The 72,089-nt window shown below is 36.2% G+C and overlaps 1 protein-coding gene across 3 annotated transcripts; it reads right to left on the bottom strand.

Moving 5' to 3' along the window:
• Positions 1-5,825: 5,825 nt before the first annotated feature.
• Positions 5,826-50,480, bottom strand: PTBP3 (polypyrimidine tract binding protein 3; the record flags this gene model as incomplete). Of its 3 annotated transcripts, none has more annotated exons than XM_079706846.1 (11): positions 50,334-50,480; positions 42,328-42,492; positions 30,609-30,719; positions 28,949-29,117; positions 14,733-14,810; positions 11,940-12,076; positions 11,688-11,721; positions 10,444-10,536; positions 9,230-9,446; positions 6,110-6,187; positions 5,826-5,958 (listed from the first exon to the last, which is right to left on the bottom strand). In XM_079706846.1, the coding sequence occupies exons 1-11, from the start codon at positions 50,466-50,468 to the stop codon at positions 5,826-5,828; spliced, it is 1,350 nt and encodes a 449-aa protein (XP_079562972.1). In that variant the 5' UTR covers positions 50,469-50,480. The 3 variants fall into 3 exon arrangements, with proteins under 3 accessions (XP_079562972.1, XP_079562971.1, XP_079562973.1); XM_079706845.1 differs by having other exon boundaries at positions 11,940-12,085; XM_079706847.1 differs by lacking the exon at positions 14,733-14,810 and having other exon boundaries at positions 11,940-12,085.
• Between the last annotated feature and the right edge of the window lie 21,609 nt (positions 50,481-72,089).

Raw genomic sequence — 72,089 nt, forward strand, 5'->3', positions numbered from 1 at the left:
TGTGATCACACCTCGAAATGTCTCAAAATTTATGTATACTCATCCCCTAGGGAAGTCAAAAACTGAACTGGAAAAAATGTTCCAACTCTTCTTTGGCATTGCACATATATTGTGTGTGTGTGTGTGAGTGTGTGTGTGTGTGTGTGAGAGAGAGAGAGAGAGAGAGAGATGCATAGAAAGAGAGCGAAAGACATCACTCATGCAAATGTGCCAACGTGTACTTGTACAAAGGGGGCGTGCCACTGAAGAAGCTATTTGTAGGACGGTTAGAAAAGCATTGTTTCTCAAAATGAGAACTGTCCCTTAAGTAAAAGAGAGGTGATTAGTAGACTTAAGGTTTTTCAGTTTTTAAAGTGGTATGAATATGTGCTTACTATGCTCTCACTATAACAAGTTTAGATGGATGGCTATGACAAAGAAAAACGACATCATTAGAATTACAGGTAAGACAAGGGGAAACCCAAAGTACAGACAAGAACACAGAAATATTTTTAAGAGAGTACAGATGTCATGACATTTATTAAAAGGCATGCTACAATGCTATACTTGTTAGGAAAGAGATTAGAGATATCAAGTAATAGTCAGCAAATATACAAACTGAACAAAAATGGAATATACTGTAGTGTACAGAAGCTTGAATTAAACATGCACTACACACTCAGAAAATATGTTTTTTAATATTTTATCTTCTCTTCGCATTTATAACATAATTCACTTCAATAATCACAGAATCCTTTTCTTCCAATGCCACAAACTGTGTTACAAATGAAAGCTGGTACTGCTGCTTATCAAAATATACAAGACAACTGATGTTTTATATAAAACCACTTTATATGTTAACTTGTTCCCAAAAACCGTTTTTTTTTTCTTTTTCGGCCTGGTTTTAAAAAATGTTGTTACAAATATTTACAGCATTTTCTTCTGTTAGATGAACATTCTTATAAACTGAAAAAGGGAATTTTATGAACAGACCACATAAAACACGAGACAATGTCAGAGGCTCCTAGCTGTGCTATTTTTTTTTTTTTTTCTTAAATACAGTACTGAAAATGCCCATGAAACCCATGTTGTCCTAATCCATTCTGTTCACATTTAAACTCCCATTTTCTCTAAGTAGTCTATTCGCCGATAGGAAATAGAAAGTAAAGGCCGCTTTGCACTGGATCTTCTTTCAGAAAGGAGCTTGGGAAAAGAAATGCTTAACAGAAAGGAGTCAAAACCAGAACAGTCAGTCTTTGGTCAGAGCAATGAGGTGACATTTTGATGCAAAACTTTGCTTGGTCAGCAATCTTTATAATTAGTACTTTTTGGATGTGGGATGAATTTTTTAAAGATCTGGGTAACAATAGTAAGGGGAAAAAAAGGCTAGAGTATGATTTTTTTTAATGACATCAAAAATAGCTATTTGAATATTTGTTATTACAACTACTACATAGATTCAAGAACTAAAAATAATGTAACAACAACAACAAAAATCTCTTTACAGTGCTGATTTAAGCTTGCCACGAGCAGCTTTCAATCATGACTATTATCACCAAGGTCACTGGACCAGAAAAATATCCCTGTTCTCTGGAACATATGCCTCAGGTTACAGAAACTAAGATGACTACCACAAAGATTAAGAGCAGCTCTGTTCTTGGACCTGCACAATGCTATATAATGAATATTATGTGATGAAGGCAAAAAGTGTAACTGAGACTTCATTTTACAGTTACAACTGTTTGCTTGAACGGATGGTGTGTGGGACAACATTTTTTTAAAACTATAGTATATATTTCCTGAAAACCAGAATACTGATACTACCTTAGTCTCAAATAGGAAGAAAAGATCAATTAAGACTACTGAAGAAGGCACATAACCTTTGGTCCTGTTTTGTTTTTCTCCCTCTATAAAACCCCTAAAGCTAATATTTTAGTAATTTTCTATTTTTTAAATCATTCACAACTAGCTGTTAAAATTTGCTCTGAAAAAAGACTGCAAATAGTCTTGTAGACAATAACACAGCTCTTAAAAAACAGCTGAGTTATATTTTCTTTAAAGAAAAAGTTCTGTGCAATCTAAATTGTATTTCTTTTAGCACAATAGTAGAATATTTTAAGTCTGGCAGTTTTACTCTTGTTAACAACAGATCAAAACAAAGGAAAAGTTAAGAAAAATGCTTTTATGCAGAGTCATGCTGTCGTTTTGGTTTTAAAAATAGCAGTACACACTAGGTTTTATAAGAGATAGGCTGATAGTTTGGCAAACAGGGCTTTTAAGTGACTCACTGGGGGGGAAAACACATACTTCTGAGCTTGTCATCTTTTGTCCAAAAATACTTAGTGGAAACAGAAGAGGAATTACATGTTAATATAAATGTATAACCTTTGCTGCCTAATGACACGGAAGCTTTCAAAAGTTTATATAAAACTGATCAGAGACATTCATGAGAATTACTTTTTTTTTTTTTTTTGCGGTATGCGGGCCTCTCACTGCTGTGGCCTCCCCCGCCGCGGAGCACAGGCTCCGGATGCGCAGGCCCAGCGGCCACAGCTCATGGGCCCAGCCGCTCCGCGGCATGCGGGATCCTCCCGCACTGGGGCACGAACCCGCGTCCCCTGCATCGGCAGGCGGACCCCCAACCACTGTGTCACCAGGGGAGCCCCCATGAGAATTACTTTTAATCAGTTGAAGCAGAACCTATAATCACCATCTTAGGTGGAGCCAAAAAAGGGCACTGCTTCCATAAGGAATAGGCAGGCAAAAATTGTGTCTCTAAAAACTGTGAGATTTGCAACTTTCAACAAAATCAGAAACATTACTACAAATTAACATTACAATATTTAGCCTTAAATAACGAATTTATGGCATTCTGCAGGAGCTATTGGGTAATTCTGATACTCTCCTGTAAGATATCAAATTATTAAGGTTATTTTTCTATTTGTATCTCACAGGAAACACAATTTACTGCTATGCAAGTTATTTAAATCTCAAAGTAGAACTTTTTGGCATAAATTGCTGTTAAACGTGTACTGCTATTTTTTAATCAAGTCCTGAATATACATACTTTGTGTCAAAGTCAGACACCTCCAAAAATAAGACAATACTCCTTAAAATTAAGTAAATAAACTTAAAAATAGGATACTATGACAGCTCAACAGCAAAAACAAACATTGCTCAGAAGATATCAACTAAATGCATGCCAAAACAAAAAAACCAAAGATCTAGTTTTTCCACTGCCCTGATATTTTAAAATCTTTTTACAGAAACTATAGCAACACAAATACTGTAGACCTCTATAATTCAAAGAGCAAATAGCCCAATATGGACAACATCCATGCGCTACAGCTAATTTTAGACACAAATTGATGGTTGCAAACACACTATTTTAAACAAGAATATCTCACCTTTTCCAAATCTTAATTTGATTAATGTTCTTTGTCAATAAATTAAGATGTATGTAATGTGCATATGTATGTACAACACTAGAAAAGTGTACGTATGTATATACACTTATCTATACACACACACACATACGCGCGTGCAAATCCCTGAAAAGGATTCAAATGTTCTCTCAAATATAAAGGCCATTCCCTATTTCAAAATTACATTCAATACCATTGTGATCTCCCTTCTGCTACACTTCTGCTACACTTACACTGACTGTTATAGGAATCATGAATTAAACTACACAATAATTCCCAACTAAAAAAAAACCAATTTAACATTCCACTGAAAATTATAATAGTGCCTGTATGGAAGGAAAAAAATGAAGCAATCTGGGGAGATTTCTTAAAGAAATTGTTTTTTTCCCCTTCCCTCTTACTCAGTGTTTTGGTAAAAATATATTTCATAAGTGAAAAAATAAAAATTAGATAAATGATTATACCTATCAGCCAATATTAAAACTGATCCATTTGAAAGATCTCAATATAGTGTCCTCCTTTGTATTCTACCAACTAATTGTTGCTCAGCATTGAGTGAATTCTGCTTTTTAACAATTACCTTTTGTAGTCTCCAATTTTTTATAAAATTTCTTCCTGTGTTCAAATTAATGGCTGGAATATAGCAAAGAAATTGAGATATTCTTTTAAAAGGTGAGATGAGCCACTCTGAGAATCTGAAAAGTGTAAAAGGGGTGGACAAAAATGACCCTTTTAACAAATTCTGCTTTAAAAAACTCCGATCAAGCACTGAAGGAATAATTAACAAAAGCAAAGTATCTAACTAAAAAGAAACAATTTTACATTATACAATCGCTGAAGCAACATTAAAATGTACTCTCACATTCAACTAAAAAGAGGGACAGAGTATGAGAAAGAATCTACCTTCTCATACTCCATATATGTGGGCGCTCAGTAATGAAGTTACATTAACAAAGAAAAGCAAGTTCTCACGAGTATATGACAAAAACCAAGTAATCCTGAGACAAATTCTAATGGGTGATAAAGATCAGACAAGATCCAGAACTGAGACTGCATGTTATAGCCCCAAATTGGTATGCTATAACTGGCAATGACCACTATTGGTCACAATATGAAGAGGCCTACAGGTGTGCACTGAGTTATTCCCAAAACCGTTTAACCCTTCCTCACCCCATCTCTATACCAAAGCACCAAAAAATTTGAATAGAAACTACTAGTTATTGAAAATCACTTAAAATTGCAATGAAAAAAACCTTAAAATCCTTACCAAAACAGGGAAAGAAAAAAACAAATGCTCACCAAGCCCACGATATAGCTTTCAAGATACTTAGATAAAAGTCTAACCTATTATATCATAAGCACATAATAAGGCACATAATAGGAAATTAAGTAAATACACAGTAATTCTGAATAAGTATTAGAGATTATAGTGGTACAAAAAACCCTTGAGATTGATTTTTTTTCTAAAAGAAGACTTTACCAAAAATAACTTTTAAAAAATCTGTCAAACCATATGATAGACCTGAATATTTTCCTTAAGACTGTAAACTTTTTTCTGAAAACAACTATAAAAAAGTAGTTTATAAGTAGGATTATTTTTCTTTTTAAATTTTCCAAGATCATATTATATTATTTGGCAAGTGTCATTTTGAAATTTAAAACATGACTTTTCCTAATAAAATTATTAATTATTCTGACATCTTAATAGATCCTGGTTGGATTCCACTTAATTTCCCTGGAGACAGTTGAGACACTTCATTCTCCAAATAGTCTTAAAAAGTTAAAGATATGCAAAGGAGTGTCTTATAGTGGAAAAAAAAATTGAAAGAAAACATGCAGATTTATAAATTTGCTTCCAATACAACCCAATTTGTTTATGTATAGTAAGTATCAGTATATGCCAAATAACTGATGTAACTTACAAGGGAACACAGTTTTCTAGAGGAGTCAAACTTCTGAATCATACAGTTAAAAAACTTGGTTGTAGGTAATTTAAATTACTTATGTCAAGTAATTTTAAAAGTCTATATGTTTAAATTTTTCAAAGTACAAAGGAGTTTAGAAATGTTGTATAAGGCTGATCTGGACCCAAACGCAAAGAAAGACCGTCCTCTTGAAATCCAATTTAATATAGGGAATTAAATTATTGAAAAAAATTTTTTTCCTGATTCTTTTTTCCTGAAGATTATTTTCATTTTAGAAACTATGGTACAAAGGAAAAACACGCCTCTGATGACGTATTGGCAGAGGGTTTAAGGAAAAAGAGAACATCCCATGATTTTTTGAATATACTTGAATATCAAAACTCAGGAAGAGTTATTTTTGTGAAAGAGGCAGAATTGGTCTTGAGCTGCTTCAGTCTATGTCTGAAGGTTTTACTGAAATTATGGTCCAGTCTTAGGAGAAAAATTCACAGAAAAGTTAGATTGTAGATTTTGAGAAGGAAACTCTGAGGTGGTGATTTTCTCCAAGGTCATGGTTATGAAGTTCAATGAGAGCCTGGATTGCTTCTTCCACAGATCCCAACTGAATGAGTGCCATTTTGCGATCTTTCCTGAAAATGGTAGAGGAAATAGAAAAAGAATATAGAATTAATTCTGCCTACAAACCTCTTCCCCAGACCTAGAAGACTTCATTAAACTACCTTAAACATTTGCAGATCATATTAAATAATGTTAATGTATTTCTTAAAAGCATGGACTTACTGAAAGAATTTAAAAGCCTTCACTGAACATCCGGCTTCTGTGAAAAGGTTCTTCAGATCATCTACTGTAACAGAGGGGCTGTGAAAACATTACAGAGAGAGTCAACTATTTTATCCCTAATTTTTAAATGATGCAAAGATTAACTCCTGAAATCATCAAGTCTCCAGAATTTTCACATTTCAAAGAGCATAAAGCCACGTAATGAAGATATGATTTGCAAGTGCCCTGAAAGATGTTCAAGGTTGATGATGTATACATGTTCTCAAACGATGGAATTTTGTCTCAAATCTTTTGCACAGGACATGGGCAGTATATAAAGAACAAGAAAATCTTTCTATATTTATTCTTTCAATGGGATTATTACCCACAATTAACTCTAGTACTTCCAAAGATACTTCCCTAGCTCTGACTTGTCTTCTATGGTCCAGCGTTTTCCACTACTAGGCCAGTAGATTTTCAATTACTTTCAGGGTAACTATGAACATGTGTATGTGGTAACCAGGTTCTAAGATAGCCCCCAACTACTCCTGCCTCCTAGTATTCACACTTTTGGTACTCCCCTCCCATATCTAATAAGGATGTCCTCTGTAACGCTCAGGGTATTGTAGATATGACACATGTGACTTCTGAGGCTGAGAGACACTGCGATTTCCACCTTGCCATCTCTTGAATCACTAGCTTTGGAAGAAACCAGCTGCTATTTCACGTGGACAATCAGCAGCCCTATGGAGAGCTCCTTGTGGCAAGGAACTGAGGCCTCCTGTCAACAACTAAGTATATGGTGAGCCACTTTGGAAGTGGATTCTCTAGCCCCAGTTAAGCCTTCAGATGCAACCTTATGAGAGATTCAGCCAAAACCACCCAGCTAAGCCACTTCTGGATTCCTGACTTACAGTAACAGTTTCAGATAATGAACATCTACTATCGTGTTAAGCTGTTAAGTTTTGGGGTGCTCTATTACGCAGCAGTAGATAACTAATACAGTGGTCTATCACATGAGAGTCAACTGACTAAAAGTAGACTCTTCCTCATCTCACAACTCCCAGCAAGGAGGGTGTTATAGAACAATAATTGGCTCTGCAAGGAGACAGATATAAGTTCACATTCTATTTTTCATTCACCTGGTATGTCACTCTTGAGTAAGTTACTTAATCTGAGCCTCTCACTTTCATTGTTAAAATGAAACTAATGACCTTTACTCCAAATGTTATTATGGATAAATTGCTAGACAGAATGTAGAATAGTGGTTACCAGGGACTGGGGGTAGAGAGAAACAAGGAGATATTGTTTAATGGGTACAGAGCTTCAGTTTGAGATGATGACAAGGATCTGCAGATGGATGTAATTGATGGTTGCACACTATGAATGTACTTAATGTGAATGTACACTCAAAAACGGTTAAAATGGTAAAACTTAGGTTATATATTTAACCACAATTTTAAAAGAAGGTTATTATGGAGATTAAATGAGGTAACACACGTAAAACACCAGCACATGCCCAGACTTGGCAGATGGTTAAAAAAAGTATTAACGTCCTTTCTCTCTTCTACCTACATGTCCAATGCAGGTTGCAACTTGAGACCAGCTCCTGGATAAATGTATTTAAGAGGGAGCCTGCTTTAGTATTTAAATATGTTGCCTCTCTCCCTGACTCTGTAGTGATGAGGTGCTAAATTTCTAGATTTTTTTCTCAAGTGACTCTTCCAGTTGCCTGGCTGGCATGAGGTTTGAGCCATTGCCCAATTCGGGTTCAAGGTTTCTCCATATAGCCTAATTGGAGACTAGCTAGGAGCCTGGGCATTCAACAGCATTTTGAATAATTATTTTCTCTTCCTATTCAAATCCCATTCTCATTCTCAGAAATATTCCAGCACTGTAACCTTCTCCATTCCCTCAGTCTTTAACTTTTCATATACGTGCTCGCACACAACTATACCCCACAGCTTTTACCCTTCCTTCCCAAAGCTTATCCCTCTTCATGTATTAGATTAAGTTATATAAAATTGCCAACTTGGGACTTCCCTGGTGGCGCAGTGGTTAAGAATCTGCCTGCCAATGCAGGGGACACAGGTTCGAGCCCTGGTCTGGGAAGATCCCACATGCCACAGAGCAACTAAGCCCATGCACCACAACTACTGGGCCCGCACTCCGCAACAAACAGAAGCCACTGCAATGAGAAGCCCGCACACTGCAACAAAGAGTAGCCCCTGCTCGCCACAACTAGAGAAAGCCCGTGCACAGCAACGAAGACCCAACACAGCCCCCTTTGTACGTCAAGGATTTCAAGAATTAAAACTGGGGTTGCCAGGTGCTTTCTATAAAGGGCCATATAGTAAATTTCTTAGGCTCTGATGGCCATACAGCCTCTGTTGTAACTATTCAGCTTTGCTGTTATAGCCCAAAAGCAGCTATAGCTAATACATAAATGAATAAATGTGGTTGTGTTCCATAAAACTTTATTTATGGAGGGTGAAATTTTAATTTTATGTAATTTTCTCTAATCACAAAAATTTTTTGTTTTTCCATAACCACTTGAAAATGTAAAAACCAATCTTAGCTCATGGGCCTTACAAAAACAGATGGATTTGGACCATAGGCTATAGTTTGTCGATCTCTAAGTTAGATGATGACTAAAGAACAAGTCTGCTACAACACTGGTTAAGTACAGAGTGGTTACAAGAAAATTTTTAGCTTTTAGATATATATATGGCTTTGCAGCTTATAGGTAAAAAATAGAGAATTCAGTTTTACCAAGTTCTTAGATACATAACTTATTTGATTTTGCTATGCTGGTCACTAAAGGGTCTTTACTTATACAAAAGGATGAACAAGTATACACCAGTGGAATATTTCTGCACAGATTTTTGCCATTCTATAACTGAAAGGTAACAGTTGCTAATTCTCTGTTTGGAAAGAAAAATTTAAAACATTGTTATCTTTCACTTTCATAGTGTATGGTTAGATATAAACTTCTTAAGACATGATGGCAAATAAATCATCTTATGAGAAATTAGTGAATAGGACAACTGCTACATTAGAATAATTTCAGTTTTTACCCCCCAAACCATATACTGTAGATTATTAATCATCTAAATGAATAGTAACTAATCAGATACATACGGGATGTTGGAAAGATGCAGAGTAGCCGATGGTGGGAAAATATTCTGGAAGTTTTTAGAGCCAGGCTTTTTAAAGCGATGCAAAGGACTATTGCTAAAATCCTTAGTCAGACCTTGGTCTTCTTGTCCCTCTCGAGGAAGCTGAACTGCTTGATGTTTGGACAGTGTAGCACGAAGCACTTTCCCATAAAGTCTCTGACCACTCAGATGGTTCATTGCTGGTGCATAAGAAGAAAATAAGGAAAGTCTGGGTACTAAGATAGAGTCTCTGTAAAACTGTCTATCATAATTCTTTTTACTTGTCATTTAAAAAATTATACTGTCAGTTTGAGGGCTTAAATGGTTTTAAATTTAAAAACTCTTATATACGAAAATGTATTAAATGACTCTTTTTCTGTAATGAAAGAAAAGCAATACAACAAAAAGTAACTATTTGCCTAGCAGAGTTCTAGAAGTTCCAGAATGCCTGAAACATACCACATATTCAGGAAATGATTATTGAATAAATTAGTTTAATCTCAAGTAAATTTTTTTTAAACATCTTTACTGGAGTATAACTGCTTTACAACGGTGTGTTAGTTTCTGCTGTATAACAAAGTGAATCAGCTATACATATACATATATCCCCATGTCTCCTCCCTCTTGCGTCTCGCTCCCACCCTCCCTATCCCACCCCTCTAGGTGGTCACAAAGCACCAAGCTGGTCTCCCTGTGCTATGTGGCTGCTTCCCACTAGCTATCTATTTTTAATCCCAAGTAAAGCTTTTTTAAATAAAAAATCTGAGTAGTAATATTTCAACAGCCACTATAATAATAAACGGTGAGATTGTAGAATAACACTTTCTTGCACCATCATTATGAAGTATTCCCAAACTATTATGCCATGCAACAGTTCTAGAAAACTTAATTTGAAAGGAAAATAAATAAACAAGCAAACAAACAAATAAAATGAAAGAAAACAAGTCATGTTTATTAGTTTAAAGCTAATGGAAAAACCCTAGAGTCAAAGCTCTAAACATCAACAATATATTCAAATAGATAAATGAACTTCAAAGAATAATAAATATTTTAAAATCTTAAAATATAAGCAGATCCAAATAATAATGGAGATATTAACATAAGGAGGTACTCTTCCTACTAGCCATAAGTTTATTTTATAGGAAAATTCACATACAAAAGGGGCAGGTTATCATTATTATTATTAATCATTAGTACCTAGCTGAGCTTGATTTGCATCTGCCATCTGAACCAATGCATTTTCTTTCTTATTAAACATTATCTTCACTCGATGTACATCACCATATACTCCTAATTAAAAAGACAAAACAAAACAATTTTTTAATGCTGATTGTGTAATGTTCAATTAATGCAACAATGAAACACTTCCATTCAAATCGCCTATCCTTTTTTTTTTTTTTGGCCGTGCCCACGCAGCTTGCGGGATTCTCAGTTCCCAGACCAGGGACTGAACTCGGGACCTGGCAGTGAAAGCACTGAGTCCTAACCACTGGACCGCCAGAGGATTCCCTCGCATATCTTTATGAGGTATCTTTTTCATTTATGACAACCATTAAGATCAAGTACTAAAATAAAGTGAATTTAGAATCAGTTCTTGGGATACTGAACCAAAATGAAAAAGGTTTTTGAAAATAATGAAGCATATTAAATCATACTTCTCACTAAATGTTAATAGATTTTTATTTTTAAAAGTGTCATAAGAAAAACCTTTAAAATATCAAATATCACTTTATTGCTCTTATATTTGTTTGTACATATTATACTAAAGAGTATAGTAAAAGATGGATGAAATTTATGAATAATTAATCATATATAGATTAGTAGGAGTACATGCTAAATATTTTTTTTAACTGAGAGAGGCACACTATTGGAAAGTTAGGGGGTTATTTTTATAATCAACATCTCATTATGCCTCTCTCCTGTTTAAAACTAGTCAATGGATTCCCACTGTTCTTAAGTTAAAAACGAAGCTCTTTAATATAGCTTACAAAGCTCTTAATGACCTTGCCCCTATCCATCTGCCCAGCTTCAACATGTCTCTCCCTTACACTCTCCATTGAGCTTCCTTCATTTCTATGTTCCACGAGTTCTGTCTCTCACTGCTACTATCTGTGAAAGGACATTTGCCCTCCCTTTCTGCCTGGCTAATGTGTCCTCACTTTTCACAAGTCAGCTTAACTATCATTTCTACTGGTACCTCATCTTTGATTCCCTCAGCTAGGTTATGTCTCCCAGCTGTATGTTCCTATTACAATCTCTATTTCCCTTTTTATAAAACTTTGTTGTAACTGTAGTCACTTACTAAGTCTTCCTTGCTATTCTATCCTCAGTGTCAAACACACTAGTAGGCACACAGCAGTAATAAATATTACTGAATGATGCAATATGCTCAATTCACATCATAGATAATATAAAAAACAACAACAACAAAAATTACTTACCAAATAGGATAAAAAGTCCATGTGGTGTAATAAGCTGTTTGAAAAGGATAACACAAAATATCAGTGTCTAAGTAAAAATTTTAAGTTTACTTGTTCAAAGCACTGACTTTTTACATGCTGCTTCTATATATACTAGTGATGAATTTTAATAAAAATTCTTAAAATAAACATTTTCATTGAATTTAACTCTAGGTCAGAAGCTACAATACCTCCTCCTGAAAGACTTTTTACATATAATACTTTTCAACTCACATCAGGATTAAGATTGGTGACAAGTAGAACAGAATTTCCTGGTATACCACCAGCCCCAGGAATGGCCATCCTTCCAGTGACAGCAGAGGAGGTGATTGCGAGAGGACCAAGAGCTCCGGGACCTAGTCCAGCTGGGACTGACAGACCTTTTCAAAACATCAAAAGCATTTCATATTCTAGTTATCTGGAGAATTACAACACTTAATACAACTTAAGTAAATAAATGAAGACAAAAGCAAAAATAGAGAAGAAAATGTTTCAAAGCTACCATAAGGATAACAAAGGTCAGTTTTCTGCCCTCCAGAGTCTGTCTGGAAGTAGAGCTCTTTATTCGTTGATACTATCATACTTAGTACTTTATTATTTATACAGTGCTTTGCATAGCAACCAAATTCACTGGTCTTAAAAGCCATTAGGTTTTTCAAAGGGTCTATAACTACAAGTACTCCTTCTATTTCTTGAAACAAATATATTCCAGCACATTTCTCTAAAGTATATGTTATTTTCATATTGACTTCTACCATAAAACCAGATACATATTTTTGTAAAAAGTCCTTCACAGAAGTCACATATACGCATGCTAGGTAGTAATGCATGTTTTAAAACTGGAGTGTGGTAATGGCTGCACAACTCTGTAAATTCATTAAAAATCACTGAGTTGTATATCTAAAACAGGTGAATTGTATACATACATTCTGCATGGGGAAAAAACATTTTGTAACCTTGTAAAACATTATTACCATCAAGAACAAATTTATAGAATTCAAGATTCTTTTGCAGCAAGAATTTTCAGAGCTCACTACTCCCCCAGATATTTCAGAACTACTGAAAGTTTTACAATACTGGAATATTGACACTATATACTATACCTAAAACACTACACTTCCTCAGAAGGTCCCACTATTTGTATTCTCAGCTTAAAAATTATCTAAGATAAAATCTCTAGTTGATATAAAATAAACCAGTTCTTTAATTTATTGATTCTTTAAGCTCCAAATTCCTTATAATAGACAGAGTCTGACCAGTTTATCACAAATCATGTAATTACATTGCTAGATAGTTTACAATCATACTATTCTGCTTGACAATCTAAGGAAAGTTATTACTACCATCATCTTGCTGAATTTTTTTTTTTTTTTTTGCGGTATGTGGGCCTCTCACTGTTGCGGCCTCTCCCGTTGCGGAGCACAGACTCCGGACGCGCGGGCTCAGCGGCCATGGCTCACGGGCCCAGCCACTCCCCGGCATGTGGGATCTTCCCGGACCGGGGCACGAACAAGTGTCCCCTGCATCGGCAGGCGGACTCTCAACCACTGCGCCACCAGGGAAGCCCTTGCTGAATTTTAAAACTGTGCAGATCACCTTCTTAGGGTGGATGCTTTTCCATGAAATCTATACTCAATAGTCTTTTGCATGACCTCTTCCCATGCTCCTGCAACTTTTGAATAAATTCCTTAAGTCTATTATATACCGCCAACACTACACCTTAGCTACACTGTAGGGTATATACATGTGTGTATGTGTATATGTACATCCTCCTGCTACACCTTAAAAGTCTTATCAACTCAGGAGCCCTCTTTACACATTTTTTCTCTTTCTTAACATCTACTACAGTGTTTTATACATACAGTGTGTAGAAAGAAATAACTAAAATGAGGGAAACCATGTATCACTACCTCCAAATGTATAAAAATTAAACGTTTGGGAGCTTCAAACACATAAAAACAATGTATGATGCCTTCATTTTAATGGGATAGGTAGAATTACTCACTTAATTAAAACATACGTTAAGATGTCTTAAAACCACCAAAAACCTAAAACTTAAATGAACCTCAACCTTTTAAATCACTCTTTTCTTTTTAGTGAACTTCATCCTCTCCAGTGAAGAGAGTAGTTAAAATTCCCAGAATTAGAAAGGTAGGATACAAAGATTATTGCCAGAAAGCAACTATGTTGCAATTTAAAATAGTTATATTCATAAATCAGCTGGAAGCTGTAAAAAGGTACTGTGTAGACTAGGCTTAACACTAAGCCACTCTTCTTTCTAATCACCAACCTCAAGTGTATTCTTTAAGCACCAGCAATAAAACCATAAAGTATTTTTTTCTTCTCCTTAAGTTATGATCAAATTCATTTTGTTTACTATTTGGAAAAGAGTCAGAGAGTCATTATCAAAGTATTAACCGATTGCTCTCTCTTAATTATTTCTATTACTTAAAGAAAAAAAAATATTTTTTTTCTGAAATAAAAACAGCATGCATACCCTCTACGGTAATCTTCTAAACCCATTAATCAAAAAGACAAAAAAAGAGGATTTACAAATAAGTTTAACAGTAAATGTTTATTAATTCAAATGTTTGCTGACTGCATACTATGTATTAAATGCCATCAAAGGCATTTAAGGACACAAATATAAATAACACACAAGTCTATTTAACATGTAATTGATAAGCTTATAAGCAAGCAGTTCATATATTTTGTATAATAACCAAAGAGGCAAATCAGAGATTATTAATATAGTCAACCTATAGTTATCTGTGCCAATGGCAAGTATAAATGATGCAGAATATACAAGGGAATTTTGGAGTTGAGAATGGAACCAGAGAGAATTATTTATAAACACAAGGAGGCTGTGCATCATATATTGTACATGAGCCACTTCCATGATTGAAACACCTAATGCTTTTATTATAAATCCTTCAAATATGGTAATATTTTTCATTTTGATAAGTTCCTGGAAAATACAGACCATCATTAAGAAATCAATTCAAATTCAACTTTAGAGTTAGTCACCTGTAGCTTGAGGAAATCCAATGGCTGGGGCAAATCCAGCAGCCCCTGCATATGGTGAGGAAATTATTCCTGGTGCACCTAACGGGGAAGAGAAGCTAAAATAAATATACTACCTTCTATAAATATGGTTATAGCAATATAAAATGGCTATACGAAGGTGTATTACTGATAAAGAGATTCTGTTACAGAGTAAAGATTTGTTCAACAGGTGATCCTTAATGGTAAGTAAAGAGCCTCTGCCACTTTCAGAGGCTAATCCCTTTCAACTGGGTTCAAGGTTCAAGAGTACAGCTAAAATATTATTTAATTTTGAGTTATTAGTTTGCTACTTAGTTTTAGTTTATTTAGTTTTGTTATTTAAGTTGATATTCTTGTCCTTATTTAGAGCATTGTTTCTATGCAAAAATCATCAAATACTTATTAAATTGTACTGTACCTGGGGGGTACTGTGCTGACAAAAAGAAATATGAAATAAAAATCCTTGCCTTTGAGAGGCTTTACAAACTAAAAGTATGAATTACAGGAGATTCACAGGCTGAGGATCTAGGGGTTTAAATACAAATATACTGCAAGTGGTCTAAGAAGAAGGGACTGCAAAGGATCACTGTGATTGTTTGAAGGTCTCTCAGGAGGTAAAACTTGAGCTGGACATTCAGTAAGTGAAAAGCAGTGCTTAGTGTGCACTGGATGCTAAACAAAGGCTGGTATTCCCTCTCCTTTTAGAAGCCTGGTGACTGTGAACCATCAATAAAAACAAGAGTTAGTTCCAATGGAGGAGTCAGTACTAGTAGGAAAACAATTTGGTTTGGGACAAGTTAAGGTTGAGGTGACAGTAAGACACTCAAATGGGAATGCCACAAGTGGAAATGAGGGGGCAAACTCAGAATTTCTAACTATTACAAGACACAGATTTGTAACTCATCTATATAGAAATAAATGTGAAAGCCATATGAATGAAAGCTCCGCTAAAAAGGGCACAAGGCAGGAAATGAAGAAAGCTAAAAATAGAACCTGGGAGTATTAGTACACTTAAGTGGTAGAGGAAGGTAGAGGAACATTCTAAGGAAAAGAGAAAAAGAGAACCTTAGAAAGCAAAACAAAACAGTGAATTATAATGAATTATAGTCCCTCAGGATCTAGAGACATAAGAGTTTTAGGGGAGGGGGCCTTCCATAAAAGTCAAAGAGAGTGAGAAATGTAAAAGGTAAACAATAGTTTTAGAGCAACAGTGAGAAGCTAGACTGTAAGAGTCCAAGGGAAGGTTTTGGTGTTTTTTACCCTAATGATAGGCTGATATGCATATTTATAGGAAGAAGTATGTAGGCTACATTTTCCAGATCAGTTAAAAGATCATATAAGTTTATTCTCTTCATTAAAGATAATTATTTAACAGAATTTATTAAATATGTAGCTGTGATTAAAATAATTCAAGAAAATATAGTCATTGAGAGACTTCAGGGACAGAGCTAGCAGAGAGAACCAACAATAAATGAAGACAGAAAATGAGAATAACTGACAGAGTGATGAAATAAGAAGGGAAACATATATTTATTGAAAGCACATTAGGAGGCAAGCATTCTTCTAAGTGCTGAGGAAGCAATGAATAAAGCAGACAAGAATCTCTGCCCTTGCTAAACTTACATTCAAGTAGGCTCAAGATCATAGGTAAAATGAAAACAGAAACAGACTCACAGACTTAGAGAATGAACTTATGGTTACCAGTGGGGAAGGGTGGGGGGGAGGGATAATTAGTGAATTTGGGATTGACATGTACACATTGCTATATTTAAAATGGATAACCAACATGGACCTATTGTATAGCACAGGGAACTCTGCTCAGTATTATGTAACAATCTAAATGGGAAAAGAGGGACTTCCCTAGTGGCACAGTGGTTAAGAATCCGCCTGCCAATGCAGGGGTCACAGGTTTGAGCCCTGGCCCAGGAAGATGCCACATGCTGCTGAGCAACTAAGCCCGAGCACCACAACTACTGAAGCCTGCGCGCCTAGAGGCTGTGCTCCGCAACAAGAGAAGCCACAGCAATCAGAAGCCCATGCACGGCAGCAAAGAGTAGCCCTGCTCTCCGCAACTAGAGGAAGCCCGCACTCGGCAACAAAGACCCAACGCAGCTAAAAATAAATAAATAAAATTTAAAAAAATAAATGGGAAAAGAATTTGAAAAAGAATAGATACATGTATATGTATAACTGAATCACTTTGCTGTACACCGGAAACTAACAAAACATTGTTAATCAACTATACTCCAATATAAAGTAAAAAGTTAAAAAAGAAGATGATAGGTAAAATGATTCTTTCGTAACAGAAATAACTACATTTAAGGCATAAAGGAAGACTTATCAAAGGGGCTTCAGTACAGGTATGAGTTATTGCAAAAGTTTACACTAGAAAATTAAACATAGGAAGAGATATGGTAGGGATTCCCTGGTGGTGCAGTGGTTAAGAATCCACCTGACAATGCAGGGGACACGGGTTCGAGCCCTGGTCCAGGAAGATCTCACATGCTGCGGAGCAACTAAGCCCATGCGCCATGACTGAGCCTGCGCTCTAGAGCCTCCAAGCCACAACTACTGAAGCCCAAGCACCCAGAGCTCGTGCTCCACAACAAGAGAAGCCACCGCAATGAGAAGCCCATGGACTGCAACGAAGAGTAGCCTCTGCTCACCGCAACTAGAGAAAGCCCGCGCGCAGCAACGAAGACCCAGCGCAGCCATAAATAAATAAATAAAATTAAAAATATATATATATATAAAAAGAAGAGATACTGTAGATTGTATTACTGTTGCCAAGTATTCACTTGACCCTTCCATGTAACGCTGGTCAGTCATGTGACTTGCAGTGTCTCCTGTGGGAGGAGCATACATTTCTATGTAACACCCACTGCACTCAATCATGTGATAGGAACACACGGACAGACAGGACATAAACTGCCTCTATGCAGAAGCTTTAAGAGGCATTATGGGTTTACACCAGCTCTCTTATTTTTTTACTCTCTGCCACAAAAATGCCGTGTCTCAAATGTAGTGACACCTTCAGCCTGGGCCCTCCATCAAAAGGACATGTGAAGGAAGTTTGCAAAAGCTGATTCGTAGCTGTTTAAGTGTCAGTCATGTGACAGGAATAAATGTTAATTGCTGTAAACCACTGAGATTTGTGGGAAGGGCAAGGGACCTACTTTTAAAACAAAACAAAGAGAGTAATACAAATGGCTATGGGGTGGGGGGTATGAGGCAGAAGACTTGTAGTAGGTTTTAGAGAAATGAGGAAAATTCTTGAGATAACACTCACTGAACATTAAATAGCAATAAATGAAAGAATTGGCAAACAATTACCAGGGTCAAATTTTAAATAATTGTTTCCAAGTAAAATATGATTAACAAGAACGTTTGTTAATACTCGACAAAAGAATCATTTGTAAAGTTTCTGTAAATCTACATTCCCCAAATAAGCAGAAACAGAAACATTTTAGCAAAGTAACCAGTTAGGCAATGGTTTACACAAACTTTTTAAGAAAAAGGTTTAAGATTTGCATAACTAAGAATACATATTTTACATTTGGAAAAGGTACTACCACAACAGCAATTAAGGTAATACAAATGAAGAGATAACATTTTTACCTATGAAATCAGTTTATCTGTTATTTATAATAGCAAAGCCCTAAAGAAACAAGCTTAATGTCTAAATTGGAGAATTATTATATAAATTATGATGAGTCACTAGACAAAATACAGAGCCATTTAAAATATTACAAAGAGTATGTACTATGTAAAAAAAGCACAATTATTTTGTTTTTCAAAAATGCTGGTACAGTAGCAGACTAAACTTTTGGAGTAACTCAAAAAGAAAAAAAGAAAGTAGAAAAAGAAATATCTAATTGCAGAAAAATAACTGCAAAGATTTCAGACATTGGAATTATCAGATTTGATTTGATTTGATTTTAAATAGTATGTTTGAAGAAATAAAAGCCATGCTGAAAAGTATCTATAGGGAAATACTTAAAAAAAAAAGAACCAAGTATCAATAAAATTTCTAGAAATAAAAAGCAAAATTATTGAAATCTAAAATTATCAGACAAATTTAACAACAGATTAGACAAAGGTGAAGAGACCATTAGTAAAATGAAAGTCCCTAAGGAATTATTTAGGATGCAGCTCAGAGAGATAAAGAAATAGAAAATATGAAAGAAAGTTTGAGATAATCAGAGTAAGAGAGTATAACAGGTCTAATCAAAATTCCAGAAAGTAAGAAAAGAAAGTGTGAAGGAGAAATATATGAGAAGATCATTTCTAGAATGAGTAAAAGACAACAATCCACCAAATCAAGCTTTTTGAGCTCCAGGTAGAAAAAAATAAATCCTTAAACAGACACATCATACTGAAACTATAGACATCAAAGATGAAAAAAAAAAAAAAATCTAAAGAATAGCCAGAGAGAAAACAGCAGTAATTAGGTTGACAGCTGACCTTCCAAGAGCAACAATGAAAACCAGACTATTGTGTACTGATTTCTCTAATACACTGAAAAAAAAAAAAAAAACAAACAAACAAAACCTGTCAACCTAGAACTCTATATATCTTTTAAAACTGACAACAAAATAAAGACATTTCTGGGGAAATGAACACTTCAAACATGTTAACACAGACCTTCTCCTTAAGTGAATAATAAAGGATATCCTTCCGGCAGAAGGTAAGCAATCCCAGATGGCATATCTGAGTTGCAAGAAGAAATGAAAGGCCTTAAGAGAGTTATATATGGCTTAATCTAAATGAATATTGATTGTATAAAATAATACTAACAAATTGAAATGTTAAAATCTAAAAAGTTTTAAACATAATAATATCTTGAGTTAGGAGGAGGTAAGAGAAGGTAAAAGGAGTTGAAGTGTCCTAAAGTTCTTGTATTATATAAGAAAAGATTACAGGTATCGATTAACTCTATATTTTGGTAAAATAAGTATGAAAGTTAAAAATCCTAGATGAAAATACAGAACAGTGTTAAACTTCGAAAAGAGTAGTGGGAAAAACCAAAGAATAAATAAACATTAATTCAACAAATATTTTTTGTGTCAGGCACAAATATCAGCAAACTAAGTAGAGAAGAATAAAAACTACCTTGGTGAAGCTTATTTCGACTGATGAAAACAGAATAAAACAATAAACACAGTAAATAAGTTAACTGCATACATAAGAAGGTGATAAATACTACTAAAAATATAGAACAGGAAGAATCAGGAGTACTGAGGGAAGGTTGGTCAGGGTAGGTCATAGAAGGCAGCAGGAGCAAAATCTGAGGCTATCTGGGAGAAAAGCCCTCCAGGAAGAGGGAATAACTAGTGGAACAATCTGGAGGTGGGAACATACCTAACATGTTTTAGAGGGATGCCAGTTTGGTGGGCAAAAGGAGCAAGGGGAGAACATCAAAGGAGATATGTCGAAAGAGTAAAATTGAAGTGGATGGTATAGGGCTTGCAATCCAATGTAAGGATGTGGGCATTTAATACTCTGAAAAAAATGGGAGCCTTTGGAGGGTTGTCAGCATTAGACTGAAATGATATGACTTATTTCTCTTTTCTAATTTACATACAATAAAATGTACAAGTACAAAAGGCAACTGATCTTTCTGTCACTAAAGATTAGTTTGCATTTTATAGAATTATATATAAACAGAATCATATACCAGGTGTTCTTTTTTATATGGTTTCTTTCATTCATAATAATGTTTGTTTTTTGTTTTTGCGGTACACAGGCCTCTCACTGCTGTGGCCTCTCCTGTTGCGGAGCACAGGCTCCGGACGCGCAGGCTCAGTGGCCATGGCTCACGGGCCTAGCCGCTCTGCGGCATGTGAGATCTTCCCGGACTGGGGCACGAACCTGTGTCCCCTGCATCGGCAGGTGGACTCTCAACCACTGGGCCACCAGGGAAGCCCCATAATAATGTTTTGTCTGGCTTCTTTCATTCAACATAATCCTGTTGTCCTTAACGATTTACTCCTTTTTATTGCTGAATAGTATTTCATAACGTCGATAAACTACATTTTGTTTATCCATTCACCTGTAATAGAATATTTCCAGATTTTGGTCATTACAAATAGAATTGCTATGAACGTTTGCATACAGGTATTTGTGTGGACACTAACTTTTTCACTTCTCTTGGGTAAATGACTAGGTTATATTGTAGGTGCACATTTAACTTAAGTAACTGGCAAACTCTTTACCGAAGAGTTTCCTAAATTTTACATTGCCATCAACACAGTATGCTAGTAAAAGATGCTCCACATCCTTGGTACAGGAAACTTTAACTCTAGCTATTCTAATGGGTATGTAATAATATCTTACAGTAATTTAATTTCCATTTCCCTGATGACTAGAGATGTTGAGCACCTTTTCATGTGTTTACTGCCATTCATATACCATCTTTGTAAAATATCTTGTCAAATCTTTTGGCCATTTTTTAATAGTTTGTTTTCTTATTACTGAGCTATAAGAGTTCTTTATATAACTTGATATAACGAATTTGTCTTATATATATGTGTTGCAAATATTTTCTTCAAGTCTATAGCTTACCTTTTGGTTTTCTTGATGGTACCTTTCAATCAGTGAAACTTGTAAATGTTGATGTACATACAATATATAAATTATTTCCTTTTATGGTTTGTGCTTTTTGCATTTTACCTAAGAAACTTTTGCATATCCCAAGGTTACAAAGATTTTCTGTTTTTTTTTTTAAATATAAGATTTATTTATTTGTTTTGTTTTGGCCGTGCCACACAGCATGGCATGTGGGATCTTAGTTCCCTAAACAGGGATCGAACCCATGCCCCCTGCAGTGGAAGCTGGGAGTCTTAACCAGTGGACCACCAGGGAAGTCCCCTCTCCTATGTTTTATTCCAGGAGTTTTATAGGTTTAAGTTTTACATATAGGCCTAAGATGCATTTCAAGTCAATGTGTCAGTATGGTGTGAGATACGGACCAATGTTTATTTTCTTTCCAATATGGATATCCACCTGTCCAAAAACTACTTGTTGAAAGATTTTCCTTTCCCTTCTGAATTTTTACACTGGCAATTTTGCTCAAAATCAACTCACTACATACATGTGGGTTGATTTCTAGACTCTATATGCTGCTCCATTAATTTATCTAACCTTTCAACACTATCAAACTGGTTTGACTACTGCAGCTTTATATTAAGCCTTGCATTTATTTCCTTTCACTATTTTAGATACTTTTCCATTTCTATGCAAATTTTAGAAGTTCAGTGCATCTTATTAAAGTAAGAGGAAAAATTAATTAGAGTAGTTAGAGAAAGAAATAAGAGTTTATCAAAGTTGCTGAATATGAAATCAAGAAACAACAACACTGCATTTGTATATTAGCAACAGTTTAAAAACCAAATAACAGTGATGGCTAAAACTTACAGGGCACCATTCTAAGCTCTTTACGTATATTAGCACATATAATATTCATCACAACTCTTACCTGTTAAGTACTATTATTATGTTAATTTCACATATAAAGAGACAAAAGTACAGAGCAGTTAAGCAATTTGCCCAAAGTTACACGGATCATAAAGATTGGTCTAGAATTAGAATCTAAAAAGTATGGCTCTTAGGAATAATTCTAACAAAACATATGCAAACCTTTATGGGGAAAAGTCACCAAACTTTACTCAAAGACACTAAAGAATATACAAATGAATGGAGATATGTACAATATTCAAAGACTGGAAGACTATTGTAAAGCTGTCAATTATCTTCTAAGTGACTTATAAAGTCAATATAATCCAATCAAAACCCTAATAGTGCTTTTTTTCCCCTTTGAGGACTTGAAAAGCTGATCCTAAAATTCCTAAGTGTAAATGGTCAAGAATTGCCAAGATACTCTTGAAGAATAAGTAGACTTAACTCTATCAGATATTGAGACTTGTGGTAATGACAAAAAGAAAGACAAATAAATAGACCAATGGAACAATGCTCCGAAAACTACTCATGCATATATTAACCTCAAGTTAATGGTATGTGTTAATTCTGAACTTTTTGTGTATTATAGGATCGAGCAAATAAGTAAATATGTTGAGGCTAATGGAAACTAGATTTCTCATTCTTGAAGAAGGGAATCACCAATATGAAAAAAAGGGTGCTGGATTGGAATTGGAGTTAACAGTTAAAACTTGCGGTTTTTTAAAACACAAACACACACATGCACACACACAGAGAAATATACTTATGAAGTACACATATACATATATCCTAGTCATGTCCATTTAAAGTTCCTAGAAGCAGTGACACCCTATTAGCAATAAGCACATATATACCTTGATACTGATTTCCAAATACTATTTCCTACTAAAAGGAACCAGGGCTCATTGGAGTAATGGCTGACTGCAGTGTTAAGGCAGGGAAAGTAAAGAAGATCTGAAATATCTTCTGCCAGAAAGTAAGGAAGTGTTCAAACAATGATGAAGATATGTCAAAAGGCCACTGAAGCTAGAAAGGGCTCCCACTGGCCAAATCTGGGAGAGTTTGAACATAAAATGAAAAATGATACTATGAAATTATTACCCATAGAATAAAATAAGAACCTACAAGTTCATATTAACATGAAAAAATAAATACAATGAATAGTAAATAAGCCACAGAGAGCTAATGCACTGTATAATGAATACAGACAACAATATTATACTAAAACTGTGTAATGTGATAAATATCACTACATCTGAATCATACTACAATATATAAATACATCAAAGTAGCACATTATAAACCTTAAATTCACACGAATTTATGTAATAAAAATGAATGAATGAATGAATGAATGGAGTGTTGGTAAGAAAAAAGTTCTTTATAATAAAATCCCAGCTAATAAATGAGAAGGAATGACAGAATTAGCAAATCACCAATACAGCAACAACTACCAAAGTAACAACTAATTAAAGCAATGGATGTTAAAACTAAAGGGTGAAAAGTCATAAGAAACAGGCTATTTTTTTTTTTTTTTTTTTTTTGTGGTACGCGGGCTTCTCACTGTCGTGGCCTCTCCCGTTGTGGAGCACAGGCTCCGGACACGCAGGCTCAGCGGCCATGGCTCACGGGCCCAGCCGCTCCGCGGCATGTGGGACCTTCCCGGACCGGGGCATGAACCCGTGTCCCCTGCATCGGCAGGTGGACTCTCAACCACTGTGCCACCAGGGAAGCCCGAAACAGGCTATTTTTATAGTCTCAACGTATCCTCCTTATAAGGATATGTTGCTAATTACAAAGAGAAAAACAGTAACTTCACAGGGAAGAAACTTGGCAGAAACCACCTTAAGTGATCAAGGTTAATATCACCAGGAATAGGATAAACTGGCATTATGTGTCTCCTGATGTAATGACATGGGAAAGACGCATTATTTCAGTCAAAAAACCAGACATGCATGTTGGGAGAAATTCTATTATATACCCAACCCTGAACTCTTCTAAAATTTTAAAGGTCATAAAAGACAAAGAATGAGGAAATGTTACAAATTAAAGGACTCCCAAGAGACATGACAAATAAATTAACCTGATACTGAGAAAAATTTTCGTATGAAGAACATTATTTTCACAACTGGCAAAAATTTTAAAAGGTCTATGGATTAGATAATAGTATTGTGTGAATGTTAATTTCCTGATTTTGATAACGGTATTTAGGTAAGAATGTTCTTGTTCCTAGAAAATATACAGTGAGTATTTAAAAGGGACACCATGCTTGCAACTTATTCTCCAATGACTCAGAGGAAAAAAAAACACAACAGCACCACACACACACATATAAACAGAGAGATGATAAAGTAAATGTGGCATGATGTTAATAACTGGGGAATCTGAAGGATATAAGGGAATGCTTTGAACTATTCTTGCAACTTAAAGTATTTCAATAAAAAGTTACTAAAATACTATAAACTTTAAAATATAAGTATTTATCTTTATAATGTCAAAGTAATACAGGATTTCTTAAACATGACACAAAAACACAAATATAAAGGAAATGGCAAATAAATTTGACTACATAAAAATACCATGGAGAGAATGAACCAATAAGCCAAAACTGAGAGAAATTATTTGCAACACATAATACCAACAAAGGACTAGTGTCTAGGATATATAAAGAATTCCCACAAATAAACAAAAAAAGACAAGAAACCAAACACAAAAACAGGCAAAAGAATTAACAGAAAATTCATAAAGGAGAATGGCCAATAAATAAAGTAAGTTCAACCTCACTGGTAATCAAGAAAATTTCACAGCAGCACTGTTCATAATAGCCTCAAACTAAAACAACCCAAATGTCTATCAACAGTAGAATAGATAAACAAACTGTGGTATATTCATACAATGGGAATCTATACACTTGACAGTATTGACAATGAATAAGTGATAGCCACATATGTGAACATGGATGAATCACAAAAGAAAACAAACAGTATGATTCCATTTAGATAAAGTTCTAAATATAGGAGAAAAGAATTTTTTAAATTAGCACTCAGGGCTGCATAATGAGTAGTAAAAAAAACCCAAACCAAACCACAGGGGAAAAGCAGAAAAGCAAAAGCATGACTATCATCAAAAATCTGAGACTACAGTTATCTTGGAGCAGGGAGAGTGGGAACACAATAAATGAGAGGGGTACAAATAGTGCTTCTTCAGTATGTGTAAACATTTTATTCCTTAATCTGGGTAGTAATCACATGGGTATTTAAAACTGTATTCACATGTTTTATAAGCTTTTCTATAGGTATAATATATTTCTCTAAAAAGAGGGACAGAATGCTCACAACTTAGCCCTAAGACCTTTAAACGGTAATCTTTAAAAGAAAGAAAAGAACAGCCAGTGAGGTAAGGAAAAAGTCATGGAAGTGTGGTGTTTCTGAAGCCAGGAGAAAAAAAAGAGGGAATAGTGAACTGTTCAAATATTTGTGAGAGGCAGAGTAAACTTTCACACAACACATAAAAAAGTACTGTTCTCTGTTTGATGAATTATTTATCTTAGAATGTAGAAACTACTCTGCAACGACAAAGGATTTATTAATACAATAAAAAAAGGATGGTAACATTCTGATTATTTTATATTCAGAAACCAAAATTTTTAATTGTATTTTAAAAATGTCCTCCTTCCACAATGCAGAACATTAATTATACCAACAGTATGTATTCAATTACTGAAATATGTGCAGTTCTGCATTTGATAGGCAAGTTTTGGCAAACTTGAGTGACAGCCCCAATTTCTATCATTTGTTACTAAAATGGTAATTACAAAGACCTTTGGCTCTCCCAAATTGTACATATTAGTAGGGGCTGATAACAAATACAGTCGTCCCTCAGTATCCACAAGGGATTGGTTCCAGCACACTCCCCAACCCACCACCCTGTAGACACCAAAATCCAAGGATGCTCAAGTCCCTTATATAAAATTGTATGGTATTTGCATATAATCTCTGCACATACTCCTGCATACTGTGAATCATCTCTAGATTGCTTATAATAACTACTGTGTTGTAAATGCTATGTAAATAGGTGTAAATACACTGTAATGCTATGTAAAATAGTTGCTGGTACAAGGTAAATTCAAGTTTTGCTTTTTGGAACATTATGGAATTTTTTTCCCCCAAATATTTTTGATCTGCAGTTGGTTGAATCCACAGATTCCAAACCTGTAGATATGGAAGCACAACTGTATAAAACACAAAAATTTGGTCAGACTAAAACAGAAACTTTAACAATTTAGGAACGTGAACTGAACAATCCACTTGACATTTTCAGTTATAAATAACAAAAGGCTTTTACACTAAATTTACCATCTGTTTTCTAGAAAATTTTGGACAACAATTTGGCTAAGGATTCTTTTTTCTCACCTATAAAATGAAGATAAACTAAATATCACTTAAAGTCTCAACTAATATTTTATGGTGTCATCTAGGAAAGAAAAATCAATCACAAAGGGTAATAAAATTAAAATACTTTATCTAAATAATAAACCACACTTCGAGAGCTGCAAAACCAAAAAGTATATTAACCTAATGATATACCCAAGTAGGCTCTCCACTACTTTTCCCTTTACATAAAGGTTTATTTTTAAAGTTTAAATTATTGAGAACTAATTTTAAATAAAAGAAGGAAGCTCTCCAAAGCAACATTTGCATGAGTAATGCAGAAGACTTCTTTTATTAGTGCAAAAATGCAACTTCACACAAACTTAGGGTTAAGATGAAAAGTTCTGATGTTTAAAAAACAAAAACAAAAAATTGTAAATCCTCTTCTTTGAATAAAGGAAAAACATACTACTAATTTAGGTCCTTGTTTTAAAGCATCACTACTTAAAAAAGGAAAAGTATTTCTCTCAAGACCACTTACACCAGTATTTTGCTGGTTATATTGGGCTGGCCAAAAGGTTCGCTCGGTTTTTTCTGTAAGATGCCTTTAGGAGCACTTAGTTGTCTTTAACTTCACTTGAAACAGTTTTGTTAGATTGTATTGTGACAGCTATCAGATCAGCGTGCATTAAAAAAAAAAAAACTTATCAAAATTGGTGAATTTCTGTGTAGCCATTTTAATATTGAAGATGGAAGAAAAAAAGCAACATTTTCAGCATATTATACTTTATTATTTCAAGAAAGGTAAAAAGGCAACTGAAACACACAAAAAGATTTGTGCAGTGTATGGAGAAGGTCCTGTGACTGATCAAACATGTCAAAAGTGGTTTGCAAAGTTTCATGCTGGAGATTTCTTGCTGGACGATGCTCCACAGTTGGGTAGACCAGTTGAGTTGATAGCGATCAAATTGAGACATTAATTGAGAACAATCAACGTTATACCATGTGGGAGAGAGCTGACATACTCAAAATATCCGAATCAAGCACTGAAAATCGTTTGCACCAGCTTGGTTATGTTCATCGCTTTGATGTTAGGGTTCCACATAAGCGAAAAAAACCTTCTTGACCATATTTCCGCATGTGATTCTCTACTTAAACGTAATGAAAACGTTTTGTTTTCAAAACAAATTGTGACAGGCGATGAAAAGTGGATATTGTACAATAATGTGAAACAGAAGAGACCGTGGGGCAAGCGAAATGAACCACCACCAACCACACCAAAGGCTAGTCTTCATCCAAAAAAGGGGATGTTGTGTATATGGTGGGATTGGAAGGGAGTCCTCTATTTTAATTAGCTCCTTCCGGAAAACCAAACGATTAATTCCAACAAGTACTGCTCCCAATTAGACCAACTGAAAGCAGCATTCGACAAAACGTGTCCAGAATTAGTCAACAGAAAATGCGTAATTTTCCATCAGGATAACATAAGACCACATGTTTCTTTGATGACCAGACAAAAACTGTTACAGCTTGGCTGGGAAGTTCTGATTCACCTGCTGTATTCACCAGACATTACACCTTCGGATTTTCATTTATTTCAGTCTTTACAAAATTCTCTTAATGGAAAAAATTTCCATTTCCCGGAAGACTGTAAAAGGCACCTGGAACAGTTCTTTGCTCACAAAGATAAAAAGTTTTGAGAAGATGGAATTATGAAGTTGCCTGAAAAATGGCAGAAGGTAGTGGAACAAAAGGGTGAATATGTTGTTCAATACAGTTCTTAGTGGGGCTTCCCTGGTGGCGCAGTGGTTGAGATTCCACCTGCCGATGCAGGGGACATGGGTTCGTGCCCCGGTCTGGGAAGATCCCACATGCCGTGGAGCGGCTGGGCCCGTGAACCATGGCCGCTGGGCCTGCGCGTCCAGAGCCTGTGCTCCGCAACGGGAGAGGCCACAACAGTGAGAGGCCCACGTACCGCAAAAAAAGTTCTTGGTGAAAATGAAAAATGTGTCTTTTATTTGTACTTAGAAACCAAAGGAACTTTTTGGCCAACCTTATAAATCAACTTATTTAGACCAGTGGTAATATATGACTATTAATTTCAAGCAAATGGTTGTATGGTTTATAAAGAACGAGTAATATTAATGTTAGAAAATAAATTCAATTTCAGGTATCTACTTGTTTTTGCCAACTAATAGAATCTACTAATATCAAGATTCAATTAATGAACACGTTTTGGTTCCATGATTCTCGCTTTTCTTTAGAAATCCTGAGAGAATCCAAGAAGAAACCACCTGACATATATGGATTAATAAATGAAACTTTTAACTTCAGAAAGCTTGTTCTGTGACCCAAAATAGAACTACTCACCAAAAGCCATAGGGGGTTCAAGGGATGGCTGGCCATCACCAGTAGGAAGGTCTAAGCGAGTGAAGTCTCTGCTTTTGTCATTATTATATTTCACATTAAGGCTGGTAAGCTTGGAGAAGTCAATACGCAGAGTGCAGCATGCATTATAGATATTCTGGCCATCCAGAGCCTAAAGCATGTAAGAAAGGGACTGATGTTTTGCAAGGTAATAACAATAATAAATCAAGTAGCCTCTACTTTGACAGAGTGGCAATCAGGCATAAAGCAAAGAGGACTAAACTAAAAGCCAAAGACCTGTGTTTACTTTTACCTCTGTCACTGTGTGAGCTTAAGAGAGAAAATGAAAATCTCTATTTCTCAGTTTTTTCATCTGTAAAGTAAGGATAATAATCCCTATCTTGTCTATGATAAGAGCAAATGGAAGAGGAGAAATGTATAAGCTTAGAAAACTATTATACATTATTGTACATTGTACTAATTATTATTATGATTATTTTTTAAATGTTTAAAGATATTTAAATTTTGCATTTCATCTTAATTCATTTTAGTGTAATTTATATAGGTTAAGATGAAATAAAGCCTTTGTAAATGGTACCTGTCAGAACCACAATATGTGAAATATTATCTACCACTTACTGTTTTTCTTGTAAGTTTATTTTCTTTGAGTAATAAACTTGAGGGAAGTTTTGAGTCAGATCAGATACAAGACCAAAAATCAGCAATCCCTCCTTTGAAAATAATAAAGACTTACCAAAGGGATATTTATAGCTACTTATGACTTCCACAAACACTTCAATTTATAAAAATAAATACCAGAAACCAAAACATAAAAATATCAATAAAACAAAAAACATACAAATATACAAAAACCACTGACTTATCATAATAGTTATTGACCAGTATGCCATCATAAAGGTACAAAATAATATATGCGGGTAGAGGGTACAGCAAATATAAATGTTATTCCTAATCAAGAGCTAGATACCTTGTGATACACAAAAGTACTATAAACCTTAGTCCCTATCTTTGGAAAAAAATTAGAAATAATTCAGATACCAATACAAGATAGAATTAGAGTTAGGGATAGATCTCAATAGGAGGTGGGTCAAACGTAACCAAACTGAATGTGAAGTTTTACATCTTGTCAAAAGTCAAGCACTCATGTACTAACAAGAAGACAATATGAATTGAATGCAGCATATTTCCTAAGATTTAATGTCTTTAGCAATTCAGAGCTCAATGAAATCCAACAGTGAATATGGTTGCAAAAATATTGAAATCAATCAATCTTTGGCTCACTTAATATAAGAAAATGAGGCACTAGGGTAAAGATAATCCTACTTTATTAGTCAGATTATATCAGAAGTACTGTGCTCAACTCTAGACTTTAAATATGACAAACAGAAATGAGTCCCAGAAATCTGAGAAATGACAGGTGATTTGAAACCATTTCATATGAAGAAAGAAGTAATTTTTAGACTATAAGAAGAGCATATGGAACAGTATTTTAAAAATGGTAAATTTCAGTATGTATATTTTATTACAATTTTCAAAAAAAAACACATGGTAAACTACAGCAAAGGAGAAGACATGATGGCTTTCTTTGGTATCACTGAAGTGACTGATTAACAATTAAAAATGAAAAAAAGATCATAATTACCATTTTGGCATAATGTGCATTCAATGGGTCAGCATACTGAAGCAAGGCTTGAAACTGATTATTCTTGGTAAAGGTGATAATCTTTAAGACTGTGCCAAATTTAGAAAATATCTGGAAAAAAGTTCACATTAGGTTAAATTTAAGGAAAAAATTTGCTAACATATCTTTATAAATACAACTTGATTCATGAATCCCAGGGTTTTTTTTGTTTTTGTTTTTTTGCGGTACGCGGGCCTCTCACTGTTGTGGCCTCTCCCGTTGCAGAGCACAGGCTCCAGATGCGCAGGCTCAGCGGCCATGGCTCACGGGCCCAGCCACTCCATGGCATGTGGGATCTTCCCGGACTGGGGCACGAACCCGTGTCCCCTGCATCGGCAGGTGGACTCTCAACCACTGCGCCACCAGGGAAGCCCCTGAATCCCAGTTTTAAATGAAAATAATTTCCTCTATTAAAACTATTGGTACCAAAATTACTTCAATCAAGCCTAAGATGTTCATGTTTCAATACTCATGCATGGCTTAAAACAGTGCCTGACACATAACAGGCACTAAATATTTAACCTATTTTATAGCATGTCATAAATGGCACAATACTGAATCAGGAGGTTACAAGAGGAATTAATTAATGCTATGAGATGTTGGTGTTACAAAGCATATACCTGTATATACATACAGATCAATTATTTCAGCCTGAGAATCAGCATCTACTTCTTGAAATTTTTATAGACAGGAAAACTACAAAATATTCAACAAAATGAACAACAAAATGTTCAATGCTCTATTAATTCATCAAATACTCATAGAGCACTGTTCTAAGCTCTAGAAAGTCAGCAGTGAACAAAACAGTAACAAGAGTCTCAATATGGGCTCATCAATTTTAAACAATAGTACCATACTAATGTTAATAATAGAGGGAAACTGTGTATGTCTGTGGCGGTAAGGAGGTATATATATTCTGCTCAAGATTTTTGTGAACTAAAAATGCTCTAAAGAATTCTAGTAAAAAACAAAATGTGAAACAGGAAAAAAAACCTAAAAAAGGCAGAAAGAGAAGGGGGAAGAAACAACAAACAAGTAGGAAACAGTTACCAACCTAGTAGATATAAGTCCAACTATATAAAAAATCACTTTAAATGTGAATGTTCTAAATATGCTAATTAAAATACATACTTGTCAGAGTGGGCTTTTTAAAAAGCACAAACAAAACCTACCTCCAGGTTATTCATGAGAAACCCACTTTAAATATAAAGACTTAAGCTAAAGGGAGAGAAAGATACACCATGCTAACACTAATTTTTAAGAAAAGCTGGTACAGCTATATTAAATCTAGACAAAGCTGACTTTTGAAGAAAATTATCAGAGATAAAGAGGGAGGGTATATAATAATAATAGGGGTCATTTATCCAAGAAGACATAACAACCCTTAATATGTATGTGCTTAATGAAAAAGAATCAAAATACTTGAGAAAAAAAGCTGCTGGACTATAAAAACACTATTGTAGCTGGAGACTTTAACACCACTCTGTCACTAATTGACAGATCCAGAAGTCAGAAAATCAGTAAGCATATAGCTAAACTAAATAGCATCATCAATCAACTGGATCTAGTTGACATTTATAGAACAGTGCACCCAATAATAGAATACACATTCTGAATTTTGCATGAAACACTGACCAAGATAGACATATTCTGAGCCATAAAACACACTTTAACAAATTTAAAATAATAGAAATCATACAGTGTATATTCTCAAACAATTATAGATTTAAACTAAAAATCAATAACAGAAAAAAAATACCTGGAAAATCCTCAAAGAAAGAAAAAAAAAAGAAAGAAACGAGTCTCTGCCCTCATAAGGAAAGACAGACGATAAACAAATAAGCCAATAAATACCAATGTCTGGTCATAAAAAAGTGTTTTGTTTTAAAAATAAAAGGGAAAGGGATGAGAGTGAACTGGAATGCAAGTTGGGAAGGTGCAAGGGTGCTCAAGGAAGGCGTCTCTAAAGAGTCTTTAGAGAAGCGGAATAAACAGAGTTGGGGGAAGGTTTCCTAACAGACCGCTGGTTACCAATGCTCTTACAACACTTGTTATACTTCCCCACCACAAGTTCAGGGCCAGGGTTACTACAATGCATTTTGCTTTCCTCTGACATTCCATTTTAAATCTGGATTTTAATGAGCCAGAAACTCGCCCTTCTGCTTCTAAGGATAAAAACATAAGTATTCCCTATGCTGGTAAGAATTTGTTGTTATCAAATACTATGTATGTGTCTCCTTAATAGGCAAATGGTTCTGCTTTTTAATTATCAGAAAGAATGATCAACAATAACTATCCTAGGGATTTCCCTGGTGGTCCAGTGGTAAAGAATCCGCCTGCCAATGCAGGGGACATGGGTTTGAGCCCTGGTCTGGGAAGATCCCACATGCTGAAGAGCAACTAAGCCCGTGCGCCACAACTACTGAGCTTACACTCCAGAGCCCATGAGCCACAACTACTGAGCCCGTGAGCCACAACTACTGAAGCCTGTGCACCTAGAGCTCATGCTCCGCAATAAGAGAAGCCGGTGTACCACAACAAAGAGTAGCCCCTGCTCGCCACAAATAGAGAACGCCCATGCGTAGCAACAAAGACCCAAAGCAGCCAAAAATAAATAAATGTATTAAAAAAAAAAAGAATCTGCCTTCCAATGCAGGGGACATGGGTTTGATCCCTGGTTGGGGAACTAAGATCCCAAATGCTGTGGGGCAACTAAGCCTGCGTGCCGCAACTACTGAGCTTGTGTGCCGCAACTACTGAGCTTGCGTGTCTCAACTAGAGAGTCCGCATGCCACGAACTACAGAGCCCTTGCGCTCTGGAACCCCTGCACCACAACCACAGAGCCCACACGTGCTGGAGCCTGTGCGCCACAACTAGAGAAGAGAAAACCCACATGCCACAACTAGAGAGAAGCCTGCGTGCCGCAACGAAGATCCCGCACGCCGCAACGAAAGATCCCGCATGCCTCAATGAAGATCCCACATGCCGCAGCTAAGACCCAATGCAGCCAAAAATAAATAAGTAAATAATAAATAAATCTTAAAAAAAAAGAATAACTATCCTAGAGCACGGGCAACAAAAGAAAAAATAGATAAGTTCAACTACATCAAAATGGACACTTATGTTCATCAAAAGACTATCAACAGACTTGAAAAGACAACCCACAAAATGGGAGACAATATTTGCAAATCATTTATCTGATAAGGGGTTAATATACAGAAATATAAAAAAAACTCCTACAACTCAACAAGAACAAAAACCCAATTTTAAAAACAGGCAAAGGATTTGAATAGACCTTTCTCCAAAGAAGATAATCAGTAGCAACAAGCACTTGAAAAGATGCTCAATGGGAACTCCCTGGCGGTCCAGTGGTTAGGACTGCCAAGGGCCCAGGTTCGACCTCTGGTCAGGGAACTAAGATCCTGCAAGCCACGTGGTGTGGCCAAAAAAAAAAAAAAAAAAAAAGAAAGAAAGAAAAGATGCTCAACATCACTAATCATCAAAATGCAAATAAAAACTACAACAAAATACCACTTCATGCCCCCATTAGGACAGGTACTATTAAAAAATCCAAAACAAACAAACAAACAGAAAAGATTAAGTGTTGGGGAAGAAGTGGAGGAAGTGGAACCCTTGTGCACTGTTGCTGGAAATGTAAAATGGTGCAGTGGCTATGGAAAACTGTATGGGGATTCTTCAAAAAAAATTAAGAATAAAATTACCATATGATCCAACAATTCCATTTCTTTGTATATACTCAAAAGAATTGAAAGCAGAGACTCAAAGAGATATTTGAACACCTATGTTCATAGCAGCATTATTTGCAATAGCCAAAAGATGGAAGCAACTCAAGTATCCATCCACAGATCAATGAATAAACAAAATGTGGTATATCCGTACAATGAAATATTATTCAGCCTTAAAAACAAAGGAAATTCTGACACATGCTACAACATGGATGAACCCTGAAGACACTGTGTTAAGGGAAATAAGCCAGTCTCAAAACAACAAATGATGCGTGATTCCACTTATATGAGGAACCTAGAGTAGGCAAATTCACAGACAGGAGGAAGAATGGTGGTTGCCACGGGCTGAGAAAAGGGAGGAATGGGGTGGGGAGTTACTGTTTAATAGGTACAGGAGTTTCAACGGGAAGATGAAAACATTTCTAGAGATACATGCTATTTGGTGATGGTTGCAAGAAAATATAAATGTACCTAATGCCACTGAACTGTACAATTTTAAAAAGTTAAAATGATAAAATTTATGTGTATTTTACCACCCTCCAAGATAAAATAACTATCCTAAAGTCCAAATACTCATTGTTGGCAAGATATGCTTTAACATATTATTAGCTTAGAGTTAAACATTTCTTATAAGAGATAAGAAGATCAACAAGATTTGTGGAATCAATTTGTCTTGGAAGGGATCACCAGAAAATGCCATTCCTTAAAGGTCAGATAGTCTGAAGGCTCTTTATTGAAATTTAAAACTTTTAATAAAATATAGTTAATTTCATTATGGTCATATTTCAGGGTTTAGAACTTTGAGACCTTAACCCCTCATTATAACTGTATTTTGAAAAACACTAGGAAATTTTTTGTTTTGTTCTTTTGATGAAAACTTTGGTCTTGTAACAGGTTATTTCCTCAGTACACCCTCATGTCCTAGATATTATTCTTAAAGTTTATAGAAGAATACCAAATTTACTTTCTTCTCAGCTGTCAAAGATTTTATGTTGTATCTTTCTTTAAGATATAGGTATAAGCATTCTTGGGAAAAGGTATTATGTTTTCTTAATTTCCATCCTTGGTGATACTATGGTGTTACATGCATGCACACACATCAATCCATATATTGTAAGTGCATCAATTGAGGTTTGTTTTTTTTCACCTGATAAAGGAGTAGTAACAGACGTTAAAAATGTGTATGTAAAAAAAAATGTGTATGTATATATATAAAAGGAGATATAGTAACTGCCTAACCTCCCTCCTTCACATTGCAGACACAAGTAATGCTCTAAAGTACAAGTCAGATTACACTTTTCCCTGCTTAAAATTCCTCACTATCTCCCCATTATCTACATGGTAAAATCCAAGCTCTTTGGTATAACATACACAATCTCTTCCTGGTGTACCTCTCCAACCTCATTTCCTGACACTTTTTATACCACACTATTTACATCAACAGTAGGGAATTGTCTATAGTAGTTCTCCAGATACACTAAGTGGTTTCAGACTTCCATGCCTATACATGTGGCTTTTCCCTTTTCCTGTAACTCTTTACCTAATACCTAGTAAATTTTCATTTATCTTTTTCAAAACTCAGCTCAGGGAATAATGCCACCAGAAAATCCTTAGCCTCACCCAAATCTCAATAGAGTTCATTCTCTAGTACCAAATATTAATATCCCCTCTTGGCCTCATACAAATATTTATCTAGCTGTTTTATTTACATTGGTCTATACACTTGTTTATATATGTCTCCTTTAGACTGAAAGCTCCTTGAAGGTATATACCTTGTCTTAATCATTTCTCTATCATTGAGTACAATTCCTGGCATATAAGAGGCACAGAGTAAATGCTTATTATTAATTGATAACAAATTATACTCTGAGACCTGACTGAAGAATTATGGCAATATGCAATTTTTAAAATGATAAACATTTTTGATGTAAAATATCTTGTTAATGAAGTAACAAGAGCATATAATTTGCTCTAAAATTTGGGATTTTATACTGTATTATGCTATAGAACCTAGTTGATTTCCACTTAACCTTCAGATTTTGTTAATGGTTCGATTCCTTTCCCTCATTTAACTTGAACAACAACCTGAAGCATATCCTCCCTGACAGATGTATTTGGCTGTGTAATTTTCATCTGAATGTGCCAAGAGAATATGAATGAACTCAACTGGCTAACCATGGATAGCTCTCTAGAGCCCCGTGGATTGTATTTACTGCAAGAGTAGCTGCAAAGATCAATCTGATACTTTTTTTTTTTTTTAATTTATTTTTGGCTGCATTGGGTCTTCGTTGCTGTGCGCGGGCTTTCTCTAGTTGCAGTGAGCCGGGGCTACTCTTTGTTGTGGTGCACAGGCTTCTCATTGTGGTGGCTTCTCTTGTTGCAGAGCATGGGCTCTAGGCACGTGGGCTTTAGTAGTTGTGGCACGCGGGCTCAGTAGCTGTGGCTCACGGGCTCTAGAGCACAGGCTCAGTAGTTGTGGCGCATGGGCTTAGCTGCTCCACAGCCTGTGGGATCTTCCTGGCTCAGGGCCCGAACCCATGTCCCTTGCACTGGCAGGTGGATTCTTAACGACTGCGCCATCAGGGAAGTCCCCAATCTGATACTTTTGAATAACTGAGCACCAACATTGGGGAATTCAGGAATGCCTGAAGTGTGGTTTTTAACAACTTTTTTATAATTATCAAAATACTCAGTTTTAAATAGATTTGGTCTCAAAAGATCAATGTTTAGGAAAGTTTAATATATATTTTTATAGATTACAAGGTCTTCGACTATTTCCTAATATATTTACTTTGCTGTCATAAACATAAGAAACACATACTCAACTCTTGACATTTCTTGTGCATTTTAATCTTTTCAGACTTTAAAATGGGACTAATAAAATACTAAAGATCAAATTCTGATAAAATTAATCTTCAGGGTGATGTTTATAAAGAGGGCTTGCCAGAAACTGTTCACCAGTATTCACTTGTAAAAAGCATTATTAGAACTTTTTAAAATGGCAAGCACATTGGCCACAATTTGTTTATAATAGTTTTTGTAGCCAACAAAACAGCAAGATTTAAGAACTAGAATTTTGTATTACTAGTGTTGATTCTTTTATTTGATACCATAATAATTGGTTTTTGCAAGCTATTTATCTTTATTTTGCAATTCAAAAAGATAAGTCCTTTATCCTGAAGAGATTCATCTTTTGGACATTCATAAAATAACCCCACATATAACAGTACTTGGAAGTAATGGATTCCACAAAAATACTGTTTTCACCTACTCCTTCAGTACACAAAGAAATTTTTTAGAATGCAGGGTTGAGTTTATGTAATGGAACAGTTGATGAATGCCTTTATCTACAAATACTCTCTAAGTGATGCCATCCAATCCAATGGCCGTAATTACCACTCACATGCAAATGATTACCAATTCTCCAGCGTGAATTCTTTTTTTTTTTTTTTTTTTTTTTTGCGGTACGCGGGCCTCTCACTGTTGTGGCCTCTCCCGTTGCGGAGCACAGGCTCCGGATGCGCAGGCTCAGCGGCCATGGCTCACGGGCCCAGCCGCTCCGCGGCATATGGGATCCTCCCAGACCGGGGCACGAACCCGTATCCCCTGCATCGGCAGGCGGACTCTCAACCACTGCGCCACCAGGGAGGCCCTCCAGCGTGAATTCTTATGCCCAATCTAGACTTATTTCCCAACTGTCTCTTCAACATCTCCCACTTGACTGTCTAACAGGTATCTCAAATTTAACATGTCCAAAATACATTCTTGATTCCTCCCCTTCCTCCCACCCCACACTAAATCTTTTCGCCCTCAGTCTTTACTATCTTAGTATAAGATAGCTCTATTTTACCAGAGGCTCACATCCACAATCTGGAAGGCATTCTTTTTTTTTTTTTTTTTTTTTTGGTGGTACGCGGGCCTCTCATTGCTGTGGCCTCTCCCGTTGCGGAGCACAGGCTCTGGACGCGCAGGCTCAGTGGCCATGGCTCACGGGCCCAGCTGCTCCGCGGCATGTGGGATCCTCCCAGACCGGGGCACGAACCCGTGTCCCCTGCATCGGCAGGTGGACTCTCAACCACTGCGCCACCAGGGAAGCCCTGGAAGGCACTCTTGATTACTCTCTTTCTCTCCATAACCCACATCTACTAAACCCATCAGCAAATCATTCCAAATATATATGTAATCACCATGTGCAGTGCTCACGTCCCCACCTGGGTCACCACCATCTCTCATCTGGACTATGATAAGAGCCTCTACTTAAGCCTACAGTGTATTCTTAACATAGCAACAAGAATATTAAACCTATCATCTCCCTCCTCTACTCAAAATCCTCCATGGCTTCCTATTTTACTCAGTGTAAAGATTATAAAGGCTCTGCATCATCTAGTCTTAACACCTTCTCTGAGCCTATCATTTATGGCTTTCCTATTTTTTACACTCCAATGATATAGTCTTTTTTTCTGATATTTGAACACATTAAGCACACTTCCATTTTAGGGACTTTGCACTTGCTGTTCTTTCTGACTGGATCATTGTTCTACCATATATACACATAACTTACACCCTCACATCCTTCAAGCTTCTGTTCAAATGTCAACATACTGTAAACACTTCCCCTAACCTACCTCATCTGAAATAGCACCACTCCCATCTCAGTCATTATTAATCCCCTCACCATGAGCTAAAGGAAAAACACTAGCTTCCATAGATGTTAGAGAGCAGTTTAGCTAATGTCAACTCTACTTACTAATTAATTATAACATGTGCAACCAACGCCACACTTCCATGTATTTTTCCAATCACAATATTTATCACATTTTATGCTATTACTTATGAAATTACATCTTACCCACAAGACCAAGGATCAGTTTCTTACAATGTAATTTACTAGCATCTGATAAGTACAGCTAACATTTCTTGAGCACTTACTATGTAACAGGCACTGTTCTAAGTGCTTTAAATGCATTAACCCATGTGATCCACACAATGAAGGTATAAAATAGATACCATCTTCATCCCCATTATATAAATAAGAAAAAGACATAGAGGGAGTAAGTTACTTGTCCAAGGTTATAGAGGTAGTAAGTGGTAGAGCTAGGATTCAAACCAGCTCCAGATACTGTATCCTTAATCATTATGCTATACTACATTTTAGTTGGCTAATGGAATAGAGTGTCAGGGGGAGAGGGCTTAATTAATGTAATTAGAGAAAGACTCTCTGAGGAGGTGAATTTGAGCTGCAAATGGAATGATGTAGATTCAGCTAAGTGACTATCTCGGTAAAGAGTATTCCAGGCCTAAGAAATAGAAGACAGAAATGGACAAGGACAGAAATAAGGGGGGGGGGGGGGAGGGGGAGAGGGTCAAAGGGCCAGAAAAGCTAGGGTGCTAAATAAGCAGAAGAGTTAGGAATTGAGGTTAAAGAGATGGGGAGAAGTCTGCGAATGGGGACTTAAGTGCCTCGCTAAGAAGTTTTGGTGTTTTCCTACAGCAATGTGAAGGAGGATTAAACAGGAGAGTGCCATAACTAAAGGGCTGAGAGTCCTATCCCAATGGTTACTATTGAAGACTCTTTCAATTACCTCTCTTCACCTGAAGGACCCATGATCTTTTGGGAACAAACAAGGTTTGTTACTGGTCTGAGGGAAATGATAAGTGGAATGACAAGACAGGCCCACACAACCTTGACTAAATTCACTGCTGACTGATGGCAATGTTGAGCCACAGGTGCTATAACTTCTTTTGTAAAGCAGTAGAAGTTAGCAGTAGCTACAGTGCCACGGTAGCAAAAGCAAACAAAAAATGCTGATGGATCACAGAGGGTTCAATGCCACTTTGTGGGATAAACAGTAGAAAAGAAAATCCACCAGAACAAAGAAACCAATCACTTAAGTAACTGCTGAACACTTTTAGGAAACCAACGGTGGCTACGGATACCACTGCTAAAACCCTCCATAGGACATGCTTCACAAATGCACATATTTAGAAAATGGTACTCAGGAAACTATCACAGGGAATAAAGTAGGCATAATAAATGGTATATTTTGATATTTACATGCATAGCACATGAACCATATTAGGAAATATATCTGAGTTCTATCACCAATTGGTACAATGACTGTGGGGAAAGTAAAAACTTCTAAGGTCCCCAGTACCCTTATTTGTAAAATGTGAGAATAGGATAGGATACATTTCAATTCTTAAATACACATGCACACACACACCCCTATGACTCTTCATTCAGTAGTACAAATCCAAAGGTTTGGAAAACAGTTAAATGAGTCTAGACTGGCCTGAGATCATGTTGTTTAATATATAACGACGGGGCTTCCCTGGTGGCGCAGTGGTTGAGAGTCCGCCTGCCGATGCAGGGGACACGGGTTCGTGCCCCGGTCTGGGAAGAGCCCACGTGCCGCGGAGTGGCTGGGCCCGTGAGCCATGGCCGCTGAGCCTGCGCGTCTGGAGCCAGTGCTCCGCAACGGGAGAGGCCACAACAGTGAGAGGCCCGCGTACCGCAAAAAAAAAAAAATAAATAAAAAATAATAATAATAATGAGACATAAACATGAAAATAGGGACTTCCCTGCTGGCACCGTGGTTAAGAATCCACCTGCCAATGCAGGGGACACAGGTTCGATCCCTGGTCCAGGAATATCCCACAAGCCACAATGAGCAACTAAGCCCATGTGCCACAACTACTGAGCCTGCACTCTAAAGCCCACAAGCCACAACTACTGAAGCCCGCGTGCCACAACTACTGAAGCCTGTGTGCCTAGAGCCCGTGCTCCACAACGAGAAGCCACCGCAATGAGAAGCCCACGCACCACAACGAAGAGTAGCCCCCCACTCGCCGCAATTAGAGAAAGCCCGCACGCAGCAACGAAGACCCAACGCAGCCATAAATAAATAAATATATATATATATAAATAAGCATATAATATGTTTTAGTGTTTTTTTTTTTTTTTTTTTTTTTTTTTTTTTTTTTTTTTTTTTTGTGGTATGCGGGCCTCTCACTGTTGTGGCCTCTCCCGTTGCGGAGCACAGGCTCCGGATGCGCAGGCTCAGCAGCCATGGCTCACGGGCCCAGCCGCTCCGCGGCATATGGGATCCTCCCAGACCGGGGCACGAACCCGTATCCCCTGCATCGGCAGGCGGACTCTCAACCACTGCGCCACCAGGGAGGCCCTGTTTTAGTGTTTTAAAATAATTTTTATACTTAGGTTGTCAAGTATAATGAAATGGAATACTGGAGGTGACATTAGGGGACTTGAGTTCTAACTGGTTCTTAAATTACTCTTTACAATATTCAACTCATCAAGTATCTGAGCCTCAGTTTTATTCAATACAAAATTATGTAACTAGGTAGGTGGTCGATCTTCCAGTTCTTAAATTTTATATCTTCACAGTAGGCCATGATGTGATACACTGCCTCTTATCAAGACAGTTTAGACATAGTAATGGGTAGTCTATGAAAGCTATGTTGAGAATCAGTCAGTATTTAACGTGATACTTCCTTATTTAAGTGACTCATATTTTCCTTTCAGAGTTTTTAAAATAAAAATACTCAAGTGTAGGGAGGAGTCAATAGAAACAGATTAGTTGTTTTCTATATTGATGTTACTTTCTGAGGAACAACTACTACTGGTGCTTTTTATAGGAGTCTGTGCTTTGTTCATTTTCATGCTTAGGTATAAAAAAACAGAATTCTTACATACCTTTTTAAATCAAGTATTTAAGTTAGAAAATGGAGGCTTTCAAAAAACTATCTCTAATTGATACTATTTCTTGCATGAAACAGGATGCTGAAGATTTTTTAAAATTATTTAAACAAATACATTAACCAAAATCAACAACCTGAAAAACTAAAGACATAAAACATCCGAAGTTACAGAGGTCATATTTGACTCTGCTTTCATAAGAGTGTTCCTCCTTACCTGATGAAGAACTTCCAGGGTAACAGGATAAAACAGGTTTTCAATAATTATTCGGAGCACAGGGCTCTGCCCAGGCAGGACTGTGCCTTCATTAGCAGGAACTCCAGGAAGGGCCAGACTTCCTGACTGGACAGTACTGACAGCCTGCAGTGCAGCTTGGGCTCTCTATTTAATAATACAAAATGAGAACTTGTGGTTACACAGAAGCATTATATAATCCTTAAAATTAGTTGATGTAAAGTAATATGAAGTAATATAGTTAAATAAAAATATACATATCTACTTTCTCTGGATGCATATATCCTAAAATTGTAATCAGTCAAGAATCAAAAGTCTTGCCTTCTTATCACAATGACACAATATTTAAGAAAGTTCTTAAATTTACTTGAAGAAATGAAAACAAAACCATGGCCAAAAAAGAAGAAAATTTGGATATTACTTTTATTTCCTAATTTTTAAATGACAATAGGAAAAAAGACAGTGTGAAAGTAACATTAAAGCCCACTTTAAAAAAATCACTGAAGTCCCCCTCTTCTTTTTTCCTCCCTGGACAACTGAGTTCTAAAGCCTTTGGGTGGCATATGATAGGCGTTAAATACGGAGGAAGAGGGGAGCTGTGGTGGTTCAGCGTGGGGCAAGGACGGCATCCCTATACAAAGGCATCCTGGCATGGAGCATCAGAGCCTGAGCAACGCAAGGAGTGCATCCATGTGATAGGTCCGCCTGGTAAGGGAAACCGGAGCCCAAACAAGGTAAGGAAGGTATCTGTGAGTGGGTGGCTCACTGCTGGCTGTCAGAACCTAGGGAGCATGAGATGGGTAAGAAAGGCATCCAGAGGAGAGTAGCCTAGCCAGGACTGTCAGAACCCAGGGAGAGTTAAGAAGGGGTCCACACGTAGTAAAAATAATCTAAGCAGGGTGAAGAGGAGGTCGGTCCATGGGGACCTGAATGGACTAAGGAAGTAATTCAATGGAGGGGCAGCCTGGCATGAGATGTTAGAATCCAAGCAGGGGCAGGCAGAAAAGTTTCTTAATATCATGCTCCACTAAAAGGAAGCAGGTGCTCTAAAAAATGCCTAACTCTAAAGCTGGATCAAGGAAAGCACAAGATGAGTGTGTAACTTTTATGGTTTTGTGGGGGTTTTGCTGTTGCTGTTTTGTACCAGAATGCAAAGAAGTTTTCAAAGAATGATGGGAACGAGCCAAAAGGACACAGAAGACAGCTGGAAGGGGCTCCCACTGGCCAAATACAGGACAGTTTGAGAACCAAAATAATGACTGTAACAAATAAAAACCCATCAAATGAAATGGGAAACATTAAGTCCATAGGCTGATATAGATTGACAGTTGATAAGGAACAGTATATTTACACTGCCTTAAAGTACCTTCCCCCAAACACTCTTCTTTCCCCCTTCGTAAGTCACAACTTTACAGTGGAGAAGCCAGGCAAACACCAGCCAAATCAAGTGATCAAAGAGCACACCATCAGTAATGCAACAAACTGAAGTTATGTGCTCCCTGATATGATGCAATGAGAAAAAAAGAGCATTACTTCTGTGACATTCCTGTCAAAGCTACATACACTGAATCTACTCACAAGGAAACATAAGACAAACTCAAATTGAGGGATGGCCTAAAAGATAAGTAGCCCATAATTTTCAAAAGCGTCAAGGTTACGAAAGTCAAAAAAACCCTGTAAACTGTTTCACATAAAAGGATACTAGAAGATGTGATTTCTAAATGGAACATGTGATTATGAATAATGCTTATTTAGCTGGAACAAACATTATTGGGACAACTGGAAAAACTTGAACGGGGACTGAGGATTGGAGGGAAGTAATGCACCAAATGTTAATTTCCAGATTTTGACCACTGTATTCTGGTTGTGTAGAAGAATACTCTTCTTTGAAGGAAATGCACACTAAAAGTTTGGCCAATGAACACAGACCAGATTAACAATTTATTCCCAAATGCCTCAAGGAATCAACAGTTCTTTGTATTATATCTGTAACTCTTTTTAAATTTTGTGACTGTCTCAAAATTTAAAACAATTATTTAAAATATAAAGTAGGTGAAAGAGGAGAAAATCGAAGAGAAAAAAAGCACGGTTAATGGTTATTGAAATTAAATGCAAGTTTTCATCTGTCTTTTGTTCCGTACTTATAATTTCCTAAGAATGGTGATAATTAGTAAAATGTTTGTGCCACAAAATGAAAAAATCCTACCACTTTAATGCAGATTCTTTCATTTTTACATATTGTACTCACTTGCAATTTTAAAGAACACAGTACTTTATCACAGTACTTTGTTTTTCATATGAACATTTGTTTTGTTTTCATGACTTTCATTTTTAATTTACTATTTATTATACCACCTTTCTAATGTGAGATTAGTAGCCTTCCAACATTTTGCTATGAAAAATAACATTAAAATAAGTATCTTTCTGGAAAAGTGGCAGTCTTTTACTTCCGTACACTTAAGAGTTGAACAACTTCCACTTTTATATACATTTTTTTTACCTTTTAACAGCATTTTTATGTCATATACAGACTTTTATGTATCAAGCAAAACACAAACTACCAAATGCTGTTTCCAAATCATATTTGAGAACAATATATGAATTATTTGAATATTTTATATCATTAGCTTTCAAAACTATGTTCTTGTAAAGCCAAGTGTGTGGAATACTGAGCATCCTAATTCTGCTTCAAACATGGCAGTTTATCTATTTTATAGTGGGCTCCCCAGTACAATTTTATTTGGAAAAAAGGGTTGTACTGCTTTCAAATTTGAAAACTGGCTCACATTTCCACTTTGAGCCTTTAAATAGGCAATGATGATGTTGGGAGGTCATTCAAAAAAGACTCAGAATTAACACAGGGATTAGAGTCAGCAGAAAAGAACATTAAAGTAGTTATTAAAACTGTATTGCACGCACACACACACAGGAAAAAAAAGGTTAAGTAGAGACATGGAAGACCAACAGTGCTGTCCAACAGAATTTCCTGTGATAATGGAAATGTTCAACATCTACAGTATGCAATATGACAGTACTAGCCACAAGTGGCTAGTGAGCACTCCAAATGTACCTAGTGCAACTGAGGAACTGAATTTTTTATTTTTAAATTTATTTAAATTTAGCCACATTTAGCTAGCAGCTACCATACTGGACATCACAACTTCATAATATCTAGGAAAAATCATCATAGTGAGGCTGTCAGTGGAATAATGGTGCCTTTTCTTCTTCTATCAGGATGATTAAATCTTATCAAAACTAAGCCTGCATAACTGAAAGTAAACTTAACCTCACTAACTTTTTCTTGGCTGCGCTGCGCAGCTTGTGGGATCTTAGTTCGCCGACCAGGGAGGGATCAAACCTAGGCCCTCCACAGTGAAAGTGCAGAGTCCTAACCACTGGACCGTCAGGGAATTCCCAACCTCACTGACTTTTACTTCATTACCCATCAATCATTCTATCAATCCTTTTTATTAAACAATTCTATATATATGCTTACTGCTGTTACATTACTGTTATTGTTGCTACTGTTGTTGTTTCTCTTCCTTCACTCTTTCCTCTTTGGCACAGAAGATACCACAGTGGAGAAACATGAGAAGCCATGGTATATATTGTCCTTATCATTCTAGAGTTGTCAATATACTCTGCATTAGTACTTCACAGAGCATTGAGTACAAAAGTCTCTGCATAGCAGGCATGCAAAAAAATTCTTTTGACAATAAAAGTCTGAGAAAAAGATTTATTTAATAAGTAACTCTATAGTTTCAATTTTTAATTAGGCAAAAATATTTAAGGAAAAAAAAATGAAAGTGGAGGCATACTTTCCACTGAGGACAACAGAAAAGTGAGGGGGAAAAAAAAGAAATGTCTTCTTAACATGAAGAGGTATTTCAGGTACACAGAAGACATATTTTCTGTGTATCTGATACTAAACATTTTGAGGCAGCAGAATTCTTATTATGGGATAGTTTTAAATGTTTCAGCAACAAACCCTCCGGAATGGTTACATTAACTAGTAGTAAAGGAAACAGCAGTAGTATGATGGAAAAATCAACAAATATTTTATTGAGGTGGGGGAGGTATATATACTTCATGTAAAATTTAAACATGCCTGGATAATGTGAAGAAGACATTTCTAAAATTGAGATGGAAATGAATATACAACACAATTCACAGATCTTAAGTGTTCAGTTGGATGATTTTTTGGGAAATTTTTTAAGGGGAAGTCCTTCCATGGTCATCTCTTTGCAAATTTATAAACTTCCACCCACAAGGTCAAGAAAAACTGTCTATACAAAAATGAATCCTATTAATACAACCACTCCTCAAATGCTGTACCTCAAAATAGGATCTAAATTTTTTACCTATAATTTTAGCTTAAACCAAGGGACAAAGATACTTGATATTCACCTCACCCTCTGCCAAGTATGTCCATAAGCTGGAAAAGAAGTTATGTGCGTGTTTTGGGATATCTTGCTATTCAAAGAGAAGAGAATGAAACAGTAATTTATCAGTTTCTGAGGGCTGTCTGAATAGAAAAACATCTGGTACATTTTATATGTGCAAACAGGACCTTCAATTTTGACTTCAGCTTCGGTGTAGGACTCTGAATAAAAGAAAAATATTATTTTATCAAACACCAATGCAAAAAATGGACAAAAGTAACAAAATGGAAAGGGTACTGGGAAGAAATCAAGGCTATCTAAGAATAAACTAGGTCATTTGGGCTGGCTTTGGTTGCCAAGCAACTGGGATTTCTCACTGTTTCCCTTTGGAATAATCCAGTCTTTGAGAGTTTTATTAAATTGTTTACATCGTCTTCAAGACTTTAACATATTTAGGAATAACACTAATGAGAAAACTGCATGACTTACATGAAGAATTAAAAATTCTTCTGAAAGATAGGAAATAAAATATAACTTCCTCCTCAAAAGGATCAGTTAGCAATATAGACATGTTAATTATCTACAAATAAATCTATAAAATCAACCCAATTCTAACTGTGTTTTTTGGGGTTAGGAGTTATCAAAATAATGCTAATATATCCTGAGAAATAAACAAAACATATTATCCATTTAATTTCGAAAAAGAGAGGGTAAAGAATAGGGCCTTGCCCTACAACATATTAAGCTTTAGGGACACTGAATTAGGAATGGAACAGAACAGAATCCAAAAGGTAGTCCATATTAGACATGGACTGCATACCATGTGAGCCACACACACATGAGGGTAGATGGGGGTCATGCAAGCAGAATGTGTAGTCGTGTCTAACAAGTGTATATATGCGGGTTGTAAGTACGCATAGTCTGTGTATGGAAAACTAGACCATGACAAAAGACAAGTTTCACAAGAGTGGATATATATATATATATTTTTAAAGATTTTTTTTGATGTGGATCATTTTTTAAAGAGTCTTCATTGAATTTGTTACAATAGTGCTTCTGTTTTATGTTTTTTGGCACGAGGCATGTGGGATCTTAGCTCCCCGACCAGGGATCGAACCCACACCCCTTGCTTTAGAAGGCAAAGTCTTAACCACTGGCCTGCCAGGGAAGTCCCATGAGTGGATAATATTGATAAATGGGTTATTCAACTACAACAAAAGAGAAACTGGTCACTGGGAGTAAGAGAAAGACCAAAGCCTCACTCTCCACCCACAAAATATTCTTAACAAAACAAAGATTTAAACTCTACAAATAAAAACCAAAACATGAAAGTATAAGAAAACATAGGTAAAAAAAATGTTTTTAATCTTGCTATCCTGGGTTTTTATGAGTATGGTACCCATGTCAGAGACCATAATACAACTTCAGAGATTTGACTATTATATAAAAATATTTTTAAAATTGCATTAGCAGACAAACTTTGAGACAGAAACTTTGAAACAGAAAGTGTATAGAATGGTGGCTGCCAGGGTGGGGGTAGGGGAAATGAGGAGTAAGTGTATAACAGGTATGGAGTTTCAGTTTGGGAAGATGAAAAAGTTCTGGAGATGGATGGTGGTGATGGGTTGCACAATGAAAATGTACTTAATGCCACTCAACCATACACTTAAAAATGGTTAAAGTGGTAAATTTTACGTTATATATATTTTACCACAATTGAAAAAATTGGGGAAAAACTGCATTAACAGAAATCACTATAAATACTTCACAAGTTATTAAATAAAAGAGAGTAAACAGTAAGATACAGTTTGTTAACTAACATATTAACACAGATGGACAGGAAAACTACTTACTCATATATTATCAGTGGCACCCTAAATCAGCAAATAAGCTTTAGAGGAAGCAATCATGCAACATATATTGAAACATAAAACATGCATAGGCTTAGTCCCAGCAATTTTGTTGCCAGAAACATAAATAAGATAATGCTGCATGTGTGCCAAGATATGTAAGAATGCTGCTATAGTACTATTTGTAAGAGCATAACATGGCAAACAATCTCAATCTAACAACAAGAAACTGGATAGCACAGGACAGGGAGATCAGCTCGGTGCTTTGTGACCACCTAGAGGGGTGGGATAGAGAGGGTGGGAGGGAGATGCAAGAGGGAGGGGATATGGGGATATGTGTATACATATATCTGATTCACTTTGTTATACAGCAGAAACTAACGCAACATTGTAAAGCAATTATACTTCAATAAAGACGTTAAATTAAAAAAAGAAAAGAAATGGGATAAATTATGGCTGCCCTTTTGAAGAGAGTATTATGCAGTCATTTAAAAATTCTGAAGTAAAAAAAAATAAATAAAAAGTATGAAGTAATTCTATATTTGTTGTCATAAAACAACATCCCTGACATATTGTAGAGAAAAAATAATTAGTTTTTAGTAGTTTTCAAACTATTAGGATTCCATTGGTATAAAGTTATATACATAGACAATAACCTGAATAGAGAAGGGGTACACAGTAAAATGTTAGTTAATTACTTATATCTGGGTAACTGGATTGTTTTGTTTATTTTTTATTTTTCTGGATTGTTTGAATGTTTTACCATGAGCATGTATCCAATTTACAAGGCAATTTTTCATTAAAAAAAAATTATACTATTTAAAAATATCTAACATTTCATTTACTCTTAAGTTTAGACAGTTTATTACAGGCCATTAATATCTCTTAGATAAGTTAAGGATTGTGTGCAAGAAATGTCACTGTTTTTAAAAATGTAGAAAACTATAAATTCAGCAGCTTGCATTATAATGACTTTCAACACAGAGTCAAAGAGCTGAAGGAGTTCTTTTGCCTAGAGCAAGAGTATCACAGCCAAACTGCTCTCAACGTAATTAAAAAAACCTCTTTCTTAAAATGTACTTGCTTTGTGGATACATTTTTCCTACCCTGAAGTTACTTCAAATTACTATTTTAGCTACTTAAAAATCAACCTGGAGAGACAAAGAAGTTTGAACATGAATTATATCAAAATAAAAACTGGAAAATGAGGTAAGAAATGTTCATATTCTATATTCCACATTCATCTTGGAGAGTCAAAATTCATTTAATGAACATATCTATACAAATTCTTATTAACATCTTAAGTTCAGTTACTTAACATCACAATAGAAGCATCACTCAACTTCTCAATGCCTTTGTTACATATTCTGTAAAAAGAAGGGATTGACTTCTAAACACACAAATGTTACACGTTCTGTAAAAAGAAAAGGATTGACTTCTATAGTTTCTTTCAGATCTGAGATTTTTAAGAGAGACATAACAACGTATGTTTTTTTCCACTCATGAAAACAGTTTCAAGGGAAAACTAAATATCTGCCATTACTAACACCATATCTTCAAATTTACTTCCAAATGGCAGTGCTTTCTTATTCTTAAGTCTTTGGGTAAGAATTTACATAAACAATCTTTACCAGTAGAGCATTCTAAGATGAAGAAAAACACATGATTTTTTTTCCTCTGAAAAACAGAAAATTAAATTTAAGTTATTATATCACGTGTTCTTATAACTATTTTTAGAAATGCCTTTAATACTTACAGCTTGATTAGGTAGATTGTCAGTCTTAAGTTCTCTGTGATTGGAATACTGAATAAAAACAGGCTGGCTTCGAAGGTGAGGAGTAACAGGAGTGTAATAATTCACCATAGTAACAGCAGCTTCCTCAGAAGCCATTTCTAAGAAAGCCTGCAGTAAACACAAGAAAGTAAAGTGAAAGCTCATGTTTTTGAAAGGCAGCTAAGAACTACTTTGTCATTCCAGCTTGCTCTCAACTCACGTATTCTCAAGAGAAATCACATTGCCCCCAACGGGATGAAAAGACTTGTTTCAAAGTGTATCACTGACAGTAACTGAAAACATATTTGAAAAAAGTTGGGTTCAATAAATGATTTGGGATTGGGAAATTGCCAGTTGATTAAATGATTTTAAGTGGTTTTTGATTTTCTTCTTATTTCTGTTTCTTCTAAAATCTAGAAATAATTAAAAAGGCAAAAATAAACCTGTGCATCACTACTATAAATAGATACTTTCAGTTTCTTCCTAAAAAATTCTCAAACAGAGATGAGGCATAATGATTTGCTCTTCTCTACCTTTTTATGAAACAGCCATTTATGAATACAATTAGAGCATTCAGGTGCAAAGCCTCAATTGTACAAATTAGGGAAATGGGAGAACTTCTTACATTAAGTCAATATTGCTTTGGGTCATTCAAGTGACCTTTTTTGGATATTGGTAATCACTGTACTAATATTAGCTGTTTGAAGACTAACACAAGAAGAACTGAGATAGAAGAAACTCCTTGGTATTTATGTCTTATTCTGTATAAAGCTTCTCCTAGCTGTCAGGACTCCCATTAACTTATGACAGGAATAGGATACTTACAGACCTTTAAGGTGGCAGGTTTTATCACCCTATCTTAATGGTTAAGAAGATAAAATATAGACATCTACTAAGCGTTCTGAGCCCTCAGAACTACCTATAAGAACATCTCAAATTTAAAATGCAGGAAGAACCCCTGATCCAAATCACTATCTTCGATGAATAAAACAGACTTCGAGTCATTTATACTATCTAAAAGGTACAGATGTCCACAACACACTTCAAAGTTGCTATCCACTTGTATCAATAATACACTTTTTCTAATATTTCTAAGAGAAGTGGATAAAAATGATCAAGGTAACAAAAATAGCTATGGCAATATTTCCTAACTATCTGGTTTTAAATCATCTTTTCAACAAAGAATTTGTAAACGGTATTCTAATAATATTCATTATATGGGGAGAGTCTCTTCCTGCAAACTCCTTTCTAAATGTTTCTAAACTCCTGCAATGTCTAACATCAGTCACACAAAGGAAAAGCTGAACAATGTCTTTGGAATATGATTCTTATCACAGGAATTTTTTCCTAAATGTATATACAACCTAAAAATTCATATGTAAAAATAAATTTTTCCACATGGAGTTCAGTAAAAGAATTATGTTTTCCCAAAGCATCCAAAGGGATCAATTTTCATTATGTAGGGTGGAGAGAAAACCGAAAGTCACTACCCACAGAAAGGCTGGTGAAAATAACCCCTACTCTGTCCTCAACACTCCACCTACAAGAACCATGGGAAAGATTATGCTCACAAGTACTACTAGTGACTCACATCAGAATCTCCTGCTGAAGTAATTACTAACAAGATATTTTCTAAACAGGATTTATGATCAAAAGACAAGCAATTAACATAAGTCAATTAGCACTACAGATAAATATAAACCTAGAACCAACTGCAGAAACAAAGGGAAGTGTGACACTGCCTGCTGCCTCTCAGAGCTATTTGACATAAAACATAGGATACACTACACGAAACACGATAATGTACATAACACATGGCAGTTAGGCATTTCACAGCCATTAGACATGGTCATGTTGGCTCTTTCAAACCGTGCCAACCATACTATTCTCAATAGTGGCATCTGTGATAAAAAGATCCAAGTGCATGCACTATCTCCAAAAGATGCAAGAAAAATGTGTAAACACAACAAGGGCTGAATACTAAGACATATTATTTAACTTCTCCAGTTTTTAATAACCTCATCTGCATTAAACAGGGATGTTAAATAGTTTACTAAAGATAGAGGAGTCTGAATCAGACATCATTATCCAATCTCTGATGGTAATCAATCCAATCTCTTCTGATAATCACAGGATATTTTCATAAACCATTTTGTAATTAAGAATATAAAATATGTTTGTTAACAAGTCAATGAAATAATCCTGTTTCCTATATTAACATTTTTGTTTGTTGCTTCCTGTCATTAAAAAGTTCTGTTTTAAAAACTATTTAAATAGAATGAAAGTTAGGGGAAAAAAAAAAAAAGTTCAAGAAAATAAAAATCTTTTTTTTTTTTTTAGGCCACACCTTGCGTCTTGTGGGATCTTAGTTCCCCCACCAGGGATTGAACCTGCACCCCTGGCAGTGAAACTACGGAGTCCTAACCAGTGGACTGCCAGGTAATCCCCCTAAAAACCATTTTATCACTAACACCCAGAGATAATAACTGTGGGTCAATCTTTAAAACTTACATACCTGGCTTTTTCCTTTCAACATCAAAAGATTAGTTACTTTGCCAAATGGTAGACCTAATGATATGACCTCTGCTTCGGTGACATCACTTGGAATTTTGCGAAGATGGAGAACACGGGAAGGCGAACAGGGAGGTCTATCTCCTTTAAATTTCTTGTTGTCATTCCCATTAGCTAAAAAATATAAGATTTTTTAAAAAATTACTGAAACTGATTCGGGTTGACATATTACATTAACCATATCATCACATTTGACATTTGATATTCCAAGAGTTTCAGGTTTTGAAATTCAGGAACTACGGGGCTGATGGGAGAAGAGTAGAAGACAGTGGAAAACAAAACCATCCACCTTTCAATGAATGGGTTGATTTTTCACTGCAGGTATTATATTTTTTAAAAATTGAACTCTATTTTTTTTTTTGCGGTACGTGGGCCTCTCACTGTCGTGGCCTCTCCCATTGCAGAGCATAGGCTCCGGACGCGCAGGCTCAGCGGCCATGGCTCACGGGCCCAGCCGCTCCACGGCATGTGGGGTCTTCCTGGACCGGGGCACGAACCCATGTCCCCTGCATCGGCAGGCGGACTCTCAACCACTGCGCCACCAGGGAAGCCCGAACTCTAATTTTTAACGTCAAGGAAAAGTGCTGGGTAAATGAATTACATATTTAGAGGTATCAAAACCTCTAAATAGTCAACTATTTGTTGTGAATAGAGAACAATATTTATAATATCTTTAATGTATTTTTAAAGGTATTTTTCTAATTTGTCCTATTACTAATTAAACAAATAAGAATAACAACTTTTAGGAAAGACAGTAATAAAAATTTTATATTTATCACACCCTACGAGGATTTGGATTTGAGACGCATGTTTATGAAAATAAGTTTATTTCTTAGGCATCATATAATTTTTACCACTCTATTTTTAAAGTACTTTTAGAAACTAAATTGTGGTTTCTTAGGATAATCTTATTCCTTATGATATAACAGGCAGTTCTTAACATAAGCATCATCATCTTTCTGGAAATGCAAATTTTTAGCCCCACCTCAGACCTACTGAATCAGAAACATCCCAGCAACTGTGTTTTAACAAGCTCTCCAGATGATTCTGAAGCAACCTAAAGTTTGAGAACCACTGCTGTAAAATTAAGAAATCTATTATGCCAGTTTACAGCCAAATTTTATTTAAAGCCTATGTTTTAACAGTGACAATAACTAGAACTGACAAGCCTGTAACGAGTACTCAAATTTATGTACATAAGATTCAGAAATGTTTTTCTCCCAGAAATAGCACCAAGTAAGACTGAATGCAAATTATCTGAAAGCCAAAAGTTTCATTACAGTGTTTTTTTTTAATACTAAAATACTTAGCAGTATTAGGAGGAAAATATAATCTTTCCAAACACCTAAGATTATCATTTTTCTAAACACTAATGAAACTTTACAATCAGGTGTCTGTGATCCTAAATAAACAAATTTCATGAGGACCATGTAAAAATTATATGGCAGTATTTTGTATCCATAGCTGTGGCACAGAACTCAACTTGCTTACAGGTATATAGGTTGACTTAATACCAAAACCAGCACTTGCTCCCAAATTCTCTATGTTCATGAATGCAGGCAACATCCTACCTGGACCCAAATACCATCAATTCCTAGAGGTCCCTACAGGTCTGTGCCTGTATATAACAAATGCCTAGGACAGAGTGTGGAAAATAATCAGCAAATATTTGTTGGAAATTCATCTGGGAGGCAAGAGGTTCCTTCTCCTTTCTCATCATGAAATACTGATTTTTCCCTCCAAAATGACTGATTCCATTTTCATCTCCACTCTCAATATCACCTCACCTATGATCTTGGCCCCTTCTACTCTCCCTTCCTCTAGTTTCACCCCTCCCCCACTTCCACTCAGATCCAACATCATATCAACCTAAACAGATGTATCATGTCATTATCCTGCTCTAAAAACCCTGACAGGATGCCAGCTACCTAAAATGTCCATTAGATTCTAGTTTTCACGCTGTTTTCATTTACACTGTTTCACTGGAGTTGACAAAAATATACTAAGTTAAATATTATTAATTTTAACAGATGAAGAGACAGAGGTTCAGAGATTAAATAATTTTTGTACACAGCTAGCAAGTGATAAAAGCATTATTCAAACTTAAGTTTAAAGGTAATTTTCTTAACCACAAAAATCTCAAAGTGTCTTACCATTTGTAGAAAAAAGTAAGCAAGTTGACAGTGACAATAAATTTTCAGAGTATGCTCAGGGTTATGAGGATTATAATGATAATACTGTCACTAGATTAAATGCCAAATATCACCTCCTGGACAGGAGTGAAAGCCAAGCATGAAGTGCCTTTCTGCACCCTCCCCCCCGTAAGCCTAGATGGCTAGACAACAATACCACCACCTTGTGCGTTCTTAACCAGCACAAAGTGTTAAAGACTAGAAAAACATACTAAAGGCCAAAGGCTTTTGTAAGTTTACCCAGAATATTCCAAAATGAATGAATGAACATTAAGAAGGTTGTTTCTTTAACTGAGGTGTTCAGAATCTCTGTAAAACTATGTGTGAGAAAAAATGAATACCTACACAAGCTATTTGAGTTTGCACTGAACTATCAAATAAAGACCTATGGTGACAAATTTTTATCAAGAATTATGCAAATATATCACCATTTTAGGTTGTTAATTGTTCTGCATTATAAAAGTGCCTGCGCTACGTTCAGAGCATGGGCTATGAAATCAGACATCTTGTTCTGACATAACTGAGCCTGAGATTCTTCTCCAATAAAATGAGTATAATAACAGTATATGGAAAATGTAGTATGAGTATTTGGAAAATTAAATATGATAACATTTAAATGCTAGGTGTAATGCCTAGTACAAAGTGATCAATAATCTATGTCTTGATTTTCTTAGGAGGGCTTATTTTACCTGGAAAGTATGTTCTTTCTACTTTTTTGGTGCTAAAATAATGATTGTGGACAACAGTGGATTTTTTTCTCTTGATGTTCTTACTTTGCAAAATTGACATTGCTTAAAATTAATTGAAAATTTTATTATTCTGTGTAATCTAAAAGCCTAAGAACTACTCATCTAGATGACCCAAAAAGGCTATATCTAAAGACTTGATAAATGTAACAATCTAAAAATGAAAAATGCATATAAGCAATTATATGGAATTATAATTTAATAAAAGAGGAAACAAGAAAATTGCAATGCACTGAATACATAACTTTGACAAATTATTCCCTGTACAAAAGGATATACCAGACTTTCCCAAAATTGTATTATGAAAATAAGCATTCAAAATACTTAGCCTGCATAAATCTTGTATTTTTTGAATATAATGAAAAGTCCTGAATGCCTACTACATAGTAATTATGTTCCAAAGAGATAAGTGGAAGAGGCTTTTTAAAAATTCATATATTCCCATCTCAAAACTGAAGGGATCTACCAAGAAAACTATCCCAGAAATATGGATCTTTTTAAAAATTCAACTTTATTAGGGTATTCTTTAGGTATAGTAAAATCCACCTGCATTTTAAATGCAGAGTATGACAACCTTTGACAAATAACCCATATGGCCACAAAAAACCACTGAACCTGGACTTTTTTTTTTTTTGGAAGGACTTTTTAATTATCAATTTGATTTTTAAAACAAGTACAGGGCTATTTAGGTTTTCTATTTCTTTTGCACCTGTGTTTTTCAAGGAATTGGTCCACTTCATCTAAACTGTCAAACTTATTGGCTTAAAATTGTCGACAATTTTCACTTGATATCTATCTTAGCCTGCTCAGGACACCATAACAAAATACAACAGAGTGGCTTAAACAATACAAATTTACTTTTTCACAGTTCTGGAGACTAGAAGTTCAAAATCAAGGGTCAGCATGGTCACTTTCTAGTGAGGGTTCTTCCTGGCTTATAGACAGCCACCTTTTCACATGGTCCTCACATGGCAGGGGTGGAGGGAAAAAGCAAGCTCTTTGGCATCTCTTCATATAAAGACATTAATCCCAGTGAGGGTCCCACTCCAAAGACCCCATCTCCAAATAGCATCACATTGGGGGTTAGGGCTTAAACATATGAATTTTGGGGGTACACAAATATTCAGTCCATAACAATATCTTTTTAATGTCTACAGGATAGTTCTTGATATTGGTAATTTCTGTCTTTTTTTAATAAACCTACCTAGAGGTTTATTAATTTTATTGATCCATTAAAAAACAGCTATTGGTTTCATTAATCCTCATTTTCTATGTCACTAACTTTTGTTTTCATATTTAATATTTTCTATTTACTTGGGGTTTAATTTGCTCTTCTTATGCTACGCTTAGAAGCTTAGATCATTCATTTTAGACTTTTTTCTAATAAAATATTTAAAGCTGTAAATTTCCTTCTAAGAACAGCTCTAGCTGAACCCTACAAACTTTAGTTGTGTTTTCATATTAATTCACTTCAAAATATCTTCTAATTTCCCTTGTGACTTCTTATGTGATCTATGGATTAAGTGTTACTTTCTTTTTCCAAGCAACTGGAGATTTTTTTCTCACATATTTGAGGATCATTTCTTAAAACTGCTAATACAATTCTAATGCATAATTTTAATGCATTCATATTTACTGAGACTTAAGGACCCAGCATATAGTTTACCTTGCTGACCATTTCATGTGAACTTGAAAAGAATATGTATGCTGATGGTGTGCAGGGAGACTGTTCCGTATCTCAATGAGGTCAAGCTGGTTGACAGTGTTGAAAACTTCTATATTAGGTGATCTACAAACTTCCTCTAAAGGGTCACATAAATATTTTAGACTTTGTGGGCCATACAGGCTCTGAACCAACTATTTATCTCTGCAGTTGTAAAATGAATGCAGCCATAGCTGACATCTAGCAGAAAAATCCGAACGAACTTTTTGGCCAAGCCAATAAATAAGTATGACTGTGTTCAATAAAGTTTTATATATAGACAGCAAAATTTAATTTCATATAAGTTTCATGTATCAGAAAATTTTCATGTATCAGAAAATATTCTTTGTGTTTTTCATCATTTAAAATGTAAAAATCAGGACTTCCCTGGTGGTCCAGTGGCTAAGACTCCGCACTCCAAATGTAGGGGGCCTGGGTTTGATCCCTGGTCAGGGAACTGGATCCCACATGCTGCAACTAAGAGTTCGCGTGCTGCAACTAAAGGTCCCGCGTTCTGCAACGAAGATACTGCATGCCGCAACAAAGACCAGGCAGAGCGAAATACATACATACATACATACATAAATACATAAATAAATGTTTTTTGTTTTTTTTAATGTAAAAATCAATCCTAGCTAATGGGCAATACAAAAATGGGCAATGGAATGGATGTAGTCCACTGGGCAGAGTTTGCTAATGCCTGCTCTGGATCCTTATTGATTTTTATCTACTACACCATCAATTACTTAGAGAGGAGTGTTGAAATCTGCAGCTGTAATTGTGGATTTGTCTATTTCTCTGTTTAGTTCTATTAGTTTTACTTTATGTATTCTGAAGCTCCGTAATTAGGTGAATATATATATTTAGGATACATATATTTATCAAGAAATATAAATAAATGGAATACAAAGTAATAAATGACAAATAAAATGGAATATAAAAAATAATCTAAAGAAAGCCAGGAAACAAAGGAAAAACAGAACAAAATATATGGGACAAAAAGGAAATAAATAGCAAGATGAAAGACTTAGGGGGGTGCGGATTCGATCCCTGGCTGGGGAACTAAGACCCTGCATATCGCATGGCCAAAAAAAAAAAAAAAAAAAAAAAAAAAAGACTTAAACCCAACTACATAAATAATTATATTAAGTGAAACTGACATAAAGCTTCCAATTGAGGGGCTTCCCTTGTGGCGCAGTGGTTGAGAGTCTGCAGGGGACACGGGTTCGTGCCCCGGTCCGGGAAGATCCCACATGCCGCGGAGCGGCTGGGCCCGTGAGCCATGGCCGCTGAGCCTGCGCATCCGGAGCCTGTGCTCAGCAACGGGAGAGACCACAACAGTGAGAGGCCCGCGTACAGCAAAAAAAAAAAAAAAAAAAAAAAAAAAAATAGTAGTTCCCTATTCCTCCCTTCTTCCAGCCCCTAGCAACCACCATTCTATTCTCTGTCTCTAAGATTCTGACTACTCTAAGTATTCTTTCTTATTTCCTTTTGTGCATATCATATAGATATTTTCTTTGTGGTTACTATGGGGATTACATTTAACATCCTAAAGTTATAACACTTTAATTTGAATTTAGACCAGCTTAACTTCAATAACATACAAAAACTCTGCTCCTTTACAGCTCTGTCCCCACCCCTTTCCGTTATTATCACAAAATTACATCTTTATACAATGTGTGCCCAGAAACACAAACTAACAATTCTTTTAATGCATTAGTCTAAATTATTTAGAAAACAAAATGTGGAGTTACAAACCAAGTCACTTGGTAGCTTTTAGATTAATAATTTTTAAAAAATGTATTAGCCCCTTAAATCTGCAGAAAACAAAAAGTAGATAACAAACCATTGTTAGAGTAATATTGGCTTTTATAAGGGCCTTCACTGAGATCTTTATTTCTTCATATGGCTTTGAGCTACTGTCTGGTGTCCTTTCATTTCACCCTAAAGGACTCCTTTGACTATTTCTTGCAGGGCAGATCTAGTGGTAATAAAATCCTTCAGTTTTTGCTCATCTGGGAATTTCTCTCTCACTTTTGAAAGAAAAATTTACCAAACATAGGATACTTGGTTGACAGTTTTATTCTTTTAGCACTTTGAATATACTGGCCCACTGACTTCTGTCCAAAGTTCCTGAAGAGAAATCTGGTCATATTCTTATTGAGGATCCCTTGTATGTGATAAGTTGATTCTCTCTTGATACTTTCAGGATTCTCTCTTTGTCTCTGACTTTTGAAAGTTTGATTATAAAGGTGTCTCAGTGTGGGTCTCATTGAATTCATCTTACTTGGAGTTCATTAAGCTTCTTGGATGTTTATATTCATGTTTTTCATCAAATTTGGGAATACGGTAACTCTGGAAATCAGATTCTTCCACTTTCTAGGGGTTTTCTCATTTGTGTTATTGTTTTTATTGTTTTTGATTGTCTTAGACTGTGTTTACGCCAAGGATCAGCTTGAGGTGTAAATTTAAGTTCTTCTCAGGTGTCTTCTGAGCCTTTTCCTGGGCATGCACTATCACTTTCTAGTTTTCCCTGTAGATGCAGCTGTTTTTTAATGTCCTAGTCTTCAATATTTGGCTCCCAAAAGGGGAAAAAAAGGGAAAATGAAGGGGAGGAGGGTGTGGAAAGCACTAGCCCTTTATATGTTCTGCAAGTCACATATATTGGGAGTGGGGCGTGCTGGCTTGCAACAATAGGGGGAGATGCAAGAACAATGGCTGCCTACCTCTTTGTCTGTACCTGAATGATGAGAAGAAGCAATCAGCAATCAGAGCACAGACCCCTTGAAGTTGAAGGACAACGTCCTTTTTGCCTACCCTGGCTCCTATTTGTAAGCTGCTCTGGAACCACACAGTTGCCTGCCATGTGACTGAGGTGAGGGATGGGTAGCTGCTACTGCGCTAAGAGCTAAAATTGACCAAAATTAACCACAATTTACCTTCCAAGTCTTCCCCTGGAACTTGCAAGCCTTCAAAAGACTCCAGAGTTCCAAATTAGTTATAGACAGATTCTGCAACTGCAATTGTTGTCTAGGTAGAAAGACAGACTCCTGGTGCTTCTTACTCTACCATCTTCCCAGAATCCCTCAATTATCTTTTAAATTATCCAAAAAAATGAGAAAGAAAAGTCACATATCCACATATTTACCACTTTGTGTAGACCCAAGTTTCCACCTGGTATCATTTTCCTCAAGTCTGAGGAATTTCCTTTTCCATTTCATAAAATGTAAGTCTGTTACTAACAAATGCTCTCAGCTCTTGTGTGCCTCAAAGAAGGCTTTATTTTAACTTTATTTTTGAAAAATATTTTAACTGGATATAGAATTTGTTTCATTGTATTTATCTTCAGTACTTTAAAGATGTTGCTCCACTGTCTTCTGGTTTGCACAGTTTCAGGCAAGCACTCTCTCATTACTCTTATCTTTGTTTCTCTGAATAAATGTGACTTTTTTCCACTGGCTACTTTTAAGATTTGTTCTGCATTCCTGGTTTTCAGCAATTTGATTATGAGGAGATTTGGTGTGGTTTTCACTGTGTTTATCCTGCCTGTGGTTCACCGAACTTCTTGGATATGTGGCTTTACAGTTTCCACCATATCTGGAGTATTTTCAGTCATTATTTCTTCAGATATATGTTTCCCCACCCCCAAGTTTTTTTCTGGAACTTCAACTATATATATGTTTAGATCACTTAATTTTGTTCTACAGGTTATTAAGGCTCTGTTCATTTCTTTTTCAGTCTTTTTTTTTTTTGGTCTGTGTGCTTTAGTTTCTATTGCTGTCTTTAAATTCACTGATCATTTCTTTTACAGAATATTAGTGCTGCTACAGCCATACCATGTTTTTTTTTGTTTGTTTGTTTTTTTGCGGTACGCGGGCCCCTCACTGCTGTGGCCTCTCCCGTTGCAGAGCACAGGCTCTGGACGCGCAGGCTCAGCGGCCATGGCTCAAGGGTCCAGCCGCTCCGCGGCATGTGGGAACCTCCCGGACCGGGGCACGAACCCGTGTCCCCTGCATCGGCAGGCGGACTCTCAACCACTGCGCCACCAGGGAAGCCCGCCATGTTTTTTTTTAGATATTATAATTTTATCTCTAGAATTTCTATTTGATTTTTAGCTTTCATTTTCTCTCTGTTATGTTGATATTTTCCTTTAAATCCTTTCACATACTTTAATAACTGTTCCAAAGTACAAATCTGCTAACTTCATCATCTGTTATTTTCTAGGTGTGTTTCTGTTGACTGATTTTTCTCCTACCTATGGGTTGCGATTTTTGATTGAATGCTCAACATTGTGAGTACTGGAATTGTTTTATTCTTTTAAAGTGCCAGACTCCTTTCTGGAAAAAAGTTAAGTTACTTTAAGATCAGGTAATTATTTTGAAGCTTGTTTTTAAGTCTTGTTTGGGTGGGTTTAGAATAGCCTTTATGCTAGAGCTGATATACCATCCCTACTGGTAAGGCACGTGTGGCTTAATATCTACCAGTAGATTCAAGGGCAGGTTTCTGGAGCACTTTTCTCACAGATGGAAGCTAGAACTCCTACAGGCAGCAACACGAAAGAGGAAAAAAACATGCAGAGATGCCCCAGAAGTAACACTTCCACTTATATCTCATTAGACAGCACTTAATCACATGACCACATCTAGCTATAAGGAAGACTGGAAAAGCAGTCATTTAATCTGGGTGGCAATGTGCCCAGATAAAAATTAGAGCTCTGTTGCTAAAGAAAATAGAAAGTATTGGGGTACCCAACAAACAGTCTCTGCCATAATTCATAAGATTAAATTTAGGAGGAAAAGCATATGATTTACGTAGAGAAGTATAAAACATTCTCATAATTATCAAAGGACATAAAATAAGACCTAAAACCATGGACTCACATGCCATATTCCCAGATGGAAAAATAATTACACAAAAAGATCAACATTTCAGAATCCCTAAGATTTTGTGGGGAAAGAATGGGGAATGAGGGGATGTTCTAGAACTACACAAAATAATTTAAAGTTCACATGTCCATTATACGCTAAGAGACATTCTTAAGGAATATTAATATCTATGCAAAACGACCAGTTTGCCTGGGACAGTCACAATTTGGCATCATTGTTCTAGCAACCTGTACAGTTTAACATCTTCTCTTTTGAAAAAAAATTATTATCAGTTGCATTGAAATAAGCTAGAATAGGATTAGTAGATCCAATTGATTTTTTTAACTTCCAGTTTTTGCCATGGTCTCATCTAGTAGTTTATAAACCACATGTACAGTGATTAAGTCTGAATGTTAACCAATGTTAACCAGTGAGACAGAATCTCTTCATGACTTTTTCACAGACAACACACAGAGTCTTTGATTTAAAAAGGAAAAGAAGGGAGGGAGGGAGGGAGGGAGGAAGGAAGAAAAAAGGAAAGAAATGCAGTGGCAGTGGGGACTTCCCTGGTGGCAGAGTGGTTAAGAATCCACCTGCCAATGCAGGGGACATGGGTTTGAGCCCTGGTCTGGCAAGATCCCACATGCCGCAGAGCAGCTAAGCCCATGAGCCACAACTACTGAGCCTGCACTCTAGAGCCCGCGTGCCATAACTACCGAGCCCGCGTGCCACAACTACTGAAGCCCACACGCCCTAAAGCCCGTGCGCAGCAACTACTGAGCCCGCGTGCTGCAATTAATGAAGCCCGTGCGCGTAGAGCCTGTGCTCTGCAACAAGAGAAGCCACTGCAATGAGAAGCCCGTGCACCGCAATGAAGAGTAGCTTCCGCTTGCTGCAGCTAGAGAAAACCCGCATGTAGCAACGAAGACCCAACACAGCCAAAGAAAAAAAAAAGAAAACAATTTGAAAAGAAAATTTTTTTAAATTAAAAAAAAATTTTTTTAAAAAGAGAAGAAATGCAGTGGGACACAAGTAGCTAAGGATAGCTCCTAACTCCTTCCATCAGTATTCAACCTGTTACCTATGCTATTCATTTGGCTGCCAGGCTGCCAGTCTGTGGAAAATGTGGGGATTACAGGCCAGTAACACATGAAATACAATTCCGTTTATAATCATTCCATTTTATATCTTATAGTAAATCCATAAATCTGTAATTCTGAATTAATTTAACTTGCAAAGTTTCTTCTCCATTTGTAAACAATAAAGTGTCAGATGTTAATATGTTGACACCACTAACAGAACTTTGCAAACAGCTAAATTATATCAGTTTTATCATCATCTGCTAACATTAGAAAATCAGCTATTACCCAATAGTAGTATAATATTAAATACTTTCAATGGAATCAAAGGCAAGTTTTTGGGAAGTCATTCTATCAAAAGTGAAATGTGTGACACTAATGAAAATTCAGTTTAAAAAACTCAGCTAAAAATAAAACTTCTTTGGGGTAATAATACAAATATAAATTTTGGTGCAGCAAGATGTCATGGCAAAAACAGTGTTCTGACAGTCCCATAAAGTAGACATGTATCTGCAATCGATTTGGTGCACACATAACTTGTTACCAAACAAGCAATATTCTACAGATAGAAAAATTATAGTCGTCAAATTTTACAAATATTTTAAAATCCAAATTTAGATTAACTGAACTACAAAAATTTTGTGTTGAAGACTGTACTGAATACAAAAAAGATCTTTCAACACAATACATGGCTTTCTTTTAGCTATGCATTATCAATGTGATTTTTTAAATTATTTGTGTCTTTGAAGAACTACTTAAGTAACTTACAAAGGGATTTAACTTGTTTATAAATGAGCCCTGACAACTTTCTGACACGATTTGTTCAAAATCAATTAGAAATATTTATTCAAAGAAGTCAAGGAATGGAGTACCAAAATCTTTAGTTTTTGAAGCTTTTAGAGAATTGCAAATACTGAATCAAATATTACAGAAGTATTTTTAATGTATAGGTGACCTAAAAAAAGAAAAGTTTTTAGGTATCAACAGGCAAACCCTTCAGCAGGCCATCCCCTCATAAAAGGCAAACTAAAATTAGAAATTTTCCATGTATCACAGGTATTTAACAAGGAAGTCTATCTCTGTTCATGGATTTGAATGTAAATGTCTGGATTTTTAATTTTCTCTTCCCTTCTGGTAGGAATCCCCAAAGCAATAAATTAACATATACATTAGGACATGTTAGGGGCTGGTGATATCCTAGCAAGTCTAGCAGAGCAAACACAAAACTTCCCTGAAGATTCTCACAGAAGAAAAACATAATTCAGCCAAAGATTACCTCACAACCAAAAATTATGAATCAAGGAAAAATAATATACCATAAGCAAATACTAGCAGATACAAAACCCAGTAATATTAGCACCCCCAAGAACTCCATAATTGTAAAATCTGAGACTATAAAAATTTTGTTTTAAATAATTAAAAAATTAGGGGAAAAAAGCAATAGAAACCATAAGAAAAGAACACGATACTGTTTTTCTAAATAACAAAACTAGATCATCTTTAAAAATGAATCAAATAAAACAGAGAAAAATGAAAAATATATGCCTTGAAATCAATTACTCAATAGAAGGATTAAACAGCATATTAGACAAAGCTGAACAAATAATGAGTGAATCAGAAAAACATTTCAAGGAAATTATCCAAAATACAGGACCTTAATGAGAAAAAGGTGACAATAAATGTAAGAGGTTAAAACAATTGCAGGACTAAATGAGGTGGTCCTATACATGCCTAACTGGAGTTCCAAAAGGAAACAATTCTTTGGAAAGTAGGGTCACTCCTAGACAGAGTAAATGAAAGTAAGTCTGCAGCAATGGTCTTCAACCCTGGCTGCACCTTACATGTATCACCTAAGAAACTTTAGAAACAAATTAAAAACAGTGCCTAGGTCCCCCTTCCCCCTCCTGTAATTTTGGAGTTGGTGTGGAGTAGGTCAAGATATCTGTATTTTCTTCAAAGCTTCCCAAGCTATTTTAGTGAAGATCCAGGGTTGAGAACTAGTGATCTACACCTAGACACAGCTAGAGAAACCACAGAACAAAATTAAAGAGAAAAATGTTAAAACAACTACAGAGAACTAATACTATCTACAAAATAATAACCTGGACTGACAAAAGACTTCTCAACAGATGCCAAAAGAATAATAAAACAATACCTTCAAAGTACTGAGAGAAAATAACTGTCAACCTGGAATTCTAAATAGCTAACTACCATTCAATAGTTATATCAAAATAGACATTTTTAGTCAGTCTAAGAGGTTACCATTTATAGAGTTTTGCTGAAATAGCTACTAAAGACGACGTGTTTTAAGAAGAAAAACACTGAGCCTAGAATGGAATGGGATACAAGAAGAAATTGAAAACATAAAAGCAAAACACAGCAGACTACTGATGCCAGCTAAACTCACAGCTCATACTTCTTTTCCTAAGTAATAAATCAACCAGGATGTCAGTCCTTCTGGTCATCCATCCCAGTAGTTTGTAAACATGACCGAACAAACTGACCTCAGTTTTTTTGTTTTTTTTTTTGCGGTACGCGGGCCTCTCACTGTTGTGGCCTCTCCCGTTGCGGAGCACAGGCTCTGGACGCGCAGGCCCAGGGGCCATGGCTCAAGGGCCCAGCCGCTCTGCGGCATGTGGGATCTTCCCGGACCGGGGCACGAACCCGTGTCCCCTGCATCGGCAGGCGGACTCTCAACCACTGCGCCACCAGGGAAGCCGTGACCTCAGTTTTAAAAATAAGAACAAGGGCTTCCCAGGTGGCACAGTGGTTAAGAATCCTCCTGCCAATGCAGGGGACACGGGTTTGAGCCCTGATCTAAGAAGATCCCACACACTGTGGAGCAACTAAGCCTGTGCGCCACAACTACTGAGCCTGCGCTCTGGAGCCCGTGAGCCACAACTACTGAGCCTGAGTACCACAACTGCTGAAGCCCACTTGCCTAGAGCCCATACTCTGCAGCAGGAGAGGCCACCGCAATGAGAAGCCCATGCACCGCAACTAAGAGCAGCCCCCGCTCACTGCAACAAGAGAAACCCACGCGCAGCAACGAAGACCCAATGCACCCAAAAATAAATTTAAAAAATAAATAAATTTATATAAAAAAGAACAAACACATGGGTCCCACCCTAGATGTACTGTTAACTCTAGGAGTAAGGGCTGAAATTTTCTTAAAAGCCTACCAGATCAAGAGGATAATCAGGTTTAGGAACTTCAGATTTCTAGCATTTCCTTCATTCAGCAGTTCTCTTAAAGTGTGGTCCCTCATATGGCAGCATCATCATTACCTGCGAACTTGTGGAAATGCAAATTCTCAGGACCCACTCCAGATCTACTGAATTAGAAATTCTGAGGATGGACTCTGCAACTGTGCTTTAACAAGCCCTCCAGGTGATTCTGATGCCAGGTCAATTTTGAGAAAGCCGCTTTAATCTCCTGCTCTAAGTACCCTGGTTCACACTTCCACATGAACAAACCCCCTGCTGCTGTCCTGCCTACAAAATCCTTCCATTTAGTCTTCTAGAGCAATGTACCATGGCTGACCAATTCCCAAACATTCTTAATCTCTTCACTGGATTTTCTTTACATCTTTTGTCTTAAATGAACCTGGCTCACTTCTCTTATAGGGTCTTCACATAAAGGCTGTTCACTCTCCCAAACATCATGTAACTCAGGGTCTGGAAAGTGAGGTCTACTCATTCCCTAACCCCCTATAACACCAAAACATCTGGATAAAAATCTCACCTTTTCTGAGACTCTCCACTCTCATGGCTTCAGTTGTTAAGTGTATATGATATTGACTTCCAAATTTCTCTTATGATGTTGAGACCAGAACCCACTACCTATCTCACACTTCCATCTGGATGTCCCCAGAGGAACCTCAAATCAATATATAAAAATCTGGGGACTTCCCTGGTGGTCCAGTGGTTAAGACTCTGTGCTTCCAATGCAGGGGGTGCGGGTTCGATCCCTGGTCGGGGAACTAAGATCTCACATGCCGTGTGGCCAAAAAAAAAAACAAAAGACAAAAAAAACTGAACCTGCCATATTGTCCAACCCTGTTCTTCCTGTACTTTCTAATATAAATGAAGGCACCACAATTCAGCTATCCAATTATCTAAGTCTAAACCTATAAATCATCAATGGAATTCCTTATTCAAACATTCGATTAATCACCAATTACCATCAATTATTTCACCTTCTGTTAAGTTCTCTAATTTTCTCCATCACAACTACTACTGCTGTAGTACAAATTCTCCTCCCTTACTAGGATTTCCTATACAGCAATAGCCTCCTAACTGCTCACTCTCTGTCAAGTATTGCACTCCTCCAATTCATTTTACAGTCCTTAAATTTCAAGAACATTTATTTTTAAAGTCATGTGAACTTATAGTTTTAATACTTCTACTCTAAATCCATCATCATTCAACACAAGTTTTTAAATCTAGCTTTTACTCAATAGTTCTAGATCACCAACTTACTGATAATTTTATCACAACTATATGATAATTTTACTGTTATAATTTTACTTACCGTTATAATTTTATCACAACTATGTAACAAAGAATGTCAGTCAAAAAAGTAATTACTAATTAAATCCAAATTAATGCTTAAAATTTAAGTGCTGTGTAACTAGTAATTTCATCTACATGAACTTCATTGCCACAAATTTTAGATTTTGTTATAAATAATAGCACTCCATGTTTATAAGATGAGCAAAATAAGAACATTGTGAAAAAAATATTTTTGAAACCCAGAGAAAGAAAACATCTCAGATTTTGAAAAAATGAAAACTCACCATACACACCTGCACAACGAGTGGAATTGTTCATGGTAAAAGGTCCGTTAACGCTGTCGGAAGAAAGAAGCTCATCAGAACCCCGCTGAAAAGCAAGAGCAATATTCTGTTAATAAAACAAGTCTTGGATAATGGTCCATATTTACTACTAAAAATATTAAAATCTAATATTACTTAATCTGAATATCAAGGCACTTAAGGGGAAGTCCTCAAGAATCATAAAATCTAAAGGTTGGAAGTGAACTTAATAGTAAACAAAAATTATTGAACATCCACATGATTGTTAGTTATAAAAAAGAGAACTGCCATCACATAATTGGGGGCATAATCCCACAACCCGTTTGAATGAAACTCAATTCTCTGAGATGTTACATCTGAAGTGTCAAAACCATATTTAGGGGTTGAATCCTGACATTGTTTTTGTTGTATATCCTTAAGTATATTTAGTATATTTTAAATACATTTTGGTATATTAAGTATGTTAAGTTTTGTAGTATATATATATTTTTATAAAGGACTGATGGCTTTTTTTTTTTTTTTTTTTGGCTGCTTTGGGCCTTCGCTGCTGCGCCTGGGCTTCCTCTAGTTGTGGTGTGGGGACTACTCTTCACTGCAGTGCACAGGCTTCTCACTGTGGTGGCTTCTCTTGTTGCGGTGCACGGGCTCCAGGCGCGGGCTTCAGTAGTTGTGGCTCATGGGCTCTAGAGGACAGGCTCAGTGGTTGTGATGCACGGGCTTAGCTGCTCCGCGGCATGTGGGATCTTCCCAGACTAGGGCTCGAACCCATGTCCCCTGCATTGGCAGGTGGATTCTTAACCACTGAATCACCAGGGAAGTCCTGTAGTATATTTTTAAGTATTTGCGTGCAAATAATTGTGTAGCACTCCCTGACTTTTTCATAGATGTGTATTTTTAAAAGTTGAACACAAAGATGCAATTTATTTCTATATTGGTCAAATCCTTTAAATAAGTGATTTTTTTCATTCATCAATCCTTAAAATGATCTTTAATGTGTACTATTTCTTTTTTTTTCTTTTTTTTTTTTTTGTGGTACGCGGGCCTCTCACTGCTGTGGCCTTTCCCGTTGCAGAGCACAGGCTCCGGACGCACAGGCTCAGCGGCCATGGCTCACGGGCCCAGCCGCTCCACGGCATGTGGGATCTTCCCAGACCGGGGCACGAACCCGTGTCCCCTGCATCGGCAGGCGGATTCTCAACCACTGCGCCACCAGGGAAGCCCTATTTCTTAAACAACTACTGTTTAAGTAATTTACACTTTTTTTCAGGTAAGAGTTTTGACCAATTCCAGAATTGAACTGTCAAAGCTGAAAGACAAGTCAGTCTAGCCTTTTCATTGTAAAACCATAAGGTCTTTTACCAAGATTAAAATGTTTATATCTAGGAAGTACAATAAACACCGTGTATAAATTTAAAAACAACCTATTTCAACTGGTAGTTTGTTCAGCTCTCGGTCAATTTTTTTTTGGGCGGTGCCACGCGGCTTGTAACATCTTAGTTCCCCAACCAGGGATCAAACCCCGGGCCCCTGCAGTGGAAGCATGGAGTCCTAACCACTGGACCACCAGAGAATTCCCAAGCTCCATCAACTTTTAAGAACAAATATTTCAGTCTACTAGATGATAAAACCTAATCCCTAAACTACCCTACAAAAGTTATAACATCAACGGTGCTCCGACAGATATAATGTTTAGGGGTAAGGACCACTTCTGCAGGGAACAACCTCAGCCTTTGCTGAAGAAAAGCAAACCACCAATGCGTTTGCATAATATAAATACAATTATTTAAACAATTCCTGTATTAAACATCCAGAAATTATTCCCTTTGGTCTTTCACCCGTAAGTTTATAGAGACAGTTTGGAATAAGAGAAAGGAACTAAGTGAGCACGTGAGATGAAATAAAATTGAAAATCTCAAATTCCAGGAAGACTTGGATTATGACCTCACTAAAAGCAAAGGTCTTACTGAGAATATGTGAAATACAGGTAATATGTGAAATACAGATATTGGCAGACAAAGACAGACTTCGTATAGCTGCCTGCCAGTGGATACAGAAAGGTGAATTTTTGAAGTTTTAAATGTAGTAAAAGTTTAAACATGCCCAACATGTTTTTATATATGAGGAATTTGATAAACTATGTGTTACTAATAGATATATTTTCGACACATGAGTGTAGTGTCAATATCAAATATCAATTTTCTACATGTAAATTGAATTAATTTGGTCTTAGAAACCACTTAGAGGGACTTCCCTGGTAGCACAGTGGTTAAGAATCCGCCTGCCAATGCAGGGGACATGGGTTCGATCCCTGGTCCGGGAAGATCCCACATGCCGCGGTGCAACTAAGCCTGTGCGCCACAACTACAGAAGCCCGTGTGCCTAGAGTCCATGCTCTGCAACAAGAGAAGCCACTGCACCACTACGAAGAGTAGCCCCCGCTCACCACAACTAGAGAAAGCCTGCACGCAGCAACAAAGACCCAACGCAGCAAGGAAGGAAGGAAGGAAGGAAGGAAGGAAGAAAGGATGGACGAACTTTGAAATCACTTGAGCTCTTTTCTAGACTTGCAGGAGTATGTTAAAATGTCAACTAAATATTAATTCTAGGTGGACTGCAGATTGAAACGTAAAAGACAAAACAATAAAGACTCTAGGAGATAACAGAAAAAAGCACCTTCATAATCTTGTGGTAGGGAAAGATTTCTTAAACAAGAAACACAATTATTTAAAATAACTGATAAACTACACAAAAATGAAGTTATAATTTTTATTTACAATATATACAAATATTGAATCATTATGTTGTAGATCTGAAACAATGTTATTTATCAATTATATCTCAATTAAAAAAAAGAATTTTATTAACAAAAGACATCATTAGGAAATTAAAAAGGCAAGTCATAGAGTGGGAGAAAATACTGCTGTACATATAACCAACAAAGACTGTATACCCAGAACTTACTAGGAAAAAGAAGAAAGGCTGGCGGGGGCGGGGGTACCCCACTAGGAATTGATATGAAAAAAATCAAGGTAACAGAAAATGATAAGAGAGTTGAACAGGCACCTCATAAGTAAAGTGGTATACTTTATTACTGTTCCAAAGTATTCGTGTCCTTCTTTTCCTGTGAAAGAATCATTCATCCCCATCTATGGCCATGTGACTTGCAATGCGTCTGAGTGGAGGATACCTCCCTGACCCACTGACCTTGAGCACAGTTTTGTGCTATGCTTTGGCCTATGGAGTATGTATGGACATGACCTACATGACCTAAATCCAAGCAGAACTTTTGACAGAATTAGTTTCTGCCATTTTTCTTCCTTTTCCCCTCTGAAACAAGAGGAGCATATCCCAAATAGAAGCTGCTCTTTCAGCCTGATTCCCAGAATAAAAACATAACTGTATAGTTCCATAATAGCCACCAACTTTGTAAGTACACAAGAAATGTTTTTCTAAACCATATCTAAATGACTAATACCACACCCAACAAACGTATGAAAAGATGCTTAACCTCAATGGTCATCAGGGAATGCAAGTTGAAACCTCAATGAAATACAAACATATTAAAAGGGCTGACAATATCAAGTTTTGATAAGAATGTGAAGTGACAGAACTATTATATGTTGCTAGTGGGAGTGTAAATTGGTACAACTGATTCAATATACTAAAGTTGAATATATAAATATCCTAGGATCTCTTTTATTCTATTCCTATGCATACACTCAAGAGATTGCCTGCTATGTGCACCTATACATATGAGAATGTTCTCA

This window comes from Hyperoodon ampullatus (assembly GCF_949752795.1).
Source record: "Hyperoodon ampullatus genome assembly, chromosome: 6".
Classification (NCBI taxonomy): Eukaryota; Metazoa; Chordata; class Mammalia; order Artiodactyla; family Ziphiidae; genus Hyperoodon; species Hyperoodon ampullatus.